The following is a 72,089-nucleotide window of genomic DNA, read 5'->3' on the forward strand; positions in this document are numbered from 1 at the left end:
GCTTCAGGAGGACATCCTGAACTAAATACATGTTGAAGTGTGTGCATAAACCCTTTGGTTTAGGCGTGACACTCAATTTGAGTTTTTATTGCTTTAAATGCATTTTTAGCCCGAGCTGAGCACGTTTTGTGAGTTTGACTGTATCTTCATAGAAATGAGATGTGTGGTCAAATTAATGCTCATTTAGGCTTCAGGAGGACATCCTGAACTAAATACATGTTGAAGTGTGTGCATAAGCCCTTTGGCTTAGGCGTGACACTCAATTTGAGTTTTTATTGCGAAATGCATTTTCAGGCCGAGCTGAGCACGTTTTCTGAGTTTGAATGTATCTTCATAGGAATGAAATGTGTGGTCAAATTAATGCTAATTTAGGCTTCAGGAGGTCATCCTGAACAAAATACATGTTGAAGTGTGTGCATAAGTCCTTTTGTTTAGGCGTGACACTCAATTTGAGTTTTTATTGCTTTAAATGCATTTTCAGCCTGAGCTGAGCACGTTTTGTGAGTTTGAATGTATCGTCATAGGAATGAGTTGTGTGGTCAAATTAATGCTCATTTAGGCTTCAGTCATCCTGATCGAAATACATGTTGAAGTGTGTGCATAAGTCCTTTGGCTTAGGTGTGACACTCAATTTGAGTTTTTATTGCTTTAAATGCATTTTCAGCCCGAGCTGAGCGCGCGTTCTGACTTTGAATGTATCTTCATAGGAATGAGTTGTGTAGTCAAATTAATGCTCATTTAGGCTTCAGGAGGACATCCTGAACTAAATACATGTTGAAGTGTGTGCATAAGTCCTTTGGTTTAGGTGGGACACTCAATTTGAGTTTTTATTGCTTTAAATGCATTTTCAGCCCGAGCTGAGCACGTTTTGTGAGTTTGAATGTATCTTCATAGGAATGAGTTGTGTGGTCAAATTAATGCTCATATAGGCTTCAGGAGGTTATCCTGAACAAAATACATGTTAAAGTGCGTGCATAAGTCCTTTGGTTTAGGTGTGACACTCAATTTGAGTTTTTATTGCTTTAAATGCATTTTCAGCCCGAGCTGAGCACGTTTTCTGAGTTTGAAAGTATCTTCATAGGAATGAGTTGTGTGGTCAAATTAATGCTCATTTAGGCTTCAGGAGGTCTTCTTGAACTAAATACATGTTGAAGTGTGTGCATAAGTGTTTTGGTTTAGGCTTGATACTCAATTTGAGTTTTTTTGCTTTAAATGCATTTTCAGGCCGAGCTGAGCAAGTTTTCTGAGCTTGAAAGTATCTTCATAGGAATAAGTTGTGTGATCAAATTAATGCTTATTTAGGCTTCAGGAGGACAGCCACAACTAAATACATGTTGAAGAGTGTGCATAAGTCCTTTGGTTTAGTGACACTCAATTTGAGTTTTTATTGCTTTAAATGCATTTTCAGCCCGAGCTGAGCGCGCCTTCTGACTTTGAATGTATCTTCATAGGAATGAGTTGTGTAGTCAAATTAATGCTCATATAGGCTTCAGGAGGTCATCCTGAACAAAATACATGTTGAAGTGTGTGCATAAGTCCTTTGGTTTGGGCGTGACACTCAATTTGAGTTTTTGTTGCTTTAAATGCATTTTCAGCCCGAGCTGAGAGCTTTTTCTGAGTTTGAATTTGTCTTCATAGGAATGAGTTGTGTGGTCAAATTAATGCTCATTTAGGCTTCAGGAGGTCATCCCTAACTAAATACATGTTGAAGTGTGTGCATAAGTCCTTTGGTTTAGGTGTGTCACTCAATTTGAGTTTTTATTGCTTTAAATGCATTTTCAGCCCGAGCTGAGCACGTTTTGTGAGTTTGAATGTATCTTCATAGGAATGAGTTGTGTGGTCAAATTAATGCTCATATAGGCTTCAGGAGGTTATCCTGAACAAAATAAATGTTAAAGTGCGTGCATAAGTCCTTTGGTTTAGGTGTGACACTCAATTTGAGTTTTTATTGCTTTAAATGCATTTTCAGCCCGAGCTGAGCACGTTTTCTGAGTTTGAAAGTATCTTCATAGGAATGAGTTGTGTGGTCAAATTAATGCTCATTTAGGCTTCAGGAGGTCTTCTTGAACTAAATACATGTTGAAGTGTGTGCATAAGTCTTGGTTTAGGCTTGACACTCAATTAGAGTTTTTATTGCTTTAAATGCATTTTCAGCCCGAGCTGAGAGCTTTTTCTGAGTTTGAATGTGTCTTCATAGGAATGAGTTGTGTGGTCAAATTAATGCTCATTTAGGCTTCAGGAGGTCATCCTGAACTAAATACATGTTGAAGTGTGTGCATAAGTCCTGTGGTTTAGGTGTGACACTCAATTTGAGTTTTTATTGCTTTAAATGCATTTTCAGCCCAAGCTGAGCACGTTTTCTGAGTTTGAATGTATCTTCATAGGAATGAGTAGTGTGGTCAAATTAATGCTCATTTAGGCTTCAGGAGGACATCCTAAAATAAATACATGTTAAAGTGTGTGCATAAATCCTTTGGTTTAGGCGTGACACTCAATTTGAGTTTTTTTTTTTTGCTTTAAATGCATTTTCAGGCCGAGCTGAGCAAGTTTTCTGAGCTTGAAAGTATCTTCATAGGAATAAGTTGTGTGATCAAATTAATGCTTATTTAGGCTTCAGGAGGACAGCCACAACTAAATACATGTTGAAGAGTGTGCATAAGTCCTTTGGTTTAGTGACACTCAATTTGAGTTTTTATTGCTTTAAATGCATTTTCAGCCCGAGCTGAGCGCGCCTTCTGACTTTGAATGTATCTTCATAGGAATGAGTTGTGTAGTCAAATTAATGCTCATTTAGGCTTCAGGAGGACATCCTGAACTAAATACATGTTGAAGTGTGTGCATAAACCTTTTGGTTTAGGCGTGACACTCAATTTGAGTTTTTATTGCGAAATGCATTTTCAGGCCGAGCTGAGCAAGTTTTCTGAGTTTGAATGTATCTTCATAGAATGCTCATTTAGGCTTCAGGAGGTCATCCTGAACAAAATACATGTTGTTAAAGTGTGTGCATAAGTCCTTTGGTTTAGGCGTGACACTCGATTTGAGTTTTTATTGCTTTAAATGCATTTTCAGCCCGAGCTGAGCGCGCTTTCTGACTTTGAATGTATCTTCATAGGAATGAGTTGTGTAGTCAAGTTAATGCTCATTTAGGCTTCAGGAAGACATCCTGAACTAAATACATGTTGAAGTGTGTGCATAAGCCCTTTGGTTTAGGCTTGACACTCAATTTGAGTTTTTATTGCTTTAAATGCATTTTCAATCCGAGCTGAGCACGTTTTGTGAGTTTGGATGTATCTTTATAGGAATGAGTTGTGTGGTCAAATTAATGCTCATATAGGCTTCAGGAGGTCATCTTGAACAAAATACATGTTGAAGTGTGTGCATAAGTCCTTTGGTTTGGGCGTGACACTCAATTTGAGTTTTTATTGCTTTAAATGCATTTTCAGCCCGAGCTGAGCGCGCTTTCTGACTTTGAATGTATCTTCATAGGAATGAGTTGTGTAGTCAAATTAATGCTCATTTAGGCTTCAGGAGAACATCCTGAACAAAATACATGTTGAAGTGTGTGCATAAGTCCTTTGGTTTAGGTGTGACACTCAATTTGAGTTTTTATTGCTTTAAATGCATTTTCAGCCCGAGCTGAGCGCGCTTTCTGACTTTGAATGTATCTTCAAAGGAATGAGTTGTGTAGTCAAATTAATGCTCATTTAGGCTTCAGGAGGTCATCCTGAACAAAATACATGTTGAAGTGTGTGCATAAGTCCTTTGGTTTAGGCGTGACACTCATTTTGAGTTTTTATTGCTTTAAATGCATTTTCAGCCCGAGCTGAGCACATTTTGTGAGTTTGAATGTATCTTCATAGGAATGAGTTGTGTGATCAAAATCATGCTCATTTAGGCTTCAGCAGGACATCCTGAACTAAGTACATGTTGAAGTGTGTGCATAAGTCCTTTGGTTTGGGCGTGACACTCAATTTGAGTTTTTATTGCTTTAAATGCATTTTCAGGCCGAGCTGAGCACGTTTTGTGAGTGAATGTATCTTCATAGGAATGAGTTGTGTGGTGAAATTAATGCTCATATAGGCTTCAGGAGGTCATCCTGAAAAAAATACATGTTAAAGTGTGTGCAAAAGTCCTTTGGTTTAGGTGTGACACTCAATTTGAGTTTTTATTGCTTTAAATGCATTTTCAGTCCGAGCTGAGCGCGCTTTCTGACTTTGAATGTATCTTCATAGGAATGAGTTGTGTAGTCAAATTAATGCTCATTTAGGCTTCAGGAGGACATCCTGAACTAAATACATGTTAAAGTGTGTGCATAAGCAATTTGGTTTAGGCGTGACACTCAATTTGAGTTTTTATTGCGAAATGCATTTTCAGGCCGAGCTGAGCTAGTTTTCTGAGTTTGAATGTATCTTCATAGGAATGAGTTGTGTGGTCAAATTAATGCTCATTTAGGCTTCAGGAGGTCATCCTGAACAAAATACATGTCGAAGTGTGTGCATAAGTCCTTTGGTTTAGGCGTGACACTCATTTTGAGTTTTTATTGCTTTAAATGCATTTTCAGTCCGAGCTGAGCACGTTTTGTGAGTTTGAATGTATCTTCATAGGAATGAGTTGTGTAGTCAAATTAATGCTCATTTAGGCTTCAGGTGGTCTCCCTGAACAAAATACATGTTGAAGTGTGTGCATAAGTCCTTTGGTTTAGGCGTGACACTCAATTTGAATTTTTATTGCTTTAAATGCATTTTCAGCCCGAGCTGAGCACGTTTTGTGAGTTTGAATGTATCTTCTTAGAATGCTCATTTAGGCTTCAGGAGGTCATCCTGAACAAAATACATGACGTGTGTGCATAAGTCCTTTGGTTTAGGCGTGACACTCAATTTGAGTTTTTATTGCTTTAAATGCATTTTCAGCCCGAGCTGAGCATGTTTTGTGAGTTTGAATGTATCTTCATAGGAATGAGTTGTGTGATAGAATTAATGCTCATTTAGGCTTCAGGAGGACATCCTGAACTAAGTAAATGTTGAAGTGTGTGCATAAGTCCTTTGGTTTAGGTGTGACACTCAATTTGAGTTTTTATTGCGAAATGCATTTTCAGCCCGAGCTGAGCGCGCGTTCTGACTTTGAATGTATCTTCATAGGAATGAGTTGTGTAGTCAAATTAATGCTCATTTAGGCTTCAGGAAGACATCCTGAACTAAATACATGTTGAAGTGTGTGCATAAGTCCTTTGGTTTAGGTGTGACACTCAATTTGAGTTTTTATTGCTTTAAATGCATTTTCAGCCCGAGCTGAGCACGTTTTCTGAGTTTGAATGTATCTTCATAGGAATGAGTAGTGTGGTCAAATTAGTGCTCATTTAGGCTTCAGGAGGACATCCTGAACTAAATACATGTTGAAGTGTGTGCATAAGTCCTTTGGTTTAGGCATGACACTCAATTTGAGTTTTCTTTGCTTTAAATGCATTTTCTGCCCGAGCTGAGCAGGTTTTTTGAGTTTTAATGTATCTTCATAGGAATGAGTTGTGTGGTCAAATTAATGCTCATTTAGGCTTCAGGAGGTCATCCTGAATTAAATACATGTTGAAGTGTGTGCATAAGTCTTTGGGTTTAGGCTTGACACTCAATTAGAGTTTTTATTGCTTTAAATGCATTTTCAGCCCGAGCTGAGCGCTTTTTCTGAGTTTGAATGTATCTTCATAGGAATGAGTTGTGTGGTCAAATTAATGCTCATTTAGGCTTCAGGAGGACATCCTGAACTAAATACATGTTGAAGTGTCCTTTGGTTTAGGCTTGACACTCAATTTTAGTTTTTCTTGCTTTAAATGCATTTTCAGCCAGAGCTGAGCACGTTTTGTGAGTTTGAATGTATCTTATCAGGAATGAGTTGTGTGGTCAAATTAATGCTCATTTAGGCTTCAGGGGGACATCCTGAACTAAATACATGTTGAAGTGTGTGCATAAGTCATTTGGTTTAGGCGTGAAACTCAATTTGAGTTTTTATTGCTTTAAATGCATTTTCAGCCCGAGCTGAGCACGTTTTGTGAGTTTGAATGTATCTTAATAGGAATGAGTTGTGTGGTCAAATGAATGCTCATATAGCTTCAGGAGGTCATCCTGAACAAAATCCATGTTAAAGTGTGTGCATAAGTCCTTATGTTTAGGTGTGACACTCAATTTGAGTTTTTATTGCTTTGAATGCATTTTCAGTCCCAGCTGAGCGCGCTTTCTAAATTTGAATGTATCTTCATTGGAATGAGTTGTGTAGTCAAATTAATGCTCATTTAGGCTTCAGGAGGACATCCTGAACTAAATACATGTTGAAGTGTTTGCATAAGTCTTTGGGTTTAGGCTTGACACTCAATTAGAGTTTTTATTCGAAATGCATTTTCAGGCCGAGCTGAGCACGTTTTGTGAGTCTGAATGTATCTTCATAGGAATGAGTTGTGTGGTCAAATTAATGCTCATTTAGGCTTCAGGAGGTCATCCTGAATTAAATACATGTTGAAGTGTGTGCATAAGTCTTTGGGTTTAGGCTTGACACTCAATTAGAGTTTTTATTGCTTTAAATGCATTTTCAGGCCGAGCTGAGCACGTTTTGTGAGTTTGAATGTATCTTCATAGGAATGAGTTGTGTGGTCAAATTAATGCTCATTTAGGCTTCAGGGGGACATCCTGAACTAAATGCATGTTGAAGTGAGTGTATAAGTCCTTTGGTTTAGGTGTGACACTCAATTTGAGTTTTTATTGCTTTAAATGCATTTTCAGCCCGAGCTGAGCGCTTTTTCTGAGTTTGAATGTATCTTCATAGGAATGAGTTGTGTGGTCAAATTAATGCTCATTTAGGCTTCAGGAGGACATCCTGAACTAAATACATGTTGAAGTGTCCTTTGGTTTAGGCATGACACTCAATTTTAGTTTTTATTGCTTTAAATGCATTTTCAGCCAGAGCTGAGCACGTTTTTTGAGTTTGAATGTATCTTCATAGGAATGAGTTGTGTGGTCAAATTACTGCTCATTTAGGCTTCAGAGGACATCCTGAACTAAATACCTCTTTAAGTGTGTCCATAAGTCTTTTGGTTTAGGCGTGACACTCAATTTGAGTTTTTATTGCTTTAAATGCATTTTTAGCCCGAGCTGAGCACGTTTTTTGAGTTTGAATGTATCTTCATAGGAATGAGTTGTGTGGTCAAATTAATGCTCATTTAGGCTTCAGGAGGACATCCTGAACTAAATACATGTTGAAGTGTCCTTTGGTTTAGGCATGACACTCAATTTTAGTTTTTATTGCTTTAAATGCATTTTCAGCCAGAGCTGAGCACGTTTTTTGAGTTTGAATGTATCTTCATAGGAATGAGTTGTGTGGTCAAATTACTGCTCATTTAGGCTTCAGAGGACATCCTGAACTAAATACCTCTTTAAGTGCGTCCATAAGTCCTTTGGTTTAGGCATGACACTCAATTTGAGTTTTTATTGCTTTAAATGCATTTTCAGTCCGAGCTGAGCGCGCTTTCTGACTTTGAATGTATCTTCATAGGAATGAGTTGTGTAGTCAAATTAATGCTCATTTAGGCTTCAGGAGGACATCCTGAACTAAATACATGTTGAAGTGTTTGCATAAGCCCTTTGGTTTAGGCGTGACACTCAATTTGAGTTTTTATTCGAAATGCATTTTCAGGCCGAGCTGAGCACGTTTTGTGAGTTTGAATGTATCTTCATAGGAATGAGTTGTGTGGTCAAATTAATGCTCATTTAGGCTTCAGGGGGACATCCTGAACAAAATACATGTTAAAGTGTGTGCATAAGTCCTTTGGTTTAGGCGTGACACTCAATTTGAGTTTTTATTGCTTTAAATGCATTTTCAGGCCGAGCTGAGCACGTTTTGTGAGTTTGAATGTATCTTCATAGGAATGAGTTGTGTGGTCAAATTAATGCTCATATAGGCTTCAGGAGGTTATCCTGAACAAAATACATGTTAAAGTGTGTGCATGAGTCCTTTGGTTTAGGTGTGACACTCAATTTGAGTTTTTATTGCTTTAAATGCATTTTCAGCCCGAGCTGAGCGCGCTTTCTGACTTTGAATGTATCTTCATAGGAATGAGTTGTGTAGTCAAATTAATGCTCATTTAGGCTTCAGGATGATATCCTGAACTAAATACATGTTGAAGTGTTTGCATAAGCCCTTTGGTTTAGGCGTGACACTCAATTTGAGTTTTTATTCGAAATGCATTTTCAGGCCGAGCTGAGCACGTTTTGTGAGTTTGAATGTATCTTCATAGGAATGAGTTGTGTGGTCAAATTAATGCTCATTTAGGCTTCAGGGGGACATCCTGAACTAAATACATGTTGAAGTGAGTGCATAAGTCCTTTGGTTTAGGTGTGACACTCAATTTGAGTTTTTATTGCTTTAAATGCATTTTCAGCCCGAGCTGAGCACGTTTTGTGAGTTTGAATGTATCTTCATAGGAATGAGTTGTGTGGTTAAATGAATGCTCATATAGGCTTCGGGAGGTCATCCTGAACAAAATACATGTTAAAGTGTGTGCATAAGTCCTTTGGTTTAGGTGTGACACTCAATTTGAGTTTTTATTGCTTTAAATGTATTTTCAGTACGAGCTGAGCGCGCTTTGTGACTTTGAATGTATCTTCATGGGAATGAGTTGTGGAGTCAAATTAAAGGTCATTTAGGCTTCAGGGGGACATCCTGAACTAAATACATGTGTAAGTGTGTGCATAAGCCCTTTGGTTTAGGTGTGACACTCAATTGGAGTTTTTATTGCTTTAAATGCATTTTCGGGCCGAGCTGCGCACGTTTTCTGAGTTTGAATGTATCTTCATAGGAATGAGTTGTGTAGTCAAATTAATGCTCATTTAGGCTTCAGGAGACCATCCTGAAAAAAATACATGTTGAAGTGTGTGCATAAGTCCTTTGGTTTAGGCGTGACACTCATTTTGAGTTTTTATTGCTTTAAATAGATTTTCAGCCCGAGCTGAGCACGTTTTATGAGTTTGAATGTATCTTCATAGGAATGAGTTGTGTGATCAAAATAATGCTCATTTAGGCTTCAGGAGGACATCCTGAACTAAGTACATGTTTAAGTGTGTGCATAAGTCCTTTGGTTTGGGCGTGACACTCAATTTGAGTTTTTATTGCTTTAAATTCATTTTCAGCCCGAGCTGAGCGCGCATTCTGACTTTGAATGTATCTTCATACGAATGAGTTGTGTAGTCACATTAATGCTCATTTAGGCTTCAGGAGGCTATCCTGAACAAAATACATGTTGAAGTGTGTGCATAAGTCCTTTGGTTTAGGTGTGACACTCAATTTGAGTTTTTATTGCTTTAAATGCATTTTCAGCCCGAGCTGAGCACGTTTTGTGAGTTTGAATGTATCTTCATAGGAATGAGATGTGTGGTCAAATGAATGCTCATTTAGGCTTCAGGAGGTCATCCTGAACAAAATACATGTTGAAGTGTGTGCATAAGTCCTTTGGTTTAGGCGTGACACTCAATTTGAGTTTTTATTGCTTTAAATGCATTTTCAGTCCGAGCTGAGCACGTTTTGTGAGTTTGAATGTATCTTCATAGGAATGAGTTGTGTGGTCAAATTAATTTTTCATATAGGCTTCAGGAGGTTATCCTGAACAAAATACATGTTAAAGTGTGTGCATGAGTCCTTTGGTTTAGGTGTGACACTCAATTTGAGTTTTTATTGCTTTAAATGCATTTTCAGCCCGAGCTGAGCGCGCTTTCTGACTTTGAATGTATCTTCATAGGAATGAGTTGTGTAGTCAAATTAATGCTCATATAGGCTTCAGGAGGTAATCCTGAACAAAATACATGTTGAAGTGTGTGCATAAGTCCTTTGGTTTAGGTGTGACACTCAATTTGAGTTTTTATTGCTTTAAATGCATTTTCAGCCCGAGCTGAGCGCGCTTTCTGACTTTGAATGTATCTTCATAGGAATGAGTTGTGTAGTCAAATTAATGCTCATTTAGGCTTCAGGAGGTCATCCTGAACAAAATACATAATGAAGTGTGTGCATAAGCCCTTTGGTTTAGGCTTGACACTCAATTTGAGTTTTTATTGCTTTAAATGCATTTTCAGCCCGAGCTGAGCACGTTTTGTGAGTTTGAATGTATCTTCATAGGAATGAGTTGTGTGGTCAAATTAATGCTCATTTAGGCTTCAGGAGGTCATCCTGAACTGAATACATGTTGAAGTGTGTGCATAAGTCTTTTGGTTTAGGCTTGACACTCAATTAGATTTTTTATTGCTTTAAATGCATTTTCAGCCCGAGCTGAGCGCTTTTTCTGAGTTTCAATGTATCTTCATAGGAATGAGTTGTGTGGTCAAATTAATGCTCATATAGGCTTCAGGAGGTTATCCTGAACAAAATACATGTTAAAGTGTGTGCATGAGTCCTTTGGTTTAGGTGTGACACTCAATTTGAGTTTTTATTGCTTTAAATGCATTTTCAGCCCGAGCTGAGCATGTTTTCTGAGTTTGAATATATCTTCATAGGAATGAGTTGTGTCGTCAAATTAATGCTCATTTGGGCTTCAGGAGATCATCCTGAACTTAATCCATGTTGAAGTGTGTGCATAAGTCCTTTGGTTTAGGCGTGACACTCAATTTGAGTTTTTATTGCTTTAAATGCATTTTCAGCCCGAGCTGAGCACGTTTTGTGAGTTTGAATGTATCTTCATAGGAATGAGATGCGTGGTCAAATGAATGCTCATTTAGGCTTCAGGAGGTCATCCTGAACAAAATACATGTTGAAGTGTGTGCATAAGTCCTTTGGTTTAGGCGTGACACTCAATTTGAGTTTTTATTGCTTTAAATGCATTTTCAGTCCGAGCTGAGCACGTTTTGTGAGTTTGAATGTATCTTCATAGGAATGAGTTGTGTGGTCAAATTAATGCTCATTTAGGCTTCAGGAGGTCATCCTGAACAAAATACATGTTGAAGTGTGTGCATAAGTCCTTTGGTTTAGGTGTGACACTCAATTTGAGTTTTTATTGCTTTAAAAGCATTTTCAGCCCGAGCTGAGCACGTTTTCTGAGTTTGAATGTATCTTCATAGGAATAAGTTGTGTGATCAAATTAATGCTTATTTAGGCTTTAGGAGGACATCAAAAACTAAATACATGTTGAAGAGTGTGCATAAGTCCTTTGGTTTAGTGACACTCAATTTGAGTTTTTATTGCTTTAAATGCATTTTCAGCCCGAGCTGAGCACACTTTCTGAGTTTGAATCCATGGCATCATAAACTCAGCGAATTTAAGTCACCATTTCTCTGCTCCCAAATAAAACAATCATCCCTATTCAGTCAACTGTAAACGAAGAAGTCAAGTATGTGTTTTTGTTTATGACCCTCTAAAAATAAGCAACAACATAAAATGTCCGCTCTGTGAACATGAGCTGCAATCGAATCTAAAACCAAATACATATGAAAGCAAAAAAAATCGAAATATATCAATTTAGAATTCAAAAAAACGTCGTGTCCGCATCACACTTTTTAATTGTATTTTTTCTTTTTTGTTTTTGCATCGACACGCCTCAAAATCCTTCTGATGTGAGCGTTTTTAAAAAATCTTGGCTCTTTTGACTTTTTTTGGGGGGGTTCTTGGGACGGAAAAATTTGACAATGAATTGACAATATTTGCTGCTCAGAGCTGATGCCACGTTGTGTCACTCTTGTGCTTTCTGAAATGCGAGAGCCCGATTTGTCCATGCACGGCCAGCACTTTACGATAGCCTCTGCTGGTGAGAGTTGGCCATTGCAGCATTCCATATGATTTCCTGTGACCCTCTAAAAATAATAAGATAAAATGTGCATTGTGTGAACATGAGCTGCGCTTGAAACTAAACCCAAATACAAGGAAAAGCAAAAAACAAAAATCTAAACGCAGCAATTCAAAAGATAAATGAATGCCACGCCACCATCACACTTTTTCATGATTATTATTAATATCACTGCATAGTCAAGGCTCAAAATCCGCCTCATGTGAGCGTTTTTTTTAAAGATTTTCTTAATCTTGCTACTTTGCACTGTTTTTTTTTTTTTGGATATTGGGACAGAGAAACTTTATTATGATTGACAGTGTTTGCTCTTCATCTCTTTTTCAACCTGGTGGATAGGGCATCCACATATTTGGCCGAATATGACCTGATTTGTAGTCAGGCGCCTTATGCATTGCGCCACGAACTCCACGAAGTCAAACCACTATTTCTCTGTTCTCCTGTGGGGGAATTTTCCGCTCCCAAAAAGTTATTGTTACCTTTTTCAGTGTGGGATGGGCGCTTCTCTAATCAGTGCACCTGCCTCCCCGACACACCTGCGAATCTTTATCTCATCTGCCACTTGCAGCATAAAAGCCAGCCTGAACAGCCACCCATTGTCACTTCGTCAGAGATCCTTCCTGCCGTGTCGACTACGCCGTACCACTCCAGGATTCCTGCACTCCTCGAATTGATCATTTTGACTAACCTTTCAGTTGTGACCACCTCGGCCTGTCTCGCTTACTGGCAATAAAACCCTTGTGTGCTTTTTGTGTCTGCGCGTGGTTCCTCTCTTCATCTCTCACGAAGCCGAACACTTTGCTTAACACCCGCGGCGCTCCCAGCGCTCCGCCCCAACATCCTCGTCGGAACAGCCTGAGCGCCGCAGCGGAGCAACTCCGGTTCGGCCGTGGGCAAAAATGGCTCGGTCCGAAATTTCTCACGGGTGGGCGTCAGCTGTTCCTCCGCTTCGCTTGTCACACACACCACTCTCGGCCCTACCTGCCCCGCACAACTCCGGCAGGGCCAAGCGGGTGGCATCGGTTCGGTCCCGGAACTTCGCGCGGTTTGATTTCGAAGTTTTTCTTCCCTTTGATTGCACACCGCGCCCCCTGTCCCTCAAAGCGAGGTGCATCTCTGGCGGAGCCGAGCGCGCAGCAGCTTTGGTCCCGGCAGGTCGTGTTGGTGTGCGCGAGGTCTTCCACCTCTTCGCTTGCAACACTCGCCTTTGCCGGCCCGCCAGGCACGGCGCAGCTCTGGCGGGGCCAAGCGACAGCATCGGTTAGGTCCCGGGCGCAAAATCAAAAGAGAGGGTCGACACTGTGGACAAACGATGGACCCTAACACAAAGGGCAGGAAACTCCGACGCACACCCGCGCGACATTCTGTGAACGAAAATATGCCCCCCGCCTTACCTCGCCGGAGTTTCGCCGCGCCCGTCGGTCGAACGTGGCCCGGGTTGCAAGCGAATTGGGTGAAAAGCTCACACCCATCCTCGCCAAATGTCGTACAATGCCGCTGCAAAACACGGCCCGGGCGCGGCTGCTCCTAGCGGATCGCAATGCAGCTCTGATCAGGGGGATCTTGCGGGAAGCCGGGACGGGCGCGGGTGTCAAGCAACGGGCTAATAAACCTCGTCGAATACGCCCGCGACGGGCCGGTATAGAAACGATGCTGCCAGTTGGTCCCCGCCGGAGCTCCTCCAAGCCAGGCAGGCTGAAAGTGGCGCGGGTTGACAACACGGGGTCCAAAACTTCAACGCACAACCAAGCGATCGTCCGGCTCTATGCAGCCTTGTACAAACTGTGTTTTCAAATTGTTCGCCCGAAACCGTTTTGTCACTCCCACAAGACAAACAAGCTATTTTTTTCAGATGGCAGTGGAACTGATGAAGGCCTTCCCCAGACATTCCGTGCATCAATTTTAGAACATTATTTGGCGATGGAAAATAAAAGAACAAGACAATCATCAGAAATACTGACCACAGCAGGTTTATTGGATGATGATCACCCATGCAAAAAATGTTTAATTGTGGCATCCAGAAATGATGACAAAGAAATATTTTGTTTCAAACGACTTCATGAAAATGAAGTGTTGATACCAGGGATGAATTCTGAAAGCTTTTAGAAAATCTTTTTTTATGATTTGTACCACAACGAAAAATCTCGTGTTATTCACTGCTCTGATGAAAATAAAATGTCAAGATAAAATTTCAATCCCATATTTACACACTGTGAATTTTAAGTTTAATGTTCACTGATATTCCGTCACGTTGTAGTATTTGTTCTCGCCATTGCACTGTGGCATGCTCTCAATGGCAAAACCACCTGGAAAAGGTCCTCTGACAAAACGAGTGATTTTTACAATGGAAGAACACACAATTTATTTTGCATCGACATTGTCTTCATGATGCTTTGCATGCATCATTGAAATTGGGTTGGTTCAAGTAAGAAAAAAAAATGGAATTTTAAAAGCAACTTAGAGTTATCCTGATGGAAATTTCCTAACATATAATCTTGCGATGTTAGGGTTCTCTCCCCCTGCCCCCCTTTTGACGAGACCCAGTGCGAAAGGTGGTACCATGAGCAGTGTGTAACAAGGGCTACGTCTGTTTTATAATTGCTGGAGATGATGAAACACTCTGGGGCAGACAACGGGTTTCTACTTGGACCAGTAAGGGGACACTAGGTTCGATTCACTGGAGCCAATGATGTCACCATTGAGGGGGTGGCATGGGCAAAGAAACAAGACAACAGTTGTAAAAACAATTACCTTTTATATCAAACATAAACACGTGACAACAAAATTATCACGACAAACACAGTGAAAAAAAGGTAAATAAATCCAATTTAGTCTCAACCTCTTAGTTGACCTTTCCTTCCAGCAAAATAATTGGTGATCACCTTTCTCAACACCGGTGTGAGTTTCTTTTTTTCTTTCAATCTAAATGAAATAACTAAACACAAAATGTTCTTGTCAACTCCTGTCGTACAAAATAAATTCTTCTAAACATCACCAACACAAATAAAATAAAATAAAGTTTATCAAATGTAATATACTGTATGTTCTTTGGTTGGCTCGCCACCACCACTGTACCCTCTTTTCCAGCACTTTTGGAAGTCAGGGCACCGTAATGGAATCCACTCCACTGAAGGCACGCTAATCCCAGCGCTGTCCTCAATTAGAACTCCACAAAAGACCCGGCCAGAAGAATGTTGAACGAGACTACGACGACGTTATACGGTCGGCGAAATCCCGGCGGTACGGAAAGCTAACGGCTACGTTAGCCAGGTACAGTGCTCGAGGTTGCGTAGAATGACTCTCTCTTTCTTCCGAAACACTTATTTACAACAGCCGAAGAATACGTCTGTTCGCGTTCAGGTCCCGTCAGAAAAAGAGAGCGAGATAGGTTGCGCCGCACGTTCGTGACGTCACGAAGGTAAAAAAACGGCACCTCTCATTCGCTGAGACCCCACTAGTATTCTGTGCCCTGATTCGTTCGGGCCACGGCAATATTCAGTTCTGTTTAATTAAGCAAATTTTAACGACGCTACTCTTTTAGTCAATATAGATTTTGGTTATGTCCACTCCCCATTGCCTCATGCCATAATCCGGGTTACAAGTGTTTTAAGAAGAATTTGCATGAATTGAGAGGCCGAAAACTGGTATTGCTGCTGTGAGTGCACATCACAATGTTGGAAGTCATGTAGACCTATATCTAATTTTGTGAGTGTTGTTCTGGAAAAAAATAAATTCTCACTAAAAAAATGACAGAGATGTCAGCTGCTCAACCCGTATTTTTGTGTTTTATGTTATTGTAAAGTGTCCTTGGGTGTCTTGAAAGGCGCTTATCAATAAAATGTATTATTATTATTATTAAGTTGCCTACACTGGTAAAGTTTTTTTTGGCCACTGGTTGTGTATTGGTGTCAGTGGCTATATGATGTACAAAAATCACACCCCAAAAAATTGGTTTCGAACCGGAGCTGCGCCGTGCCGACGTCCCCGCCAGAGATGGAAATCGCTTTGAGGACCAGGGGGTCGCGGTGTGCGATCAAAGGGAAAAAAAACTTGGTAATCAAACAGCACAAAGGTCCGGGACCGAACGGATGCCACCCGCTTGGCCCCGCCGGAGCAGAGGTAAACCCGAACCCGACCGCCCTAAAATGTCCCTCATTGCTTCAGGTTCAGGGAGTAAGGCACCCGTACGGCGGAGAGTATCCAGGGTTACCAGTGAAGCGGAGGAACATCACACGCCCACCCGCGCGAAATGTCGTACCGAGTTGTTTATGCCCACGGCACCGCCGAGCTGCACCGTTTCAGCGCGAGGGACGCTCCGAACAAGGAGTTTGGGTCGAATGTTAATTAAAGTGTTAGGTTTCATGAGAGATCAGCACAAGAACTACACACAGACACCAAAAACGAAGAGGGGTTTTATTGCCAGAAAGTTGGTCAGGTTGAGGTGTAAACAACTGAAAGCTAGTCAAAATGATCACGTTGAGGAGTGCAGAAATGCTGGAGCGTAACGGCGTGGCAGCAGCTAGCTCGGCTGGAAGGATCGCTGACGAACTGGCAACGGGTGGCTGTTCACGCTGTCTTTTATGGTGCAAGTGGCAGATGAGATGAAGACTCGCACGTGTGTAGGAGAGGCAGGTGCACTGATTCGAGAGGCGCCCAGCCCACACTGAAAAAGACACAAAAAAAGGGAGGGGCGGCACCGTGGACACACAATGGTTTTGAACGCAAAGGGCAGAAAACGTCGGCTTCCAGCCGCGCGACGTTCCGCGAACGAATACTGAATCGTATTGAGACACGTTATCCGTGGCATCATAAACTCAGCGAATTTAAGTCACCATTTCTCTGCTCCCAAATAAAACAATCATCCCTATTCAGTCAACTGTAAACGAAGAAGTCAAGTATGTGTTTTTGTTTATGACCCTCTAAAAATAAGCAACAACATAAAATGTCCGCTCTGTGAACATGAGCTGCAATCGAATCTAAAACCAAATACATATGAAAGCAAAAAAAATCGAAATATATCAATTTAGAATTCAAAAAAACGTCGTGTCCGCATCACACTTTTTAATTGTATTTTTTCTTTTTTGTTTTTGCATCGACACGCCTCAAAATCCTTCTGATGTGAGCGTTTTTAAAAAATCTTGGCTCTTTTGACTTTTTTTGGGGGGGTTCTTGGGACGGAAAAATTTGACAATGAATTGACAATATTTGCTGCTCAGAGCTGATGCCACGTTGTGTCACTCTTGTGCTTTCTGAAATGCGAGAGCTCGATTTGTCCATGCACGGCCAGCACTTTACGATAGCCTCTGCTGGTGAGAGTTGGCCATTGCAGCATTCCATATGATTTCCTGTGACCCTCTAAAAATAATAAGATAAAATGTGCATTGTGTGAACATGAGCTGCGCTTGAAACTAAACCCAAATACAAGGAAAAGCAAAAAACAAAAATCTAAACGCAGCAATTCAAAAGATAAATGAATGCCACGCCACCATCACACTTTTTCATGAATATTATTATTATTATTAATATCACTGCATAGGCAAGGCTCAAAATCCGCCTCATGTGAGCGTTTTTTTAAAAGATTTTCTTAATCTTGCTACTTTGGACTGGGTTTTTTTTTTGATATTGGGACAGAGAAACTTTATTATGTATTGACAGTGTTTGCTCTTCATCTCTTTTTCAACCTGGTGGACGCCCTCTCTTTGGCCGAGCATGACCTGATTTGTAGTCAGACACCTCATGCATTGCGCCACGAACTCCACGAAATCAAACCACTATTTCTCTGTTCTCCTGTGGGGGAATTTTCCGCTCCCAAAAAGTTATTGTTACCTTTTTCGGTGTGGGCTGGGCGCTTCTCTAATCAGTGCACCTGCCTCCCCGACACACCTGCGAGTCTTTATCTCATCTGCCACTTGCAGCATAAAAGCCAGCCTGAACAGCCACCCAGGCTTTCATTTGTCATTCAACTTTCACTTATCCTGTGGTTTGAAATCGTTTCCTTCACGTTGATTTGACGGATCTCTTTGGAATAAAATTAATGTCCAACAGAGATAGCTGTCTGCACGGGGATCGGTAGTGATGGGTCCATGAGGCCTCATGAGGTGTGTCGACACAATGACACACTGTGTTGATACTGTGTCGCTGACCACTGCCACCTGCTGGACCTTCAAAATCCCTGCAGCCAACCCACTTGACAGACTGAACAAACTGATTTGATGATGACATGTATACAATGCACTACCTCACTCTACAATACCCACAATAGCCACAAGCGCCATTGTTTATGTTGTTGTTTATGCTTTTTATATTTTTTATATTGTCTATACTGTTTTAGATTACATGTCTTTTTTATACAGTGTAGCTGCTATCCTTTCTTAGCTGTGTGTGTTTAATGCATAGCATGTTTGCATGCATGTATGCACTGAGGATTGAGAGGAAGAAATTTCATCCATGCTGCATGTCATACATAAAGCATATTTGACAATAAAGATGACATTGACCCTTGACAATATTCACATCCATGCATTCATATTGTATCATTCAATGTGTTTCAATAATGTGAAAATCATGTGAATGAGGATGGTTGTGGGCTTTGTCTTCACAAATTTTGATTTAGAAAAATAAGATGGGTGTTTTAAATTTCAGTCTGTTGCGTTTAATGCATGCTATTTCCCCTGTTGTGGAGAACACTCACACACAATGGAATAAGACATGTCAAAAATCCGAGACAAGGAGATTTTAATAAATACCTTATTCTCCAAAAGGAGATCAAAATGGCTCTACATGGCGGACAATTTGTATTTGTCCGGAAGCTGCTCCATAATATGCACGTACTGTAGCAACGTCACTCGAGTGAAGCGCGTCTCAGCAGTCGATAGTCTGCTGCTCTCTGCTGTGAGCGCGAGCAAGCCAAGCAGCCGATGCAGTCTAAACTGCACCGGTGCAGTTCACGTGTCAATTAGCAGCCTGGACTGTGTCAACGCAGCAGATGTGTCAATTAGCAGCCTGGACTGTGTCAACGCAGCCGATGCAGTCTAAACTGCGCCGGTGCAGTTCACGTGTCAATCACGTGACGTAATGAAGCAGCACATGCACCGACACGTGGTTTGTTCTGTGAGCCCGGCGCATGCGTCAACGCTTCGGTGTCGCTGGACCCATCACTAGGGATCGGTCATGATCGCACTTGGACATGAAGCAGCTTGGGATTTCCGCCTGCTGGATGCTTTTGCACCTCCGCTGGAAAAGCACACTTTCAAACAGACATCAAGTACTGCAGAGCTGCTTGCTCGCAGCGGACCGTATTCGAGCCTGACAGTCTGAGCGCTCAAACCACCACGGGAGCGGGCCCCTCCTTCGTGCACTCGGGAGGAGGTTAATAAATGAAAAAACTTCACCCTACCACTCTGCCCCCCCGACCCGGAAGTGACCTGTCAGCTATAAAGGGGACAATTTTCACATCTTTTCTCGCTTACGGCCATACTACCCTGAGAACGCCCGATCTCGTCTGATTTCGGAAGCTAAGCAGGGCCGGGCCTGGTTAGTACTTGGATGGGAGACCGCCTGGGAATACCAGGTGCTGTAAGCTTTTGCACCCACCTCCAATTCACAACACCAATCACTGCTCTTCCTAAAATTTAGGCTTTCATTTGTCATTCAACTTTCACTTATCCTGTGGTTTGAAATCGTTTCCTTCACGTTGATTTGACAGATCAACGTCTCTTTGGAATAAAATTAATGTCCAACAGAGGGAGCCGTCTGCACGGGGATCGGTCTTGATCGCACTTGGACATGAAGCAGCTTGGGATTTCCGCCTGCTGGATGCTTTTGCACCTCCACTGGAAAAGCCAACTTTTGCAACAGACATCAAGTACCGCAGCTGCGTGCTCGCAGCCGACCGTATGCGAGCCTGACAGTCTGAGCGCTCAAACCACCACGGGAGCGGGCCCCTCCTTCGTGCACCCGGGAGGAGGTTAATAAATGAAAGAAATTCACCCCGACACTCCGCCCCCGACCCGGAAGTGCCCTGTCTGCTATAAAGGGGACAATTTTCACATCTTTTCTCGCTTACGGCCATACTACCCTGAGAACGCCCGATCTCGTCCGATCTCGGAAGCTAAGCAGGGTCGGGCCTGCTTAGTACTTGGATGGGAGACCGCCTGGGAATACCAGGTGCTGTAAGCTTTTGCACCCACGTGAACACTCTTTCACGTTATTTCGCGCTTCCTTTTCTCAATTTTTTCACCTCAGCCTTAACTGGGAGACTGTCAGAGATTTTCTCGGACAAAGTTAAAGAAATGACTCGCCACACAGGAAAATTGTCTTCAATATCGGCGGAAGCGGATCTCTGAGAGCGAACGACGGTTAGTTGCTCCGCGATCACACTCGAGCTCCCTTCCCGCCAATTCAGGCTTTTATTGTAACATACAAGGAAAACAATGCCCCCGATATTTGCATACCGCACCCACGGTCCGGCCCCTCGGTAGTAATGGGTTACCTGTGTTAAACATTGAACCACCAGTACATTGGCGCCTTTTCTGGCTGGTCTACATCGAATTAGCATGTTGTAGACTTTGCGGATGGCCAATGTCGTCTGGGCGCGACGGGTGTTCTCAACTCGTCTTTTGTTGTTCAACCGCTGTTCCTGAATTATTCTTTCCCCTTTTGTGACCGAGTTTCGCCCTCTCCCCCGTGATCGCCCACCTGTATTGATGTGCTAATTGTGGACTTCAACAGCCCTCTGGCTTTGTGCACAGGAATTTGGGGGTGCTGGATACGCACCCAAACGTTTAGATGTGCCCAAATTAAATGAAACTTTAAACATGATACAATTTTGCTCATAGATTCCTCTAACAGCTTCCTATCTGGAGAACGAGGTGGCGGGCGAGGAGCCGGTGGCATTTTGGAGACCTGGCGGGATGGCCAGTGTGAAGTATCCTGCTTTGTTGTTGCAGGCGCAGCATATCCTACCGGTACCGGCGAGCAGTGCCCCTGTTGAGAGAGTTTTCAGCAGGGGGGGCATTATCATGCGGCCACACGGCACGGTTGTCAGCAGAAATGCTGGAAGTGTTGATGTTTTTCAAATGTAATGAAAATGTGTTGGTGCTGTAGTAGTATTAGGACTCGTATTAGTAGTAGTAGTAGTAGCAGTTGTATTCGTAGTTGTTGTGTAATGTGTACAATAAAAGGCTGGGAAACTTACTCTGTGTTCATTGCCGTTTATTGTCAGTCGCAACACTTCAGGGTTCGTACGGGTCCTTAAAGCTCATAAAAATCAATAAAAAGTTGTAAAATTATGTTCTTAATTGTCCATAATTTTCAGAGAAATCTTCTAAAATCCATAAAAATTAACCTGCGGTGTTCATTTCATTTGTGTATGTCATTTTCCCCACCCTTCCAATTCATAGTTTTGTCGGAACATGCAGGACCTGCTTTTTCCGCCGTCTCCGATTAGTTCCGACGATGATCATGTGATCACTTCGGGTCATTCCGGGAAACAACAATAGATTGACGCCATCCTGGGGCAGTGAATGGATGGTTTGGTTGCCGGCTTGGCAAACAATTACCGTATTTTCTGGAAAAATCTATTCATCGAATTTATCGATCTCAACAAGTGACAGACAAATATGTAGCGACGCCATTCGAGCGAAGCACGCCTCAGCAGTCGATAGTCCGCTGCTCTGCTGTGTGTGCGTCAGCTAAGTTTAGCTGTTGTTTCGGCTAGGCTAGCTTTTTGTTGTAGATCAAAGCGCTTGTATTTGATTTGTGACGTCGGTTGCTTGGTTGAAACCAAAAGACGTGCGCGTGCGTACATGTTGGCGCGGATGCACACACAGCAGAGAGCAGTGGACTTTCGACTTCGCTCGAGTGGTGTCGCTACAAATATTCCGGGACAATGCTATTTTCAAGTGGCGTGGCTGGAGAAGCCAGAGTTCCATGTTTGGGTCGGAAAAATTGCTGGCGATTATACATCGGCCTACTGCCGAGTGTGCAAGAAGGGCATCGCCGTGAGAGGTAAAACTTGTCATAGCCTCCTGGTCAAGTCAAATGCATTGAGGCACACAGCAAAACAGAAGAAAACTGATCGCCAAGAACTTGCAAAAGAGATTGAGGAGAAAACTAAGTCACTGTCTGCTATTCCCTAATTGTCATATCGATTTCATATTTGTCAGTATAAAACATGTCTGATCATTGAAGGTGATATGAGGGAAAATAATAGGATTGGACCATTTGGGATTTATACTTCTGACATGCATTTCAGCTGTTCAGGTATACTGGATACTGCTAAGATGGGCAATCAGTACTACTGTTAGTGAAACCAGATTTTTCTAAACCCTGTCCAGGTGACCCATATGACCATTAGCTCTGTTCTTAGTGTTGTGCTTATTCGAAAAGAAATTGAAGATTTCTATTTTCTCAATTAAAATTTTTTTTTGTTTTTTATTTGAGAATTAATTAAAACGTTTTTTTTTTATCATTTTTCCTACCTGTGATACAGGTAGCAAAGTGAAAATTTGACATACAGTATGTCAAATAAAGGTTTAAGTGATTGCCCCTAAAAATAAAGATGTGTCCTTCCTTTGGCAGCAATGATTTGAACAGCAGCTCAGTGATATGTGGCTTTCTGTTCAGCCCGTGTATTGCTGAGCGGGCATTAAATCCACCGTGAATGCCCCGCTGAAAGGAGAAAAAGTCCTTAAAAATGGCTAAATTGGTCCACAAAAGTCATTAAAAGGTCCATAAATAAAAAGCAATTTGAAGAGTGGGAACCCTGCACTTTTACATCCACGCTTTCCGGCAACTCAACACTTTACGGCCATCACGGCCGTAAAGTCACGCGGTCGCAACATTACCCTGTGGCTGTAGTTACATGCCACAGTAGGAGTACTGTATTAGTGGTAGTGGTAATAATAGTAGTACTCAGAGAATGTTTAGAGATGACCGCTTTTTCTGCAGTCAGTGATTGACTTCTATTCAAAGTCATTTCTCAACTTGTCTTCCGTGCCATGTCATGCCTGTTGAGTGTTGATTTACTTCATATTAAGAAACTACTGCACTAAAACATTAATTCATAAATGTATATCATATGCTATTTTTTTTTCAGGATAAATAACACATACCCTGACTGTTCTACTCTTTGAATAAAACACTTCATTCAAGCGTTAGGGAGTGACGTATGTTAGGAGCTATGGGGGAGGGGTGTTGCAAATCATGAAGACCTGCCAAGTGGTATGATAGCATTGATTTATACATGTCCTCGGCTAGGCCTCGGCTTCAACATCAGTCCTTGGTTCTTGACCTTGTCCTCGGCTCGGCCTCGGCTTCAAAATCAGTCCTTGGTCCTTGGCCTTGGCCTCGGAGGCAAGTCCTTGGCCTTGGTCTTGGCAAATTCCTCAAGTCCTTGGCCTTGGCCTTGCCTCGGAACATTTTCCAAGTCCTTGACCTTGGCCTTGGCCTCGGAGTAAAGTCCTTGGCCTTGGCCTCAGGTTGCCTGTCCTCGGACACAACACTGATGATCAGGCAGCTGCAGGCGTCAAAGGCCAATGAGACAGTAAATGATGAAGCTGTTCAAGATAATACCCCCACGCTGCCTGGATATTCTAAGGAAGTACTTCAAGGATTTCAGGCTGCTGACCCGATTCTCAATGCGGTGCAAGGCTTTTGGAGCCATCAGAGAAAACCATCTTATCAAGAAAGAATGGGCCTTTTAAAACCAGTGCGCGCTCTGTTAAAACAGTGGCCACGTCTCAGAGAGAGAGATGGACTCTTGTACCGAGTGATTAACAATGTTCACCTGGGAGAATGCTACCAGTTGTTACTACCGCCTGTCTCAGAGACAAAGTTCTCAGAAGTGTCCATGACCAGATGGGACATCAGGGTATAGAACGAACATTAGGTCTGCTGCGGCAAAGGTGATTCTGGGGAGGCATGCATGAAGATGTTGAGCAATGGATAAAAAAGTGCCAAAGGTGCGTTCTGACCAAAATGCCACAGCCAAAGATTCGGGCCCCTCAAACTCCATTTTTGGCAACTAAGCCTTGAGGTCATTGCTGTGGATTTCACGACACTGGAACTTGCAACAGATGGTCGTGAAAGTGTGCTCGTGATAATGGATGTTTTCACGAAGTTCAGTCAGGCAATCGCGGTTCGAGATCAAAAGGCCGATACTACTGCGAAAGTCATCCTGAGAGAGTGGTTTCTCAAGTATGGTGTGCCAGAACGCCTGCACTCTGACCAAGGCCGGAATTTTGAAAGTGCTGTCGTGGCTGAGTTGTGCAAGCTCTATGGAGTTAAGAAGACCCGAACCACACCCCATCACCCCCAAGACAATCTGCAGTGTGAAAGGTTCAACCGAACCCTCCATGATCTTCTACGTACGCTTCCCCTTGAAAAGAAACGCCGTTGGCCGGATTACCTGTCAGAGTTGCTCTATGCATATAATGTGACTCCACACTCAACCACGGGACATTCACCCCATTACTTGTTGTATGGCATTCATCCTCACCTTCCAGTGGATGCCTTGCTTGGCCAAGAGCAACAAGTCAAAGATGATACAGTCGACTGGCTTGCGGTATACCAGGAACGACTCAGAGATGCACATGCCAGGGCAAGAGAGGTGACTGAGAGCAAAGCGGCTGAGAGAATGGCCCAGCAACAGGAGAAAGTCTACTGTCCACCCGTTGATGTGGGTGAACTCGTGTACCTACGTTTCAGGCCTCTCAGAAGAAATAAGATACAGGATGCATGGGCCTCGACCATTGTACAAGGTTGTGGAGGTACAAGGAACCACCTACACAGTAGAGACCCTAGATGGAGGACTGACAAAGAGGGTGCATAGGTCCAACCTCCGTCCATGTGTGGGACCAGCGCCGGAACAGAGAAGTCCTCGACAAGAACCTGTTAAGGAACCTATCGCAGCTCCACCATCAGAAGACAAGGCAGATGATGTCGAGTTCGTATTGGTTGAAGAATTCAATCAACCACTTGCTGAAGAGGAAGTTTCCCAAGAGCCAGATGATAATGTTTCTGACACTGGTTCCGAGGAGGAAGAAAATTTGGAAACAGAGTTGCGAAAAGACCTTGAGGCCACATCAGATGTTAGCATGGGCAAGGAGAGCCCAAGACCTGTGCCTGAACCGAGGGGAGAAAGAAAAGTGACTGTTCGTGTAGGTGTACCCAGTTCTGCCCTACGCAAAAGTCAGAGGAAAAGTGCAGGGAAACACAAGAATCCGTTCAATCTCCCCGTGTCAGCATGGAATGCCATCTCGTTAAGTCCGGATGTATTCTCTCAGATTTTAGCAGGGGTAGGAACGAGTGTCGGTATCTCTCCTACTTGCAGCGCGGGTGTAACAGTCTCTGGCTGAAGGAGCTACCCAGTGCTGTCAGGGCGGGCTGGAGAGGGTGGGAGGGACTGTCCATCATAGCTTTTAGCTTAGTTAGCATCCTTCTGTTGCCCACCTCCTCCAGAGTGTCAAGGGAGCAGCCCAGGACAGAACTGGCCTTCCTGACCAGTCGCTCCAGTCTCTTTCTGTCCCGGGCTGAGATGCTGCCTGACCAGCAGACAATGCGATAATGGATGGCCGAGGCCACCACCGAGTTATATAAAGTCTTAAGGAGTGACCCCTGAACCCCAAAAGACCTCAGTTTCCTGAGTAGGAAGAGTCGGCTCTGTCCTTTCCTAATCAGGGTGTCCGTGTTTGTAGACCAGTCCAGTTTGTTGTTCAGAAGAACACCTAGGTACTTGTAGGAGGTCACCCTCTCTATGTCCATACCCTGGATGTTCATCGGTGCTGGTGAGGACTGTTTCCTGCAGAAATCCACAACCAACTCCTTAGTTTTCCTAGGGTTGATCTGGAGGAGATTCTGCTGGCACCAGTCCACAAAGTCCTTCGTCATTCCCCTGTACTCCCGATCGTCCCCCTCTGTAATAAGGCCAACAATCGCAGAGTCATCGGAGAACTTCTGAAGGTGGCAGTTTGGAGTGGCGTGTCTGAAGTCCGAGGTGTAGAGGATGAACAGGAATGGAGCCAGAACAGTCCCCTGTGGCGCTCCAGTGCTGCAGAGAAGCCTGTCCGACTCACAGCTCTGCAACCTCACGTACTGCGGCCGATTTGTGAGGTAGTCTGTGATCCATGCTGTGAGATGGTGGTCCACTCCGGCATTCTGCAGTTTGCCTCCCAGCAAGTTGGGCTGGATGGTGTTGAAGGCACTGGAGAAATCAAAGAACATGATTCTCACAGTGCTCCCAGCCTTCTCCAAGTGTGACAGCACTGAGTGGAGGAGGTAGATAATGGCGTCTTCCACGCCGATGCCAGGCTGATAGGCAAACTGCAGCGGGTCCAGTGCCGGGCTCACCAGCGGTCGAAGGTGGGCGAGGACGAGTCTCTCCAGCGTCTTCATCAGATGAGACGTCAGCGCCACCGGTCTGTAGCTGTTCAGCTCCTTAGGGTGGGGGGTCTTGGGCACTGGGACCAGGCACGAAGTTTTCCACAGCTGTGGAGCTCTGCCCAGCTTCAGGCTCAGGTTGAACATGTGCTGGACAATGTCACACAGCTGGTCAGAGCAGGTCCTGAGGAGCCCGGAACTGATCTTGTCTGGACCTGCTGCCTTCCTCACATTCATCTTCCTCAGTTGGTTCCTCACCTGCTCTGTTGTGACGGACAGGCAGGAACCAGGTGACAGACTGGGTAGATGAGAGCTGGTCGAAAGAGGAGGGGGAGGAGAAGAAGTCCTCAGTGAGAGTGGTTGCAGTTGGTGGTTGGGGGAAGGGACAGACGACTGGTCGAAACGGTTGAAAAAACGGTTCAGTCCATCTGCCCAGTTCTTGTCCTTCTCAGTCAATGTCTTTGGGCTGTCATGGCCTGAGATGGTTTTCACGCCCCTCCAGACACAAGTGACATTGTTGGCCTGCAACTGGTCCTCCAATTTCATCCTGTATGTCTTCTTCCCCTCCCTGATCTTTCTTCTCAATTTCATCCTGTATGTCTTCTTCCCCTCCCTGATCTTTCTTCTCAGCCGAATCTGCACGGCCTTCAGCTCCTCTCTGTCTCTCGACATAAAAGCTCTCTTCTTCTCCTTCAGGAGGGCCTTTATGTCGGGATTAATCCATGGTTTGCTGTTGGAAAAACACCGCACAGTTCTGGTGGGTACGGTGTTCTCCTCACAGAAGTTTATGTAGTCCGTGATGGTGTCAGTGAGTGCATCAATGTCCTCCCCGTGAACCTCGCTGAAGAGTTCCCACCTGGTCGTGTCAAAGCAGTCGTTCTTGGTTTTACTGTTTGGTGCTTTCCACCGTCTTTATTTCTGTTTATTGTATATGTTAAATTGCTCCATGTACAGCACTTTGTATGCAGCGATGGCTGTTTGAAAGTGCTCTATAAATACAGTTGACTTGACTTGTGTGTGTGTGTGTGTGTGTGTGTGTGTGTGTGTTACTGCGCTCTGCTCAAGCGCGAAGGCCACGTCGGGCAAGTTTTTTTTCCTGTATATGTTAATTGGTCGCTACTTCGCGGACTTTTGTTTATCGCGGGTGGTTTTGGTCCCCATTAACTGCGATAAAGGAGGGATTACTGTAGTCCTCTTTGGTTCAGCACTCGCTTCAAATGTCTTTCGCTTATTCGGAAACCGCATTTAAACTCAAGAACAGATGTCTTTATATTTCAAGCCAATTTCAAAGTAAAATTGTATTAAACTCACGAACGGATGAAAATGCTCCATGATTGTTGTTTTCGGTTACATGCACGATGACCCAGAAGCACATCAATGAGCATTTAAAAAAAAAAAAAAAAGATTGTGAGATCTCGCATTCTTTATCTCGCAAAGTATTTGTTTGTTTTTTTCCCTTCCATGTCCCCTTAGGGGCTCCATAGCAGAGCAATGTTAAAATTACCGTTGATTTTTCGGGAAGCGCGTAAAGTAATTTTACATTTACAAATGTTAATCCAACAGTAATTTGGTGGGAGTGTAGCTGGCACCAGTATTGAGTCAATTGGTTTCCATGACAACAAAAATATAATTTATTTATGCTTTTTGTTTTGCAAATGTGTTTTATGTTTCTATGTGAACCTCTATATTTATGTTTTTCTTGAAGTCTTTTTAAGATGTATTTGGAATGGTTTCTCGAGGACCATTCCGGTTCAGGGTCACGTTTGGCGGATAGCGAGGGAATTAGAGAGAGAGAGAGATCAAGAAAGAAAGATGGCGAGAGAGAGAGAGACAAAAATGACACCGTCTGGTCAACTTTATTTTAGTTTATCTACTTTCGGTTGAACAAAGTGCACACGGTATGCTGTTTCCGCTTTTTTATTTGATGTCTTGTGAAACACATTATTGATTGTTGATGTTGAAATGTCTTTTAGTTTTCATGGTGTTCCACGAATAAAACGTTTTTGGACATCAGTTCGACGTTTCGCCCTTGACCGGGGTAGATACTCTCACCGATATTGAGATGGGTGATGTTGAGGAAGGCTCGGCTGATCCAAGCTTTTTGAGCAAAGAGAACTTTATTGGCCAGCAAGCAACACACAGCATCAAATGACAATACATATGGCTCCATCACACTTTTCATGAAAAAATGGAAAATGCCCATTTTATTCAAGATCACATCCAATAAGATGAAAAACACAACTCAATATGTGGGGTGCTATGCAGAGAAGAACAGTTCAATTTTGAGAAATGAAAACAAAAACTAATACAAATGACCAAACCTCCTTTGAAAACTAATTAAAACAAACAACAAATGCAGCTTTACAGGGAGAAGAGATAAGAAGGTGGAGGATTTTAAATACTTGGGGTCAACTGTCCAGAGCAATGGAAAGTGTGGAAAAGAGGTGAAGAAGCGTGTACAGGCAGGCTGGAACGGCTGGAGAAAAGTGTCAGGTGTGATATGCGATAGAAGAGTTTCAGCTAAGATGAAAGGAAGGGTGTATCAAACTGTGGTGAGACCAGCCTTGCTGTTTGGACTGGAGACAGTGCCACTGAAGAAAAGACAGGAGGAAGAGCTGGATGTAGCAGAGATGAAGAAGTTGAGGTTCTCTTTTGGAGTGACCAGGTTGGATAGGATCATGAATGATTACATTTGGGGGACAAATCATGTTAGGGGTTTTGGAGAGAAAGTCAGAGAGGCCAGACTGAGATGGTTTGGACATGTTCAGAAGAGATAGAGTGAATATATTGGGAGAAGAATGCTAGGTCTTGAACTTGGAGGCAGGAGGATGAGAGGAGGACCATGGAGGAGGTTGAGGGATGTAGTGTAAGAGGACATGAAGGAAGCTGGTGTGAGAAAAGAGGATGCACAAAACAGGGTTAGATGGAGGCAACTGATTCGCTGTGGTGACCCCTGAAGGGAAGAGCCGAATGGAAAAGAAGAAGAAAAAGAAGAACAAAAACTGCAACTCAAAGCCAAATAAAACCCAACTAGTATAGAAAATCTAAAACTATTACAATGCCGACAACAATGCTCGATTTACGAATTCATTTCAACAAGAAAAAAATGTTTCAATGCAGTCAAGAAAAAGAAAAGCACATAAAATTCAATTAGCCTTGGTGCATGAAATCATAACGGTTGCTCAGATGAGTGGTGAAAACTTCATTGATAACTGTTCATCTCATCAATGCACTTGTGATTCTTCATCTGAGACATCCACGAGAATCTCTGGCCACAACCTGAACAGGCAAAAGGTTTCTCACCAGTGTGAGTTCTTCCATATCTTTTTAAGTCTCCCTTCCGAGAGAATCTTTGGCTACAAAGAAAGCAGACAAAAGGTTTCTCTGCAGCGTGGGTTCTTGTATGACCTGTTAAGGTTCCCCTTTGTGAGAATCGAAAAGGGTGTCTCACCAGTGTGGATTCTTTTCTGATTTATTAAGCTTCCCTCCTGATAGAATCTTTGGCAACAATCTGAGCAGGCAAAAGGTTTCTCAACAATGTGGGTTCTTGTGTGGTTAATTAAGTGTCCCTTCTGGGAGAATCTCTGGCCACAATCTGAACAGGAAAATGGTTTCTCACCAGCGTGGGTTCTTGAGTGTACTTTTCCGTCTCTCTTTTGAGAAAATGCGTGGCCACAAACTGTGCAGGCAAAAGGTTTCTCACCAGTGTGGGTTCTAACATGCATTTTCAAGCGTGCCTTCTGAGAGAATCTTTGGCCACAATCTGAACAGGCAAAAGGTTTCTCACCAGTGTGGATTCTTGAGTGTACTTTTAAGTCTCCCTTCCAAGAGAATCTTTGGCCACAATCTGAACAGGCAAAAGGTTTTGCACCAGTGTGTGTTCTTGTGTGGTGAATTAAGTTTCCCTTATGAGAGAATTTCCGGCCACAGACTAAACAGGTGAACGGTTTGTCACCGGTGTGAGTTCTCATGTGTATTTTCAATTGACTCTGATAAGCAAACGTTTTGCTACATGGAGAACATTTCCAGGGTTTGTTGTCAGTGCGACATGTCAGATCACCATCAAACTCTTTATCCTCCTTTTCCTCAACATCATCAACGTTTGATGATGCGATGTCTCTATCTTTCGTGCAAGGGTGCTCGAGCTCCTCCTCTTTTTTAATGTAAAGGGCCTGCTTGTCTTCTTCTTTAAAGTGGGAGACCTCATTGTTCTCCTCTTCCTCTTTAATATGAAGGGGCTCTGCATCCAGCTGCTCAGGATAAACATCTTTGCTGATCTCTGCAAGACAGGAGAAGACAAACACACGTGGAATTATGATTTATAATTATAATGAAGGTTACTTGGAGAGCTAGATGAGTTCAGGTTACAACTCGATATGTGACATTGCCGGCATCAAACATTAGTGGTGGATTTTTTTTTCTTTCTTTATTTTTATTCATGGTGGTGTTTTATTCCATTTTTTTTATCCTTGGTTATTTGTGAAAAGACATGTACAGAGTGTGACATTGCACATTTTTGAGTGGTGAACAAGTCCAGAGCGCAAATTCTACCCTGGACTGCCAGCCCACTGCATTGTGGAGTGTGAAGGGTTTGTATTGGGAATCAGTGCTAAAATGTCAGGAACTGTCCGTACCATTGAATGCTGACCAGTTATTTTGCAGATAAGAAAAGTTGCCTGCTTATGCACTGGATTGTATTCTGTGTAGCTGCTCAAAATTCAGATTGTACTGACCTTAACCCATCCCAAAGAGAAGAAAATGAGATAAAAAGAGAGCACTGGATGCAGGGGGGTGGGGGGGGGGGGTGAGAAGGCTCCCTTGACCGATCTGTGATTCCTGTCTCTCCATGTTTTTTTTTCTTTCTCATATAAATCTCATTACTTTTAATCATACTTGTTGTCTTGGTTTCCCTGGACAAGACAATATGGCACCCGAGTGGTTGCTTGAAGGGGAGACGGACAGCCTTTTTTCCCATCCGTCTCTCTAAAAGCTTCCCTCTGAGGTCTCAACGAACTCAAACCATCCTTTGACACATGAAAGTAATGATGTGAATATTTTATGAATTTGAAGATGAGATTTATCCATCCACCCATCATCCACACAAGGGTCGCGAGGGATGCTGGAGCTTATCCCAGCTGTCTTTGGGCAGTCGGCGGGGAGCACCCTGAACCGGATGCCAGCCAATCGCGGGACACTCAGAGGCGAAAAACCATCTGGCGCCCACACTCACATCTAAGGACAATTTAGAGTGACGGGACAATCAGCCTGCCATGCATGTTTTTGGAATGTGGGGAAAAAAACGGAGTACCCGCGGAGAACATGCAAACTCCACACAGGTAGGCTGCAGCTGGAATTGAACCCGGTACCTCTGCACTGTGACCACCGGGGCGCTACACGTGATTTATTTAATTATTTTTTTGTGTGTGAACATTGGAATGATTGCCTGCTCCGATTATCGTTGAATAGTGTTTACTTTTCTCAACTCAACTGAACTGTATTTATCGAGCACTTTCAAACAGCCATCGCTGCACACAAAGTGCTGTCCATGGAGCAACAAACATATACAACAGTAAAGCAACAAATCGGTAACAAAGATGGTAGAAAGCACCGAACAGCAAAACCAAGAACAAATCTGAGTCATGCTGAGTCAAATGCCAGCTACTCCCCTCAGGCAGGCGCTATGGATCCATGTGCACCAAATCCAGCAGACACTTAAACAGCTTCTTCCATCGAGCCATTAACTCCCTAAATAGTACTATAATCCAAATCTATCTAGAAAGTGGCTCTTTGCAATTTTGCACAACCCTGTGGAACAGCATTACCGTTATAATCATTGTAGCTCCAGCTCTGTACTCATTTGAACCACTATCACTGACCTACCGTATTTTCACGACTATAAGGCGCCATTAAAAGTCTTACATTTTCTCCAAAATGGACAGGACGCCTTATGATGCGGAGCGTCTTGTGTATGCGCTGAGTTCCAAAACCTGACTGACAGCCGACACGCTGTTTATATAGAGAAAAGGCGGAAGTGACTGTGGACAGGCATGCGGCAAAGAAGTCGGCCAATCAGTGAAGGGTGGGCGTGTATATATACATATATGGAGAGAGAGAGAGAAAAGGCAGACGTGAGTGAGGACAGGCATGCGGCGAAGAAGTCCGCCAATGAGTGAAGGGTGGGCGTGTAAGTGGACGCTAAAGGTACGCCCCAACCTGTATAGAGTGTGGCTATGTGCATTGTTGTAAAACAACTTCGGTTTTGGTTTCTAAGAACCCCCGAAAATAAATTCTACAAAGAGACATGCCTACGAAGCTCAGTTCAAACTTCAAGCCATCGGTTATGCTTTTGGCATGCGTGCCCATCTCACAGCAGTGGTGAAAAACCAAGTCAAGCAAATGAACTCTGAGCTTGCCGTTATTCCCGGAGGCTTGACTAAAGAACTTCGTTCAAAGTAAAGTTGCGACCGGGCGTTCAAAGTAAAGTTGCGAACGGCATGGGAACAATGGATGATCGATGGCAACTTTACAAAGAGTGAGAGGCAGCGCTGGGCGAGTTACGCCACAATTTGCGAATGGATTGTGGCTGCTTGGATGAACGTGTCTGCTTGCACTGGTGTTCGAGTTTTTGGCAAAACTCATCATTTCTGTGGAGCCACATGGCAATGAGAGTGACTCTGACAACAAGAGGGAACACGGCGTTTTTGATGGATTACCGGTACTTGCACAATTGTTCAATTCTGATACAGAGGATGAGGACTTTGATAGATTTCTGGGTGATGATTGATCGAAAAACGTGAGTACATTGTACGATGGCTAAATAAAATACAACGGAACTCAGTTTTGCTTCCGTTGCCTTTTTAAAAACGTGTTTTTAGCTTGTATCTGTATGTCTTGGCATGCTACCGTATGCTTCAAGCTAACGTGTTTTTAGCGTGCGCGCATGTTTAAGCTGGCGTATGTTTTACCACTTTAAAACTGTGCCCAATAATACAGTGCGTTTTGTCTATGTGTAAAATACAGAAATAGCACCCATTAATGAGACTGCGGTCAACCATACGGTGCGCCGAATGGTCGTGAAAATACGGTATATTCCACAGCACCAGACACTTTAAAGTGCTCAAGGACATTTGCATAATTGCACACTTGCTGTACTACAAATACTGCGACTGGTCACTTTAAATTGGTTCAATGATTTTCTGCACCAACTGTACAACTGTTATAGCATTGTATTCTACCACTGATCACTTTAGCTCTCTTTGATACTTTGCACATTGTCTCACAGTTGTCATTGGGTGGTACCACCGCACAACGGTACACTTACATTACGGAATGTCCTTCCATACTTATTTGTCATGTCCTTGTTCATGATAATACTCGTGCAGTGTGTACTACCGGAGACAAATTCCTTGTGTGTTTTACATACTTGGCCAATAAAGATGATTCTAATTCTGAAATATCTAAATGATCGTACCAGTATTTGGGATTTTCTGGACAAATGAATGAATATGACCTTGTCTTCCTCTCCATAGGCGCTCACTATAGTTTTAATCTTGCTTAATGAGGAAAACACATGTCTAATTTTCTGACAGTCTTCTTCGGACCTCCTCTGTCAGGACCCCAAGGTTGCGTTTTGAAAATTTTAATCTTCCTCTTCCTAACTTGCCATTGATCTACCAAGGTGTTCTTGGCGCAAAGCCAGAATTTATCCTTTGCCATGTGTGCTTTATTGCAACCAGGGGGAAATCAAGGGCAAACTGCACACGGCTGTCCAACTGTGTTTGCCCTAGCATGTCATTTGGGGATTCATCAACATATTTCATTTGCATCATTTACATGTTTCAGTTGCATTCTAACCTGAAAAAAAATAGTAATACAAAACTTGATGAAGTGACAGTCATATGGCAAGGAGTCAACATATGTATCTGATGTTTGTTGCTGCTCGTAGGTGTGAATGATGTGACAGTTGATATCCTTGCGACGTCTGTGCCGTATGGCAGATGGTTGCACAGGAATCTGCTTCATAAAATGTTTAAACATTGTACATCTTACATTACTAGGCCCAAAAGAGGGGATTTATGCCACTGTTTGTGGAATATAGTTCTGGTCAATGCACTTAAGTGGACACAGAGCGGCACTGACAAGATATTATTCTGGGCTCATTAATCAGAGGAAGGGGAGGCAAGGTAATGTAGACATGACAAGCGTAAAAGGACCCAATCATTGAACCGTGAGTTTGTGCCAGCCCGTCTTTCTGTTACCCTCGAATCAAACGTCTGTCTAGTACACTTGAACGACCTAACAATTTTGATGTGTTAATAGGAAGAATTTACGTAATCCTTTGTGTCAGGCGGAATCCTTGTATCTCCAAAATCATCACTTTCCAGGAGACTCCAAAAGCAGCATGTTTGTCTAACCATTAACATTGTATCGTGGAAAAGAGCCAGTCGTTCCTAAAACTTAAGATCGGTCTCAAATTTGCAGAAATAACACTCACTTACATAATTATTTACCAATAGTATCGTTGGTGGGGGGAAAAAACAAAATCCAACAATTTGCAACATAGGAGGTTTTGGCCTGTGGCCAGCAATATTTTTGTGGATACCTGAATTGTCTGGTTGTTTTGTCTGGAATGTCAGTATTTTTTTTTTGTTGCAGTTTTAATTCCTGAGTAGTATTTTGTTGTCCTATACGTGCTCGTTTTTGCATATAACTTTTCATTTATGGCCCGCAAGAAGCCACGTTTCATCACATATTCTAGTTTCATTTCTGACAAAGTTTGCATCAAGTCAAGTCAAGTCAAGTCAATGGGAAGAGTCAAGGTAACAAAGCCCCACCCCGACATATTTGGTATCATTGGAACGCTCTGAATGTCCTCTATAGAGCACAAAGGAGGTAATGCGATTCTATGCACTGGGTGGGAGATATTTAGGTTTACAAATGTCCTCTACAGAGGACAAATTTGAACTACTGGTAGTCGTGCTAATTTAAGTTTGCCTTCTAAGAGAATCTTTGGCCACAATCTGAGCAGCCAAAAAGTTTCTCACCAGTGTGGGTTCTCATGTGCTTTTTTAAAGCTTTCCCTCCAGCAGAATCTTTGGCCACAAACAAAGCAGGAAAACGGTTTCTCACCAGTGTGGGTTCTTTTGTGACTTTTTAAGATTGTCTTTCAAGAGAATTTCCGGCCACAGTTTGAACAGGTGAACGGTTTCTCACGAGTGTGTGTTTTGATGTGTAACTCCCAAGGACTTTTAAAAGCAGACATGTTCCCACAGTGAGAACATTTCTATGGTTTGTTGTCAGTGTTACATATCAGATTACCTTCAGACTCATCTTCATCCTCTTCATCATCATCATCAACTGCATTTGATGACGTGTTGTCACTGTCTGACAGTGGAGCTAAGAGGCCATCTACTTTTGATTCTTCCTGGTGGTTTCCAACACCTTTTGTTGTCATGTATTGATACGAGCTGCTGCTTGGAGCCTCTCTGTCCGCCTCATTTATACTGTTCAGAAGGAAACCAGTAAATGGCACCTTGAAGATAACCTCCTCCTCCTCTTCTTTGATGTTAGGAGGCTCAACCACCTCCGCTTTTGTGCAAGGGTGCTCTAGTTCCTCCTCTTTAATATAATGGGCCTGCTGCTCCTCTTCCTCTTTCAAGTGGGAAACCTCATTTTTCTCCTCTTTCTCTTTAATGTGAGACGGCTCTGCATCCAGCTGCTCAGGAAAAACATCTTCGCTGATGTCTGAAAGACACAACAAGACAAACACATGTGGAATTATGGTTTAGATTTAGAACGAAGGTTATTAGAAGAGCCAGGTCAATCAATCAAAGTGAATTTGGATAACACTTTTCAAACATAAAAGTGCAACTGAAAAGTGCAATTAAAACTTCAAAATTACAAAATAAAAAGAGGACACTTCTCCTCCCTCCCTAACATACAGATTAGGGTTGGGAATTCCGGCTCTTTTTGCAGAGCCGGTTCTTTTGGCTCGGCTCCCAAAGGGATCATCAGTTTTTTGTTGCTTAAATTAATTTACTACCAAAAATAATGTAAAATTATGTGTAAAACGAATTACTAATGTAAAGAATATACAGTGTATCAAATATTTATTATTTATATGCCTTTATTTATGCTCCTTGGTGGCAGGGCCCCCAGGGGTGGATGAGATCAGGCTCAAGGCTCTGGATGTTGTGGGGCTGTCCTGGTTGACACGCTTCTGCAACATCGAGTGGTCATCGGGGAGAGTGCCTCTGGTTTGGCAGACTGGGGTGGTGGTCCCTCTGTTTAAAAAGGGGGACCGGAGGGTGTGTTCCAACTACAGAGGGATCACACTACTCAGCCTCCCATGTAAGGTCTATTCAGGGGTGCTGGAGAGGAGGGTCCGTCAGGAAGTCGAGTCGCAGATTGAGGAGGAGCAGTGTGGTTTTCGTCCCGGCCGTGGAACAGTGGACCAACTCTACACCCTTAGCAGGGTCCTCGAGGGTATGTGGGAACTCGCCCAACCAGTCTACATGTGCTTTGTGGACTTGGAGAAGGCGTTTGACCGTGTCCCTCGGGGAATTCTGTGGGGGGTGCTTCGTGGGTATGGGGTAACGAACCCCCTGACACGGGCTGTTCGGTCCCTATACCACCGATGTCAGAGTTTGGTTCGCATTGCGGGCAGTAAGCCGGAATCGTTTCCAGTGAGGGTAGGACTCCGCCAAGGTTGCCCTTTGTCGCCGATTCTGTTCATAATCTTTATGGACAGAATTTCTAGGCGCAGCCGAGGCGTTGAGGGGGTCCGTTTTGGTGGCCTCAGTATTGCATCTCTGCTTTTTGCAGATGATGTGATACTGTTGGATCCTTCAAGCAGGGCTCTCCAAGTCTCGCTGGAGCGTTTCGCAGCGGAGTGTGAAGCGGTTGGGATGAAAATCAGCGCCTCCAAATCTGAAACCATGGTCCTCAGTCGGAAAAGGGTGGAGTGCTCCCTCTGGGTCAGTCAAGTCAAGTCAACTGTATTTATAAAGCCCTTTCAAACAGCCATCGCTGCATACAAAGTGCTGTACATGGAGCAATTTAACATGCACAATAAACAGTAAGACAAATCGGTAATAAAGGCGGTAGAAAATACCAAACTGTAAAACCAAGAACAAATCTAAGTCATGCTGAGTTGAATGCCAAAGAATACAAGTGAGTTTTGAGGAGGGTTTTGAAGATGGGAAGTGAGGAAGCTTGCCGAATGTTCAGTGGGAGGTCATTCCAGAGAGATGGACCAGCAACAGAAAAGGCTTGATCCCCTCTTGAGCCTCAGTTTAGTTCTTGGTACTTCTAATAATGTCTGGCCCACAGACCTGAGGTGCCGGGCAGGTGTGTAGGGGCGGATGAGCTCAGAGAGGTAAGGTGGCGTGAGATTATTCAGAGATTTGAAAACAAATAAGAGGACCTTGAAAATAACTCTAAAATGTATGGGGAGCCAGTGAAGGGATGCCAGAGTCGGAGTTATGTGCTCCCTCTTACGAGTACCAGTCAAGAGGCGAGCAGCGGCATTCTGGACCAGCTAAAGGCGCTTAATGGAGGACTGGCTGACTCCAAAGTAAAGGGCATTGCAGTAATCGAGCCGGGATGTGACAAAGGCATGAATTACGGTCTCAAAGTGTTCATGTGAGAGGAGAGGTTTTATTTTGGCCAGCTGTCTAAGGTGAAAGAAGCTGGATTTAACAACGGCACCAATTTGCCGATCAAGTTTGAAATCACTGTCCAGTTTAAGGCCCAAGTTTGAGACTGTCGACTGAAGATAACGAGACAGGGGGCCCAAGTCTCCAGGATGGGATGTACAAGGGCCACTGGGACCAAACAATATCACCTCTGTCTTCTTTTCGTTGAATTTCAAGAAATTTTGTGCCATCCAGGTTTTGATTTCTTCCAGACAGGATAGTCAGGTCCAGTCAGGGAGGAGATCTTGCCCCAAGTTTTGTTCATCTTGGGGTCTTGTTCATGAGTGAGGGTAGGAAGGAGCGAGAGATCGACAGGCGGATCGGTGCAGCATCTGCTGTGATGCGGAATTTGTATCGGTCTGTCGTGGTAAAGAAGGAGCTGAGCCAAAGGGCGAAGCTCTCAATTTACCGGTCGATCTACGTTCCAACCCTCATCTATGGTCACGAGCTATGGGTCATGACCGAAAGAACAAGATCCAGGATACAAGCGGCCGAAATGAGCTTTCTCCACAGGGTGTCCGGGCTCTCCCTTAGAGATAAGGTGAGAAGCTCGGTCATCCGGGAGGGGCTCAGAGTCGAGCCGCTTCTCCTCCACATCGAGAGGGGCCAGATGAGGTTGCTTGGGCATTCGGATGCCTCCTGAATGCCTTCCTGGTGAGGTGTTCCAGGCATATCCCACCGGGCGGAGACACAGAGGACAACCCAGGACACGCTGGAGAGACTATGTCACCCAACTGGCCTGGCAACGCCTCGGGATCCCCCAGGAAGAGCTAGAAGAAGTGGCTGGGTAGAGGGAAGTCTGGGCTTCCCTGCTAAAGCTGCTGCCCCCGCGACCTGACCTCAGATAAGCGGTAGAAGATGGATGGATGGATGGGCTTTATTTATATTCTTCTGAACACACTCAACATGGAGTTCAACATGGAGTGCTCCAAACAATAAATTATTAAGTACAAAAACAAAGACCCTTCTCAAAACAAGGTAAACAAAAAGTTCAAATTTCTGATTGTGTCTCTTGATAAGCTTTTAACTATTTCCAGTTAAACAACAAAAGTAAGCTTTGATTACCACACAAATTATAAATTAAAATTTGTAAAACCAAAAGAAAAGAGCAGCATCCAGGTAAAAGTTTTAGCTAGTCCTTAGAGAAGATTGGCATTCAGAAAAACCAAGTGCGTCAGCTTTGAGGGCTTGATCCGTTTTCTCCTCTCTGTTAATATCTGCCCTGTTTTGGAGAAGATTCTCTCTGAGGGGACAGATGTTGCTCCAATTCACAGCCTCTGTGTCATCACGTGTAAGACGTGGGTACACTGAATCCTTGGCCTCCCACCAGCTCAAAGGGTCTGCACTTCTCTGGAAAAGGGGCTCCTCTTTTCCAGATAGGATCTCACTTCCAGAATTGCATCTGATGAAAGATTCTGCCTTGCAGTGCTTCCAGTTACTCGTTCTTCAAAGAACCTCCAAACAGCAAATGCTTATGGCTCTTCTCTCTTAGCCCCCTGGCAGTGGAGTTGACTGGCTGGGTCTTTCTGCTATTGCAGTTATTCTCTGAGGAGCTTCATCAACCGCTCGATTGTCAGTGAAGGCCAGCTTCTTGAATCTTGGGTCAAGAATGATGGTTTCTGACAGAACAGTGTTCCATTCCATTATGTGGAATTTTCTGTCCATGGATGCACAGAGATCATCCACGAACTCTTTCACTTTCGCTGTGGTTAATCTGGTCTGATGCTCAGCTGTCACTTTCTGAAGACCCTTGCACAGGATCAACATTTTAGAGGCTGTAACATAGCTAAAAAGAGTAAACAATTGTTGTTTTATTTTTAGTAATAACCTTTACAATATTAGAATGCTAGGGGGCAGTGTTGCCTTGAGGAAGGGGGTACATAGCATGGGTTTTGTGGAGTGTGTGGGGAGTGATCCTTCTGTGGGTTAAGGTGGACGGTCGCAAAATAAAGAGTTCTACGACCATCATACAAGTGGAGTTATTATTCGGATTAACACTGGTAGCAGAGGATGGTTAGCAACTACGGAATCCCGCCACCTTTTGAAGAGGGAAAACCCTACGAGAGCTGGAAAAATGAAGTTGGAATTTGGACAAGAGTCACCGACTTGGAGAAGAAAAAGCAAGCCCTCGCGGTGGCTTTGGCGCTTTCAGGTAGGGCACGAGAGACAGCGATGGAAATTCCCGCTGATGACTTAAATCAGGACACGGGAATGGACACTTTATTCGGCAAACTTGATGGATTGTTCCTAAAAGAAGAAAAGGACAGAACGTATGAGGCTTACTCCAATTTTGACCGGATTGTAAAAGACGGACTATATTATTGAATTTGAACAGCGATATTCACATATGCGGAAATACAAAATGGAGCTGCCCGACGCTGTTTTAGCTTTCAAGCTGTTGGATACGGCGTGCCTGGATACGACAGACAGACAACTGGCTTTAACAGCATGCAGTGACTTAACATTCGCTAATATGAAGTCGGCGCTGAAGAGGATATTTGGCGCGAGCGCGAGTGCAGGGACGGAGGGCATCAAACAGGAAACAGTGTATGCTACGGAGCAGCGAAGAAAAAAAGAACGGTGGCTGGCAAAAAAACCCTCGACAGAAAACCCCGCAGATCGGCACTAATCCGCTTGACAAGTATGGACGGCGATCGAAATGTGCAGTATGTCAAAGCACGTCTCATTGGGCAAATGATTGTCCACACAAAAGTGAGAATGTAAGAATAACGGAGGATGATAAAACGGAAATTGATGAGTGTAATGTTACACTGCTCACCAAGGAATTGCCTACAGATGCAGAAATACTAATGACAGAATGTTTTGGCACCGCTATAATAGACACTGCTTGTACTAGAACAGTGTGTGGACAACAGTGGCTTGAACACTATCGTACAGTGTTGGGAAAGAACAGTGCAAATACTATGAGAGAGACAGAAAGGCCAAGTCACAGGCCATTTAAGTTTGAAGATGGAAAAGTGGTCTATTCGGTGTCAAGTGTGAAGATACCGGCTACAATTGGGCACACAAAGTGTCACATAGAAACTGAAGTTGTACCTGTCGAAATTCCACTGCTTTTGAGCAAAGCATCACTGAAAAGAGCTGGAACTGTTTTGGACATGGAGCGTGACAGTGCAGTAATGTTCAAGCAGCCTGTTAAACTGGACTGTACTAGCTCTGGACATTACTGTGTTAGCATTTTGGCCTGTGACAATATAAATGACAACATGGAGCCCATATCAGCTACTGAAGATGAGATACTGACAATAACAGATGAAATGAAAACCGATGAAAGGATGAGAGTTTTAGTGAAGCTCCACAAGCAATTTGGACATGCCTCTGCTGACAAGCTGCAAAGACTCTTAAGTAGTTCTGGCAGCAAGGACACTGGCTGTGTCACCTTGCTACATAAGGTAGTCAATGTGAGGTATGTAAGAAATATTGCCGTGTCAAACCAAAACTTGCTGTTGGCTTACCACTTGCATCAACATACAATGAAGGAGTGTGGTACCTACATATTATTGACCAGTTCACTCGTTTCAGCGCAGGAAGTGTCCTGACTACCAAGAAGTCCTCTGAGATTGTGAAGCATTTTATTCATGACTGGATCCGTGTGCACGGCCCCCCTAAAAGGCTGTTCAGTGACAATGGTGGGGAGTTCAACAATGAAGAAGTGAGAGACATGGCTGAGGATTTCAACATGGAAGTAAAGACAACAGCTGCCTACAGTCCTTGGAGTAATGGGCTGTTAGAACGACACAATCAAACGCTAACTGAGATTATAATGAAAGTAAAAACAAGCACTGGATGCAACTGGAGCACAGCTATGGATTGGGCTCTAATGGCAAAGAACTGCATGCAAAGTGTCCATGGCTACAGTCCACATCAACTTGTATTCGGAGAGAACCCAAACTTACCCTCTGTGTTAATTGACAAAGCACCTGCTCTGGAAGGCACCACGAAAAGCGAATGGGTTGCAAAGCATTTTTCAGCTTTGCATGCAGTGAGAAAGGCCTTTACTGAAGCGGAATGTTCAGAGAGAATACGGAGAGCACTCAAGAAACGGCTGTGTCACACAGATGAGAAGTATGAACTGGGTGACAAGGTTTACTACAAGCGGTTGGACTGTCCAGAATGGAAAGGGCCAGGGGTAGTCATTGGACAAGATGGTGCTGTTGTTTTTGTTCGACATGGAGGCACCTGCATTAGAGTTCACCTTAGACTAAACAAGGTTACTCAGGAATATGATGTTGACCCACAGACAGCCTGTGATGAAGAGACCGACAGCAAGCAACGGTGTACCGCTGAGGAGTTGGAGTTGGAAGAAGAAGGGCCTCTTGCTGAGTACACAGAGAATGATCCATTGCCAGCTGTGGCAGACACAAGGGCTGAAGGACAAGAGCATGACAGAAATACCAAATTGAAGACTGGTCAAATTGTAACATTCAAAACCACAGAAACAAGTGTTCAACAAACAGCAAAGGTTTTAGGACGTGCAGGGAAAGCAACCGGAAAATATAAAAATTGGTACAATCTGGAACTTCTTGAGCCTGCTGGAGTGGCTGGCACCAGCATATCCGCAGATGTGTCACAATTAGAGAATCTTCAAATTCAGGTGGATCAAAATGTATCGGACTTCAGAAGTGAGGATATATATGTGGCGAATGATGTATTATTTGATGACGCCAAAACAAGTGAAATACAGAATTGGAGACAAAATGATGTGTTTGAGGTAGTTGATGACAAGGGGCAGAGGTGCATATCCACCCGTTGGGTGTGCACTCTGAAAGAGACAGTGACTGGTGTGGTACCAAAAGCAAGACTGGTCGCAAGAGGATTTGAAGAGCTGCAAGTTGCAGAGCTACAAAAGGACTCGCCTACTTGTGCCTCAGAGTCACTAAGGCTTCTTGTAGCAGTGATTTGTCAAAAACAATGGACACTTCATTCGATGGACATAAAATCGGCATTCCTGCAGGGCATGGACCTATCCAGAGACATTTTTGTCAAGCCTCCTCCGGAAGCTAACTGTACGGGAAGACTTTGGAAATTAAAAAAGTGTGTGTATGGTCTGGCAGATGCATCTCAGTATTGGTATAACAGAGTGAAGGATATAATGATCGGTGCGGGAGGTACTATATCCAAAGTTGACCCGGCAGTTTTGTACTGGTTGGACAATGAAAAAGAAGTAACTGGGGTTCTTGCTTGTCATGTTGATGATTTCATTTGGGGTGGATCTCATATGTTTGAACTGACTGTCATGGTGCATCTCAAAGAGAAATTCAGTGTTGGTCGTGAAGCTCATGATAATTTTTCTTTTGTGGGTGTAGATTTTGTAACCTCTGACGACAGGGTAAAAATACACCAAGCCACATACATAGAGAATTTACAGACTATACATCTGACACCATCGCGAGCAGCTGAGCAAGCTTCACCTGTTACTGATGAGGAAAGAGATCAGCTACGGTCGAAAATAGGGCAACTTTTGTGGGTTGCAAGACAGAGCAGACCCGATGCCATGTTTGATGCCAGTAATCTGTCTGCAAATCTCAAATGTGCTACCATACAAACAATTCATGAAGCAAACAGAGTTGTGTCTAAGCTTAAGGCCAAATCAGTTGAGTTGAGCTTTAGACACCTCGGTAAAGATGATAGCCTTAAGTTGGTTGCATACACTGATGCGTCTTTTGCAAATCTCTCTGATCGGGGCACCTAAGGTGGGCACTTTGTTGCTTTGATGGGCGAAAGCGGACGGTTTTCTCCCATCTCGTGGCAGTCAAAGAAAATTAAGAGAATTGTCAGGAGTACACTAGCAGGTGAGACATTGGCTATGGCTGAGGGAATTGACAATGCCATTTTTCTGTCAACATTATTCTCTGAGCTATATGCTGGTAGTACTAACAAACCTGTGCCGATCACTTGTGTCACCGATAATCATTCGTTTATGGAGGCATTGAAATCGACCAAGTCTGTTGCTGAGAAAAGGCTACGCTTGGAAATCAGTTCTATTAAAGAGCTGATCCAATCAAAAGGAGTCCAACGGGTACTATGGTCAAGTACCAAAGATCAATTGGCAGACTGTCTAACAAAAAAGGGAGCATCTCCGGCATTGTTACTCAAGGCTCTCTATGAAGGGCATTGGACAATTAAATGAACCGACACACTGTTCACTATACACATTATGCTTTCAAATGTAATGTTCAGTCCTGCTTTTTCAAGCAGTACATATTTTTTTTTAAAGAAGAGACTGAGATTGTTGTTTTATTTTTAGTAATAACCTTTACAATATTAGAATGCTAGGGGGCAGTGTTGCCTTAAGGGGTACATAGCACGGGTTTTGTGGAGTGTGTGGGGAGTGATCCTTCTGTGGGTTAAGGTGGACGGTCGCAAAATAAAGAGTTCTACGACCATCATACAAGTGGAGTTATTATTCGGATTAACAACAATAAGTGTTAAAATTATGCTTTTTTTTTAGCAGTATATATTATTATTTCTGGTCGTGTCTAATCTGCTTTTCATATTAATAATGCAAAAATAGCAAGTAAAAAAAATGATAATAATTGAATAATATTAACATAGAATAATGTGATAACATTTGTACACTGTACCTGTCTGCCCTGATCTCCACAGTGACCTGCTCAAATGGCTCCAGAACAGTGCATGCCTCCTGCAGTACCTCCTACTCCTCTTGGCGCAGAGGATCAACAGGTGCATTGATAACAGCCAGGGTAAAGATGACTGCATCCTTGGACTCAAGGACCCGTTTTAGCATGTGAAAGGTGGAAGAATTCCACTATCCCCTTCAATTTGTCCACAGTGGGTTTCTTACACCTTCAGAGCATCTCTTCCAAACAGGTTAAGGGTGTGTGCAAGACATGGGTGATGGGTCCATTTCAGAGTTTTAATTGCGTTGGTGATGTTAGCTGAATTGTCGCTAACGCAGCAAACTACTTTGTTTTCCACATCCCTCTCTTTGGCCACTTTGAGCAGCTCCTCTGGTAAGTTCTCAGAAGTGTGTCTTTCACTGAACTCAAAACAATCCAGCAGACAGGTCACCATTTTGAAATTTTCAACAAAGTGGCATGTAACTGACATGTAGGATGTAGTGGTTCGGGATGTCCAGCAGCCAGTTGTTAGACACACAGCTGTGTTTTTTTTTTACCCGTTCTTGGAGTGCACCACGTTCTCTGTCATATAGGCCTGGGATGATTTTTTGAGAAAGTGTTTTCCTGCTTGGAATTGCATACATTGGATTGAGAGCATGAGTATATCTTCTGAATCCTTTGTCATCCACGATTGGTGGAGACGAAAATCTCTTTACTGTTATGAATGTTAGTCCTCAACATGGCTACGCTCGTGAAAGCAAAACAACGAACTCAAACGCGTGTTTGTCCAATGTTGTCAACTAATATCCGGATTCATTTTAGGCAATTTTGGCTCAATTTTCCAATGGAGTTTTTGATGAAAATTTGAAAATCCAGAATTCCGGGAAAATCCGGAGGACTTTCATCACCGGGGGAATGAAGTGCTGCGGGTGGTTGGGAGAATTAACTCATTGAATACCACATCTTTTCACTGGAGCAACCCCCTCAATCCCGCACATTTTACTGAATTTTGACTGATTTGCCAGACCCACAGAATTTTCTGTTCTATGGCTATATATACATGCAACCTGTCAAAAGAAAGGTGACTCTCTTCTTTCAGCAGAAAAAAAAGTTTGTTTCTATCTTTCTCCGTTCGTTGGCAATCAGCATTAGAAAACTGCTAAGTTTTATGGAAAAGGCCGATTTTCTGCAGAAATCCAGAGAAAATTAGCTTTTTGTAAAAGCATGCATTTCAAGCATCATTTCAAGTTTGACACTATTTTTTGCTTTTATGACAGCTCAAATACCTCAATAATGTGTTCCTCCTACAAAAGAACATTCCAAATAATGTTTTTGTAGCAAAATAATTTATTTGCACATAACAAAACTATTGAACTATGAACAAAAGTGCAAATTGAACAATGAACGAAAGTGCAGCTGTGGAGAGGATGGTTTTTGGCTTCCATTCAGTTTGTCACCACATCGATTCACTCCACCACGTCCAGATGCACGACCTATAAATTATAGAAACATAAAAAGTTGCAAATATATCTTGCTGCAGAGTGAGGTACAATAATTTTATTTACCTTTCTTTCCACCACCAAAGCAAGGAGTTGTCATCTTCTGGTTGGACAATCTGTAATTTGTAGAAGTATGTACAATTACCACACTTTTATTTTTCTATTTTTTTATTGTTGCTTTCCACTTACATATCAACATCTCTCACACACACATACATGCTCGCACACTGCTATTTACACCATTCATTCCACGTTGCTCAGCATCCAATTTGAAATGAAATGGAATATGAATTTAACACGAGTGGTTTTAGCAGAGCTGAGCGGACTAAATGTGTCCTGTTTTATTTTGGGTTTTTTTTAAAACCTATGGCGACACGCAAGTCAGCACAATTACGGCGCATATTTTCATCCACATCTACGAGACACATCAACTTCATAGTATAGCGGGGAATGTAGCGGTGCATAAAAGTGACTGATGAGGAATAAGAAGTGATGACATTTTGAATGGGAACTTGCAAGCTAGTCAGCAGTTACCTCCTCGTTCCAGCGGCTCTGGCGAGAACTCTCAGCTGCTTTCCGTTATGTCCGAAGGCACGTATTTGTCCGACAGATCGGGGTCCAAATCGCTCTCCAATTCATCGTTTTCGCCGTCGTCATTACGAGACGATTCCAGCGAATCGGTGACGTGTGCCCGGCGTCGGCCATGCGAAGCAATGCAGCCTCTTTGCCGTCATCGCTGGAAGTTGCCGGGGAGACGATTTGTGGGCGATGTGCCCCACGGGAGGCACAAAATGCTCTGCCAAGCGATGGTCCCTGACATGGAGCATGTTCATCTTCATCAGATGAACTCGAAACTCGGCGTGAGCTATGCGGGCCGCGTGCAGCACGCCATGTTTGCGCAGGCTGACGTTCGTTTGACGGGTGCTGCTTTCGATTACGTGACCAAAGCGTCATCTTCTCTTCCACACAAACACCATCTCCTTTGTTGTTTTGTTACAAGGACACTTTTATACCGAAAAAAAACAATCCTTTTTAGTTAGTTGTTTCCTTTTCTCCATCGTTGCTAGTTGCTAATGTTCCAATCCACTATCCACATACTCCCCTCCTCCACGATACGCCCTTTCTACTACTTCTGTGGTGTGATCCTGGTGGATTTTTGCACCACTGCCACCTGATGGCCATTTTTTGCTATTTAACATTGCCGTCAAGGCTAATCCTTTGGTGAGAAGTTGCATCACCCTCCCCCATGAAAAAACATGTTTGACGTATTAATACGCCATGGGGAGGGAGTGGATATGCGCTAATTGCCGTATTTATACGTCAAAGGGTGTAAATGAGTTAAGTACGATTTGGACTCCGAGTACGATTTGATTATTTTGATGATTACCCCTGCTCTAAATTGACCCGAGGTGTGACTGTGAGCGCGAATGGTTGTTCATCGATGTGTGCCCTGCGATTGGCTCTAAATAAGGGGTCGAGAACCGATGGCTATTTTAATGATTGCATCAATACAATAAACCATTCACATTATTGGTGAAATATTATAAGACAATTATTTCAAAGAATACATTCAGAGACGCATTATAGTGACATTTTGTTGAATTCACTTTAAAAATACACTATATTGTATCGCTCTCACTGAAATACATTTCCAAATATTTTGCTTCCCCGGCTCTCTAAGTCAAAAAGGTTCCCGACCCCTGCTCTAAATTGACCTGAGGTGAGACTGTGAGCGCGAGTGGTTGTTCATCTATGTGTGCCCTGCGATTGGCTGGCAACCAGTTCAGGGTCTCCCCCGCCTACTATCCCGAAGACAGCTGGGAACGTCTCCAGCAACCCCCGCGAACCTTGTGAGGATGAAGCGGATCGGAAAATGGATGAATTTGACAATAAACTTGTACTTGAACTTGATATGTATATACATATACACATACACACTGCGTAAAAGAAAGACGGCATCTGAAAAATGTTCAGAAAGAGTACGAAACAAGCGAGACGAACAGCGTGACCCAACCTAATCTGTGAAGAACAATTCTTGGCTGCATCCTGCGAAAGGCGTCCAGCAGTTGACGTTGTCCCTTGTGGTCCTCTTTTTCTTTCCAAAGTTTCTCCTCGTATTCTGATGTCCTTCTTGTGCACATAGTGCGAAAATTGCTACAAGACTTTACGCTTACCATCTCCGTGCAGCGATGTGATGAGCACGAGCGGCTCTTTGTTAGCGGCTAGCAAGCTAACCAAAGCTAAACAAGGCCGAGAAACACCAATGTGCACCGAGACGACTTTAATCGGACACAAAGCTTCAACGAAAGATGTTTTAGTCCAGCGAGATGATTGTGGACGCCCCGGGTGGAGGTTTGAGCACGTTGAAGACAAATTCAGGAGAATTTCGTCAAGGGTTGTCGATCCCTCAACGCGCCCCAGTTCCGTACTGCTGTCAAGCCACCAATTGTTAATGCTCTGTATGACGGAAATCTGCCGACAGCGAGCGCCGTTGGCCACCTTCAAAATAAAAGCTTTTCAAACCGCCAGCGGTTTAAATTTAAAATAATGTTTTAAAATAATTTCTTGGCGGTCAGGCAACGACGAGTTCACCCAGAGAGAATGAAAACCACCAAGAAGAGTTCTTAAGTTGCGACAGAAAATTAAGTCAATGTTAACTCTCCATCAATGACTAAAATTTCACCTCATTAAAAAAAATAGATGAATAAATTAATGAATTTCTGTTTTCCCGCAACCAGACCAGGTCTAAGGCAGGGGTAGATTTGTAGATCCGGTTCCTCGAGAGCCACATCCTGCCTGTTTTAGATGCCTCCTTACTCCAACACACCTGATTTAATTATTTAGGCCTCGACAGAGCTTGCTGATGAGCTCATCACTTGAAGCACATTCCAAAAACATGCATGGCAGGCTGATTGAACACTCTAAAATTGTCCCTCGCTGCAAGTTTGAGCACGGATGGTTGTTCGTCTCTGTCTGCCGTGAGATTGCCTGTCACCCAGTTTAGGGTGTACCCCACCTACTGCCCAAAGTTGGCTGGCATAGGCTCCAGCACCCCCCATGACTTGTGAGGATAAGCGGATCGGAAAATGGAAGGATGGATGTAGCAAGCCTCAAGTAGTTATTTTGTGTGTGTTGAGTTAATTCGGTGCTCTTAATTCGTCAAATGAATGTTTGACATGTTTTGGTCAAATTTTTAATGTTCCTTGTGGAAATGGCTCATGTTTACGCTGTACCATCTTTCAATCGAAAGAATGCCATTTGCTCTCGTCGATGACACTCATCCCCATTTTGCTGTCAGCATAATGGGAAGAAACTGCTGCCACCACAACCTGCGTCAGCTCCTGTGATTTTATTTCTGTGAAGACATGACTGATGCCACACATCCATAGGCCGTTGTACAGTATTTGTAAATTAGTGAACACATATTGTAACCAAAAAACAAGGAAAGTGTTGTTTTTTATTTTTTTTATTTTGGTTGTGGAGCATTTGTGACTCAAGTTTATTTTGTTGCCCAAGCGGGAATGCTGAGAATATTTGTTATTATTACTAGTAGCCGTAGTGGTAGAGGTATGATTATTATTTCAACCAGAATTCAACAGCAATTTCTGATTTTCATTCTTTTTTTTTGACTACTTTTCTTGTTTTTGTTTGTTTGTTTCATTCTTCTTTATTTCTGTAAGAGAATTTTCTGCACCTGTAGCTCGTGTGTGGAATCCAGGATAGAAATGGAGCATGACAGAACAGGTCACGATATCGTCTTCAGGCGTTACGTTGTTGCCCTCTCCTGGTCAGTAGGAGGAATGCTGTCGGTGACAACCTCCGGGAATCGAAATCCATCCATCCATCCATCCATTTTCCGAACCGCTTAATCCTCACTAGGGTCGGGGGGGGTGCTGGAGCCTATCCCAGCCGTCTTCGGGCATTAGGCGGGGGACACCCTGAACCGGTTGCCAGCCAATCGCAGGGCACACAGAGACGAACAACCATGCGCGCTCACACTCACAGCTAGGGACAATTTAGTGTGTTCAATCAGCCTGCCATGCATGTTTTTGGAACGTGGGAGGAAACCGGAGGACCCGGAGAAAGCCCACGCAGGCCCGGGGAGAACATGCAAACTCCACACAGGGAGGCCGGAGCTGGAATACCTCTGCACTGTGAAGTCGACGTGCTAACCACTGGACTACCGGGCCGCGGGAATCGAAATAGAAACCCTTATTTCCATTTGTGTTTTGTGCCAAATTCTATTTCAGTTTAAAAATGAATGTCAACCTGTGATAGACTTTTTCTTCTTCGTTACAGACATAGAATATCAAGCTGTATTTCAATGTTGGTGTTTCCAAATTAAAAGAAAGGTGAAATAACGAGTTGTTTTCTACTTAAAAAATACATTGTTTTCTTAGTCTTCCGGAAACGAAATTAAACCCCGTGAAATGTCACAAGATAAGATGAAAAAGCCCACGTACTATTTTTCGAATAGAGAGTAAGGCTGGTTTTGAAACCCGTACTCTCGGTTTACAAATCTTTGACTGTGTCAGCTTATGTTGTATTGTTAATTATCATTGTATGTTTGAGCATCATATTATTTCATGATAAGATTACCTAAATTGCATTATGTTGTTTAATAATTGCTTAGACATGATTTTATGTTGGTAGATTCTGATTGGCTGTTGAAGGGAAAGCAGGAAGTGATTTTAGTTGTGAAGAGTGTGTTCTCGAACGTGCTGCGGTGAAGCCTTTTTCCCTCTTTCAATAAAACTGCATTCAAAGGACTCCATCTATCTTTTTTGCCGTTCGTAAAGTAGAGCCATCCATTAAAAAAAACAACGAACCCCTGAACTTACAACTGAACCTCCTCGATTAGTCGTGACCAGATACTCGATCGTTTTTATCGTATTTGAGGCGAAGGAGGAGTGCGTTGCTGACTGCAAAAGGACAGATTTTTCATGAAGTTTCACATTTAAACTTGCTTTTTTTTAAAAGAAAAAATATAGTCTTGATTTTGGCGTGCTTTTATCTTCACAACTGGTTTATTTGAAATTTTATTGCTTCCATCGGTATTTGGTCTTGGTTTCTAGTGCAGCTTGTGTTCACACGGTGGTCTCGATATGTTATTGCTGATTTTTAGAGGGTCGAAAGAAATGCAGTGTGGGATTCTTTCAGAAGATTGCAATGACCAACTCCAACCAGCAGGGGAAGGTATTGCGATTGCCGTGCTCGGCCAAAGAGGGCTCTCGCATTTCAGAGACAAGAAGAGGCATCTACCAGGTGGAAACAGAGCAGAAGAGCGAATGATGTGAACACATTATAAATGTTATCTGTCCCAATATCCGCCCCAAAAGTCAAAAGTTGCAAGATTAGGAAAATAAAAAACGCTCTTGTGAAGCAGATTTCGAGCCGTGTCGATGCAAAAAAAACCCAGTCAGCAAAATTGGTCTGGCCCAGCTCTGGGGCAGACACGGCCTGTACACTCGGCCCACATACCTCAATGAATGCCGGTCCTGCAGTGGCCCACGTCTGGCATCCATGATGTGGGCCGCATTCGGCCCAGATCTGAGCCGCATCGTAAAACCATATCTGGCCCGACTCCGGCCCTATGCTGGGCCAGAACAGGTTCCTGATATCAGCCTTAATTCAACCTCAACCAAGCCACATCTTTCATGAGCCATATTTGACCCACATTAAAAAAAAAGTCTCAAAAACGACTGTTATAAAAATATGTTTATTGTCATAATTTGTGAATCTCACATATAACTCCACATACACTGGAAAAAGGCACTTTTTTTTATTTAACAGTGAACACAAAGTCCAAATTGGAATGCAGCTGACTCTTGAACGGTATTTTTCTATCCATCAAATTGTTGCACTCTCCATGCCCTCTTTTCTTCTCATGCTTTCCTTCCTGTCACCATCCCAATCAGGAGCCAGATGTCGCCATCTTTTGATGGTGACATCAATTTCCTGGTCTGAGGCCTAAGATGTTAGGCTGTTAGGTCTCACAGGGGCTGTCAGAACTGTAAGAAAACAAGAATGGACAGTGTGTTAGGAAAACAAACATTTTTACATGTCATGAACAATGAATGGTCAGTAAAAATAACACTTGAAATTACTTAGAATAATCATAATAATTATACATTTCATTTATAAGCGCCTTTCAAGACACTCAGGGACACTTTACAACCAAAACTAAACTAGGTGTGACGCTGTGGGGCGGAATAATTGCCACCAAAAACTAAACGTGAATAACTTTTAAATAGTTTATATTGAATTTGAATTACAGGAATTGAAGTTAAGTGGCTCGGATAATGGATGGATTTGTATATTTTACTCTGAATCATATTGAATAACTGAATCTGAATTGTACAATCTGAATTTGAAACAATACTTTTTTTCATTATTAGCGCCCTTCAAAATTCAGGCTAAACTCTCGACAGAATTGTCTTCGTATTGTAACTGTCAGTGTACTGTCACAAAGGACAAATGTTAACCTAAGCATGAAATAAATTTACTCACCATGTCTTTTCTGGATGTCTCACCAGAGCGTGCATGGACAACTGTGGGCAAAGAGCGTCGTAGTTAACTGCGAGCGCTGTCCTCCTCCTCCTCCTGGGCAATTGGCTGGTGCCTCGCGAGGTTCACACCCAGTGAGGGCCCCGGCATGGCCCTCGCCTGATTATTGTTTCAGGAGGGTTGTGGGGCGGCTACTCCAACTCCCCTCCGTTTCGGCGGGGCGAGCACTGGGCGCTTCACCTTCCGGTGAGACCCCACCTCCTTTACCGCCGGCTGGTGGGCATTTAACTGCGTCAGGGGCCCAAGAGCCCCGGCGTTCCCCCCTCGTGCCACTCGGAAGCATCCCACCACGCGAGGCTGCAAGGGCTATTCTTCTTGCTTCTTCTTCTTCTTAATTGGCGGGTGGCAGCAAACGTTTGCGGTGCATCACCACCTACTGTATCGGAGTGTAGCAATACTTGACTGTTGTATATTAAAGTACATACGAGGAAAAAAAAAACACGAAAATTCAAAACCTGTACTTGTACCTTCTTTGGCCGACACCAGTCGATTTCAACATAATCTTACTTGACCACGTTTAATTTGTGTGTGCGCACTAGCGAGCAGTGGGGGTTCTGGATCAATTTCACTGAGGGGGCCTGGCTGGGGCCAGGGGTTTTGATGAGGGGGGGGGCACATTCAACCCAGGGCTAAAAAGACAGATTCGAAATCTTATTTGACTTTTTATTTCTTCAAACTTTGAAATTGTAGTCATAACATTACAGCGATGAGAAAAAAACAGTATTAGGAGGGCTAAAATGTCTGCAAGCGTAACAATACGCCATGTCCATCTGTTGAGAATATTCAAGCCAGGGGATGATATGGTACCAGCCTGCCGGGGACAAAAATTGCAAATACACTGAAGCTAGATGTTTTACATGCATATAATTATCCAAATTTTAAAAGGCAATGTCTTATATATTGATCCTGTTAAATAAAAATAAAAATAAAAAGGGAGACTAAAAAAGTTACACACACACACACACACGCACACACACACACACACGCAAATTCACTCGTGTCGTGGTAATTTCCTTCTCTGCGGACTGCTTCTCATTTTCCCGCTCATTTTTAAGTGGCACAGCGCACTAAAGGGTCCGACTAGAATGTTAAATCACGCACTTTGGTTCCACCTTTCGAGTCGGCGACTCGGCTCGACTGCGTAATCTACGCTCGGAGGGGGGGCGACAGGGGGGGCCAGAATCAGTGCTACAGGGGCACTGGCCCCGTTGGCCCCACCCCAGAACCGCTCCTGCTAGCGAGCGTGCACAAGAATTATGACGTGCGTGTGCAAATGTGTGTGCGTGCACGCTCGCGTGTGTGTGTGTGTGTGTGTTGCACGTGTGTGTGTGCACGCACGTGCGCGAGGAAGGTTATGATGTGGCTCTTTGCAGTAACTCAGTTAAAAAAATTGGCTCTTCGTCTCTGACTGGTTGGCTACCCCTGATCTAAAGGTCCCTCGTTCAACCCCGGGTTTTGGCATCTAAGGCACGGAAATTATTTATTTGCTGTGATTATTTTACTACGATGTGTCCTGTGACTCGCTGTGGTGATTTTGGCCAATAAGATCCGATTAAATGACTGGTTAAAACCTAGTTAATTAGCTCCACAAGCGGCCGAAATAGCTCAATTAGGAGAGTGTTAGACTGAATCTCTGAAAGTTGCTGGTTCAATTCCAGGTTTCGACAAGTAAGGCACAGAATTCCATTCTTTGTTGCAATTACTGTACGACAATGAGTCGTTTGACTCACTCTTCCTTTTGGCCCAAGAATATCCCATTAATTGACTGGGGGAAAGGGCTTAGTCAACTCCACAAGAGGCCGAAATAGCTCAGTTGGGAGAGCGCTGGACTGAAGGTCCCTCGTTCAGTCCTGGGTTTCAGCATGTGAGGCACAGGAAACTATGCATAGATTTAGTTACATTTTATATATATATGTATATATATATATATATATATATATATATATATATATATATATATATGTATATATATATATATATATATATATATATATATATATATATATATATACACACACACACACAGTGAAACTCCTCTAGAACGAAACCTACATGGGCGAAAATACCCCCTAATGTGAAAAAATCTTCATGCATTAACACTATTCCCATTCTACTGCCCCATACAACGAAAAAAACCCTGTTGCGTTGTACAAAATCATTTTCTCTGCTCCAGCCTCGCGAAGACATTCACGACAATTAAGTCTAATCCAACAGCGGCCTCTTCTGCTTCGTTCGGAAACGGCAGCAGCAACCACCACACTGGTTTACATCGTGAACGATGTTTATTTCGGTCACAGCTGCAAGTGTCCTGAACGCAACATACTCATAGCTGCTCTGCCATTGGCTTCCCGAGCATCATCCTGGCCTCCGATTGGCCAAGAGGGACCTCACTGTCTGTGTGTGTAGGTACTGAAGCTAGATCCGTAGAAGATAGAGTGGAATGCATCCGATTAACTGCTCAGAGTAAATTGCTTATGGCTCGACGGACATTCAAATAAACGAACGTTTCCTCGTATTATAAGTAAAGCATTTTCCTCGAAATTGCTTTGCTTGTTATTCTGCGAAAAACCTTACGCTAACTGGAGTGCTAATGAGAGAGAAGCGCTCCAGTTAGTGTAAGCATGGATGTTGCATTGCTAAAATGGCTACAAAACGGACTTTTGGATGTCAAGCAGCTAAGACAAGAAGAGCTCTGATGCTGGAAGAGAGGGGTAAAAGTGATCAAAATGAAAGACGGAGGAAGCAAAATAAAATCCATTACCCACGAAATTGATGTAAGTGAAAGTGAATGCTAATCGTAAATTTCGCAATGTCTTTCGTTTTTTTCTTTCTACACTGACAATATGAAGTGTCAAATAAGTGTGGGCTCATACTTATGCACTATTGAAATAAAAATAAAGAGTACACAAACGTTTGTGTGGGTGTCTTTGTGTGTGTGTGTGTTTACATCTGAGATCAAATTTGCTACAGTGAAAAAACCCCTGTTGTGAAAGATTTCTTGCTGCAAACATGATTTCGTTGTAGAGGAGTTTCACTGTATATATAATCATATAATCATATAATTTGGTTGTAATAGTTGGTTGTAATAGCTAATTTCGCTAATTATATGTCAGAAAGATTAAAAAAAAAAGGAATTAAATTGAGAATGCCAGAGGACGATTTTGCTTCTTCACAGCAGGTCATAATGATGGTTCCAGCAGACCAGACGGGGTTCTGATTCGAAGCATGAAAAGGAAACATTGTAACTCTCTGAAGTTGCTGACCATACCGATTGCCTTGCATTGTAAAATGGTCATCTCGATAGGAACATCCACAGAAGAAGGTAAGCGCAAAAGTCCGGTTCGCCATGGGTACAGTATTTTAGTTAGTGGAAACATCAAACGGCCGGCGGAAGAAGTTTCAAGACACCAATCTCATTTAGGATGTGTTTCTGTCGACGTGCTAGAATATCGATGGCTTGCGTGTCCCCATTTCCTGTTATATGGCCAGACGAACATATGGACAACTGCACTGATCTTCTTTTGCTGGTATTTTTGTTCACTTTTAGCACATGAGAAAGGGAATGTATTTTTGAATGATAGTCTACACTTTGCTCACTGATCTGGGCCAGGGGTGTCAGACTCATTTTTGTTGCGGGCCGCTTTGGGGTTTGATAGAGAAATCTATGAGCAAAATTGTATCATGTTTAAAGTTTCATTTAATTTGGGCACATCTAACCCCCCAAATGCCTGTGCACAAAGGTGCCGGCCACCTGACCAGAGGGCTGTTGAAGTCCACAATTAGCACATCAATGCAGGTAGGTGATCACAGGGGAGAGGGTGAAACTCGGTCACAAAAGGGGAATGAATAATTCGGGAACAGCGGTTGTACAACAAAAGACAAGTTGAGAACACCCGTCGCGCCCAGGTGACATTGGCCATCCGCAAAGTCTGCAACATGTTAATTCGATGTAGACCAGACAGAAAAGGTGCCAACGTACTGGTGGTTCAATGTTTAAAAACAGGTAACCAATCACTACCGAGGGGCCGGACCGGGTGTGCGGTATGCAAATATCGGGGGCAGTGTTTTCCTTGTATGTTACAATAAAAGTCTGAATTGGCGGGAAGGGAGCTCGAGTGTGTATCATCGGAGCAACTAAACCGTCGTTCGCTCTCAGAGATCCGCTCCCGCAGATATTGAAGACAATTTTCCTCTGTGACGAGTCATTTCTTTAACTTTGTCCGAGAAAATCTCTGACAATAACGTTCCCATGCCTGCAGTATAACTTGGCATTCGTGAAGCAATCATCACTTAAAATTGGAACATTCCCTTCTGGAGACCTTGTAGAGACGCACAGACATAGTAAGGCACCAGTTGATAAAAGGTAAAAGGAGAAACAAAAGTCCTGATGCCTCACCATGAGTTTTGGTACCGCCTTTCTGATTATATAAATATGTTGTGAATCCCTTGCTTCTTTGCACTCGTGACCACCGCACCCATTGTCTGTAAACAATTCTATTCAATTTTAAAAATATTTTCATCAGTAGTGAAAGGGCCCAACTTCCACACTGAGTAAGAAAATGTCTGCATTCATGCAGACATTTTCATTATTTCAGCCTCCATACTTTATTATTTTTTGCTTCATTGACATTCTATGAGGTTTTTCTAAAATGCCTTGGACTCGAGAAAGAATTGAAACTTTTGAAATTGTGTACAGGTTTTTCGTGTACACAAGGATGAGAGTGGCTCGTGATGAAAAAATCTGAAAATCAGCCGGGGGTCTGGGGACTGCAGACCTCCAGCGGGGTCCAGGGGCAACACCCTGGATGGGGGTCCAGGGGGCAAAGCCCCCGGAGGCTAATGGGTTTTAGAGATTTTAAAGCCTTAAAACCATTAATTTTATCAACAAAATTTTACAATTTTTGTTGAAATACCATTCCCCATTTGCTTACAAAATTGGCACTTTACAATGAAGATTATGCTAAAGATGAAGTGTATTCAATGTACACACTACTTCCTTGCTTGGCTCTCGACGAAGGCGAACACTTTTGCTTTCTGCTCCTGCCCCCCCCCCTGCCCCCCCCCCCCACCCTTCCCTGCTCGCCACTCAGTCCATGTGCTGTATTTGTCTGACTTTTCCTAGCCTCCTGTCGTATTTTCATCCTAAAAACAAACATGGAATTGGTTGGCTAGTCTCTCGATGCCATCGACATAATTTTCTCGACGAGAAGAGCAGGCAGTGGGGAGCCTACTTGCCCCTCGGGGACTTTTGTTGCTGGGTACACCCTAGATCCTTGGAGGAAGCGGAGAATGGTGTGCCTGTCAACACTGTCCCTTGAGGATGTGGATGACATCTACATAGATGATATTGCTTCCGGGGTGAGAGTGAGAATGAGAGAACACTATTGGACAGACAGGATAATAACAGACCTCACAGACGCACAGCACTAATTGCCGAGGAGCTCTCTCGATATAGAATAGACATAGCAGCGCTATCCGAAACTCGACTACATGGGGAGGGATCCATGGTCGAGGAGGGGGGCGGCTACACCTTCTTTTGGCGGGGGCTACCAGATGGTGGTCCTAGTCTTTATGGAGTTACATTTGCTGTAGAAACAACACTTCTCTCAAAAATACCAACAACCCCTGTGGGGATAAATGAGTGCTTGATTTCCTGGGGTGTCCCTCTAACACATGGAAGGCACATGACCCTTCTAAGCACTTACGCTCCATCACTGGACTCTGACGAGGATTTAAAAGATGAATTTTACCGTAGACTGTCTGACATCATCCTGCATGTGCCGCGAGAAGATAAAATTATGCTACTCGGAGACTTTAATGCCCGAGTCGGCACTGCAAGACATTTATGGGAGGGAGTTCTTGGCCCTCACGGGGTTGGCAACTGTAACGGAAATGGGGTGAGACTTCTGACCCTTTGCTCACAGCACGGTTTAGCAATTACCAATACACTTTTCAGGATGAGGAATATGTATAAGACAACATGGATGCACCCTAGATCCAAGAACTGGCATCTGATAGACTACGTGATTGTACGACAGCACGATCGCAGAGACGTGATGGTTACTCGCGCTATGAGGGGAGCTGACGGATGGACGGACCATAGATTACTTAGATCAGTACTAAAACTGCGGATTAGAAAACCAGTGCGTAAAAGTGCACCTGTCCCAAAGCTGAACGTAAAAGCTCTGAAAGACACTCGCATAAGGCAAGAACTTCAAGATCGCTTGGATGAGCAGCTGAGGGGAGTCATCGAGACGACAAATCTAACATCTGGTGAGCTGATGACGGACTTCTGGGAAGAAATATCCCGTAAAATACTGGATACATCAAAAAACATACTGGGCAATCTGAGAAAACGTCACAGAGACTGGTTCGATGAGAACAAAGAAGATATACGCTTACTCCTGGATCAGAAAAACGAAGCACAAGCATTGTAGTGAGTATTGAGATGTCCCACAGTCGCTAATAGAGAAACACTGTCGCAGATCAAGAGCACTTTACAGAGGGAACTGAGAGTAATGCAGAATGACTGGTGGGAAAGCCTGGCAAGAGAAACTCAGGGATATGCAGACATCGGAAACCAACAGCAATTTTACTTTGCACTTAAAGCTGCGTACGGACCTAAAAAGGGAGCGCAATACCCTGTCAGGAGTGCAAATGGTGAGGTCTTGTACACGGAGAAATCTGAGATACTGCAGAGATGGGCAGAGCACTACAGTAACCTCCTTAACCAAACTGCACCTGTGGACTGGGAAATTGAGAGGGAGCTTCCTCAGTTACCCATCATGAACACTCTTGATGAGGAACCAACATATATCGAAGTGAAAAGAGCTGTGGACTCCCTCAAACTCAACAGGGCTGCCGGACCAGATGGGCTGCCCGCTGATTTGCTGCGTCTTGGAGGAGATGCTGTGGTTGGTATTATGCATTTCATTGTAAGAGCCACCTGGAGGGAAAGAAAAATGCCTCAGCAATGGAAGGATGCAGACATGGTTAACATATACAAAAAGAAGGGAGACCGTTCGGTTTGTGGCAATAGTAGGGGGATCTCCCTCCTGGCATCCGGCGGAAAAGTGCTTGCTAGAGTTCTTCTGCTCAGGCTCGTTGATAATATATCTGAAGATGTGCTTCCAGAGAGTCAGTGTGGATTTAGGAAGGACCGTGGCACTGTTGACATGATCTTTGTGGCTCGCCAACTGCAGGAAAAATGTATAGAGCAGCACCGAGGTCTTGCCATGGTGTTCATCGACCTGGCAAAGGCCTTTGATACTGTGAATAGGCCCCTCCTGTGGGAGGTTTTACAAAAGTTTGGGTGCCCACCTACGTTTTTGGCAGTGGTGAAGGAGCTCCACGAAGGTGCTATGGCTCGTGTCCTTGGATCTGGTGAGAAATCTGACCCCTTCCCAGTTTGCTCTGGTGTTCGACAGGGATGTGTCATTGCACCGGTTGTGTTTAACTTATTCCTTGCAGCCATACTAACATTGGCCCGGAGGACGGCATGACTATGAACTACAGACTGGACGGCAATTTATTCAATTTGCGACGCCTGAAGGCTCGAACTAAAATATCACAAGACTCCATGGTGGAATTGCTGTATGCGGATGATGCAGCTATTGTTGGGGCCAACACCATAAATCTACAGAACAATCTCTCTGCCATAGAGGAAGCTTATACCAGAGCTGGCCTAACAATAAATGTCAACAAGACTGAAGCAATGTACAGTGGCCAGGAGGGTGATGATGCTCCCACCTCGAGTTTCGTATACCTCGGCTCAGTGTTGAACACTACTGGTGATATAACTGGAGATGTTCATCGCCGGATTGGATTGGCCTCGTCTGCATTTGGCGGGCTGTCGCAGAGGGTCTTTCTCAACAAGAACTTGAGAATCAAAACCAAGGTTGCAGTCTATAAGGCCATCTGTCTCTCAATTCTACTTTACGCATCGGAAACCTGGGTTCTGTACAGAAAGCATCTGAAGCTGTTGGAGAGATTTCACATACAATGTCTACAGCGCATCCTTGGGCTGAAATGGTGGGATAAGGTGACCCATATTGAAATACGCAGGCGTGCCGGTGTCGAGCCCATGGAGACTATGCTGGTGAGGAGGCAGCTGCGATGGGCGGGACATGTGCGAAGAATGCCGGAGAATAGACTTCCTCGACGTATGCTTTATGGTGAACTGGCCGGAGGCGGACGCAGGGTGGGGGGACAGAAGAAGAGATACAAGGATCTGCTGGCTGCCAACATGAGGGCCTGTAACATGGAGCCTCAACATTTTGAAGCACTCGCAGATAACAGGGATAATTGGAGGGATGCATGCGAGATGGGGGTAATCAATCATGTGGGGAGACTTGAGGATGCAGCAAGAAGACGCCGAGAGCGCAGACACCGAGTGAGGACCCCGCCATCTGGACAGAGACGAATTAGACTTCGATGCGATGTCTGTGGCAGGACATGCGCGTCAAGAATTGGCCTCTACAGCCACCGCCGTACCCACCTGTGATTATTTCCTGAAGCAGGAAGTGATGTCATCGTCGGCAACGACGGACAGCATTAAGCAAAGTAAGCAAAGTGTATGTCGCCGCTTCTCACTCCAAACTTTTCTAAACTTTTCAAAGCTCAGATATTCCTTCTGATTTTTCTTTTGCCTTCTGTTTTGGACTGTTTGGACTGTGATTGATGTAACGAATCATAGCTTCACCCGACCAATCAAACCCCAATTCGTAACTTAGTCCACGGGCTAACGCCGGTAGCTTAAACTTACTGGCTGTCACCGCACCAGCCTTTCTCCCTCGTCATGGGGCGCCACAACTTTGGGTTATTTCACAACTCCGCCTTTGGGTTATTTCTGATACTCCTGACGTTCTGCCATCATCCAATGACAGGACTGCTCCACTATTCTGTCGCGGATCTTCTCCGGATCCGGAGGATTGCACCGGAGCCTCCACCGCCGGAGCTGCACTATCATCCTGACATCGCTCGCCTGCCTCGACGTTGCTACATTCACCGCGGGTCGCATAGACATGTTGACTATAAAAACCCTGGCTCAATCAACTCGACCTGGTCCACTTCTCGACGTCCTCCCAGAAACCGCGGCCGCAACACCAACTACCATGCAGTAGCCCGCCTGGCTAGGTCGGCTAACAGCACTGTTCAGGATGCTATAATTTGTGGTGTATGTTGGAATAAATGTAATTCTGTTATCCCATATTTACTCTCTGTGTAACTTTAAAAACTGTTTCAGAGTGAAACCTCGCAAATACCTGATAGACAATGGGGTAGGTTGATAATGGTAGACTTGTCGGACCGGGAGAGCTTAGGCTGCTCCTGTTCTTGCTTTTAAGACAATATCTTGTTGTTAAGTGAACGGCTTCTGGTCAAATTAACTGTTGCTTGTGAGAAGATAACATCAACCCAGGACACCATGAGAGGGACGTTGTGGAAGTTGTGTTCGTGGACCATCGACATCCAGTCGGGGCCGTTTGACAACATCTCAGGAATGAACTGTGTGTTCTTATTGAAACTCTGCTTTACTGAAACTGTTGTGGAATGTGAAAATACTCCCCACACCCATTAGAAGATCGTGTATCAGGGAAATCCTTCCAATAAATGCAAGGAGACAAACACACTCTCTTCAGAGTTGCCTCGGAACCTGTAACGGTTTATATTGCAGAGCCAGCTGGAGAGCTGCTCTGAGATTGTGAACCGAGACATGTTTTAGCGCGCTCTCTCTTGCAAGAAAGACAACCATGGCTGCCTCTTGAGTCTTCCTGTTCCTGATGTGTTCTTAACATCAGATTACGAGCATTAACCTAACTGTAGATGCCAATTTAGGGGACCAGGACAATATATCGCATTGCAATTGGAGCAGCAGCTTGGTTGATGATGTGCCCAAACCGGCTCATCTATTATCTTTGTCGTGCAATACAATGAAAATGAATACAATTGAAAAAGATAGGCTTCTTATATTTTAAAATAAAATAATTCACGTTTACCATTCTGAGGTTTCTACAATCATGTATGAAGGCATTATTTAAAGCAGGTTAGATGGAGTAGAATTTAATGGGGCTTCACAGATTCATACAATTCATATCCAAAACACAGTTGAAAAATATTTGATTGTTAAAATATTTAAATACAAGAACTAGATGAAGAATTTAACAACACATACACAGTTTTTTTTTAAATCAGGAGAAAAGTCTCAAAACATATCACAGATGCCAAACGTGCCTCTCCTCCTCCTGTTCTTTAATGAAGTTGATCACCCTCCAGCTCACGTTTGAAACATCGTGCTGCTGAAGGTGTGCCGGCAGAAGGGCTGTGATGCAGGAGGTGATGTGGACTCTCCCAGAAATTAGCACCTGGTTTAGTTTAGTTGTAGGTCCAGGAAAACATAGTGCAAATGTTACATAATTTATAATGCACAGTTACAATCATATGAATATTAAAAAGTGTACTTCATGTAATGCAGGCAAACAAATAATTCAAACGCACTAAGGCAGCAAACATAAGAGGCAGAATAACAAATCATGTTCCAAAACATTCACTTTAACTCCTTTTTTCATATCAATTAGCTTGTGAGTAATAAGCCAAAATGTGACTGTCGGATAGAGAACTGTCAGAGCAAGCGGCAGATTTTATGAAGTCCTGCCGACATAAAGCTGCTCCCGGCTGCGACTGTCAGCGTTGAACTGCCGCCATTGCTGTCAAAGTCGGACACATCTCCGAAATCGTTGGAGCAAATTTTTAAGCAGGCTTCATCTTGATAAATTGACCACACATTTGACATTTACACAATTACTTCACCGCCTAAAATAATCGTAAAACAACATCTTGTGTCACAATAAGAGTAATATTTACCCCATTTACACATTTCAATGTGTCTGAAAGTTTTCTCCTCGACTTTTGTCGCTGCTTGGCTCGAAATGCATCATGATTGGCTGCCCGAAGTCCACGTGTCTGTTGGACTTGCTCTCATTGGTCTACAATGCATTAAGAAACAGAGCACGTCGGATGAATAAATGGCCCTGAGTATTTATTCCATATTGCCCACTAGTTCACTAGTGTGCTCGTTTTGAAGCTTACTCGTGAACATGTATGCCACAAAACGCCCACTAGTGAGCTCATTTTGAAGCTTACTAGTTAACATGTATGCCACAAAACGCCCACTAGTTCACTAGTGAGCTCATTTTGAAGCTTACGAGTGAACATGTATGCCAAAAAATGCCCACTACTTCACTAGTAAGCTCATTTCGGAGCTTACTAGTTGACATGTAAGGCCATAAATGTGCACACTTGTTCACGAGTAAGCTCATATTAGCATTTACTAGTTGACATGTAAGACCATAAATAAGTGCACTAGTTCACTAGTAAACTCATCTTAGCGCTTACTAGTAGACATGTAAGGCCATAAACGTGCGCACTAGTGCCACCACTTATGTTACATGCAAATAAGGACGAATACGGATGCATACAACGGTTTCCTATCGGCTGTCCATTTCAAAATAGAATGGTGCCTCTACTTATGAAAGTCACTTCATACGAAATGATCAAGTCATGAAACGCCTTAACATGAAAATATTGCCTCTTGTTATGCAAGAAATTTCAAGATACGAAAGGTAAAAATACAGTATGGATCGCCCGTCACAGCTCTGAGTTTCATGACGCAACACACTCATAGCTGCTCTGTCATTGGCTATTCCCGAGTATCATCCTGGCATTCCATTGGCTAAGAGGGACCTCTACCGTGTGTGTCTGTGTGTCAATAGATAGATGTGTATTTATGCAGCGTCCTCGTCCTTCACCTCTCGGGCCATGATGTCTTCCGATACGATAGTTTTATGAAATTGTGAATCCCCCGAAAAAGGGTTCAGCAGTCGGGCAATCGCTCAGTCTGCTGATGTTTGCCTTGGACATTTTCAAAGGATTGTCAAAAGTTGATGAAAGCAAACGTCCTGCATCGGTTCTTTACAAAACGTCAGGCAAAAACCACTTTCTCGAGAGAACATGAACAAAAGAACGCAGTTAAAGGTTATAGTGACTATAACCTTTAACTGCCTTATAACAGGCGAGAGGAGATGACATTACACTATTCGTGTCAGGTGCAGAACTGGAGGGGACGACCCTTCAATGCCACCTGCTGGAGACAGTCATGACAGAGTCATGACTCACCCACTGGTCATTACGCATCTGCATCCTGCAGTCTCTCAAGTGTTTATGTATCCGTCGATAGTCTGCTCCTCTCTGCTGGGAGCTAACCCTAACCCTAACCCACTCGCGGCGCCGACCCGACCCACGCCACATATTAAGCTTTGAACTACGACAACAGCTAAACTAGCCTAGCCGATGTAATGATGGTCAGCAGACAAGGTTTACGTTTTATGTGACTTTTAATAGCAACGTGGCAGAGTCATCAAACATGCGGTGTGCTCACTCGCAGTCACTTTCTGGAACTCCCCCATATAGGCGGGACCTCTCAATCAACTGGAGTATGACGTACAGTACAAACGTTCATAAAGCACTTCTCATATAATAATAGCTCGACATGACGCTCGAAGTCAGACGGACACATTTTTTCTGATAATCAGTGTGTTTTCCGTATTGCCCAAACATATATTTTTATTCGAGCGAGGGTGAGGTCTGGCTTGTTTCGGCAATCGGCATCATGTCGCCAGACGCACTTCCTTAGGATACACTGTGCGGGCTTTTGCTGCGTCAACGCCCCCTGCACTGAGTCGACGCCCCCTGGACTAAGTGGCGCAGCTTGGACTGTGCCAAGCAGCCGATGCAGTCTAAACTGCACCGGTGCAGTTCACGTGTCAATTAGCAGCCTGTACTGTGTCAACGCAGCCGATGTGTCAATTAGCAGCCTGGACTGTGTCAACGCAGCCGATGCAGTCTAAACTGCGCCGGTGCAGTTCACGTGTCAATCACGTGACGTAATGAAGCAGCACATGCACCGACACATGGTTTGCTCTGTGAGCCCGGCACATGCGTCAACGCATCGGTGTTGCTGGACCCATCACTACTGTATCGTACGAATTACGCGACTGAATGCCCATGTACTATTTTCACATTTTGTGCTCTCTCCCTCTCCCTCGCAAATGTTGAAAGGACATGTTACTGTAAAGTCGAGGGGTATGTTGTTTTTAGTGGATAGCTCTATTTTACGAACGGCAAAAGGAGAGATGCAATCCTTTGCAGTTTTATTAAATGGAGAAAAAAAAGACGATCAACAAATTCTCAACTCAACTGTATTTATAGAGCACTTTCAAACAGCCATCGCCGCATTCAAAGTGCTGTACATGGAGCAACTAACATATACAGTAAATATTCCCATCCCCGGAATTCTACGGAAAGGAATATCCTTCACCCGGAATAAAAACCTATGCATTAACATTTTGACTACGATATTACATGTTACCGGAAGTTGCGTAAGCGGAAATTCCACTACCCGTAACCCCGATGGAGGTGTAATGCCACGGGAGCTTAAATACACGCAACGCCCACCCGATGCGACGGAAAAGACAACGCTGAAATAAGTTTTCACTTCGCGTTTTTCGATCATCAGATTCTAAACAACGACGTGCAAGTGAGTTTTTATTGCCGTGCGTTTTACTGTAATTGTGAATGATTTTAACTTTATTCACTTACGTCCTGTAGAACGCGGCACTAGCTTAAAAGCAGCACCCACTCGACACGACCGAAGAAACGTGTTCGCTTCGCCGTTTTCATTCATCAGATTCGAAACGAAGACGTGTAAGCGACTTTTTAGTGAAATGCGAGTGAAATGCATCCGTTTGAGCGAGGCTGGACACAAAGTTAGAAAGATCCAGCAGACACTTGGAGTCGGAAAGACGCAAATCTACGAAACTTTAAACAACAAGGCATCGATTCAACTCCTGATGACAAGCCACCATCCAGCAAGGAAGCAATGCAAATGGCAACAAAAATCCTTCAGTATGCACAAGAATTACCAGACATCGGTGATCAACGGGACAGTTACTTGCAACTAGCAAGAAAACTGTATGACACGCAGGCAAACATTGTCATAAACCAAAGAATGCATCCAACAAAACAATCCAAAATACATATTTTTTTCCCCAAGACAGAAAAAAAAACATTAAAATACTGTACATATTTTACTGTTGTGATTTTTTTTGGATACACCTGTATTGCAATTTTTGTTATATAAACAGTTTTTGGACAGTATAGTTTTGTATTTTATTGATTGTGTTGTTACACGTGCATTTTGTCATTATACTTGCAGGTTCATAAAGGACATGTACCATGCTCCTTACCCGAATCTGCGACCGATCCGACGTCATGGTCACGAGGGCCATCCGCTCCATGGATGACGGATGGTCCGATCACAGGCTGGTAGCCTCAAGACTTAGGCTGAAGATCGCGCCTGCGAAAAGAAGGAAGAAGATCCCCAAGAGGATACGTTTCAATGTTGGGCTGCTGAGGAATCCCCAAGTCCTCAAACAGTACCAGACGTCCCTCGCGGACAAACTGGACACTCAACCTCGGACCCTTCCTGCCACTGTCCACTCAGACTGGGAGCACTTGAAAACTGCGATCACCAAATCCGCGGAAGAGGTCCTCGGTGTCCAGAAGAGGAGAAATCCCGACTGGTTTGCCGAAAACCTGGAAGAAATTGAGCCACTGATTTCAAGAAAGAGAGAGGCTCGCATTGCATGGCAGAACTGCGTTTCCTCCAAGAGACTTGAAGAAGCCTACCGGACTGCCAAGAGTGAAGCACAGAGAGAGATCCGGAGGATCCAAAATCAATGGTGGGTCAACTTTGCCCACCAAATGCAGAGTTCCGCTGACCGTCACGATACCAGATCCTTCTTCGAAGCAACGAGGAAGATCATCGGTCCGGCTCACAGTCCTCCAATGGCTGTGAAGGCAAAGGACGGCACCATCCTGCAGGAAAAGGAGGATACTCACCAGCGATGGAAGGAGCATTTCATGGAGCTCCTGAACCGTCCGACATGCGCAATAGACGGCTTCCTCGATCCTGTCCCCCAGCTCCCCGTGCAACACTGGATGACGGAGCTGCCGACTCTCCGGGAGATCTCCGGAGCCCTGAGGAGGATGAAGAAGAACAAAGCTGCTGGAGTCGACGACATCCCCGTAGAACTTTTACAAGCTGGGGGTGCACATCTCCTCACCCGCCTCCACACCTTCATCCTTCAATGCTGGGTCGAGGAGACGGTGCTTGGGGAACTGAAGGACTCCGTCATCGTCACGATATTCAAGAAGGGCGACAAACTCGACTGTGGAAACTATCGTGGAATTTCCCTGCTGTCAACTGCTGGAAAACTCATCTGTCGTATACTGGCCGACCGACTCACCTGTCTCGCTGAGCGGGTTCTTCCGGAGTCCCAGGCGGGCTTCCGTCGAGGAAGGGGAACCGCGGACATGGTGTTCTGCGCCAGACAGCTCCTGGAGAAGTGCCGGGAGCAGCGGAGGGAGTTCCACGCCATCTTTTATGATCTGGCCAAAGCGTTTGATTCTGTGCCCCGAGCAGCACTCTGGAAAGTGCTGGAACGTCACGGCTGCCCCCCCCCCCCCCCAAATTCATATCCCTCATCCGGATGTTTCACGACGGCATGAAGGGTTGCGTCCTGACTCAGGGCGAAATGACTCCCCCATTCCCGGTTCGGACCGGAGTCAAACAGGGCTGCACGGTGGCGCCGACGTTGTTCTGCCTCTACATCGCCGCGCTCATCCACCACGTCACCCCTGTCCAGGAGCACGGAATCACTCTACGCTACCAAACTGAAGGGTCGCTCTTCAACCTCAGCCGTTTGAGGAGCAGGCGGGGGACCATGGTCACGACCGTCAGCGAACTCCAGTACGCTGATGACAATGCTGCGGCCTCCAACTCCTCCGGGGGCCTCCAGCTCATCGCGAACGGCTTCGCCGCGGCGTACAGGACCTTTGGCCTCTCCGTCAACACCAAAAAGACAAAGACCCTCCACCTGAACCATCGTCCACCCCAAATCTCCATAGACGACGAACCCATCGAGCAGGTCTCGGCGTTCCCTTACCTGGGCAGCATTATCCAGGAGGACGCCGGCCTCACGGAGGACCTCACTTACCGTATCCAGGCAGCCCACACGGCCTTTGGACGCCTCGGTCGTCGGGTCTTCAGGAATCACGCCATTTCCACCAACATGAAGATCATGGTGTATAAGTCTGTCGTCCTCCCGACCCTTCTCTATGGCGCCGAATGTTGGACCCTCTATCGGAGCAGCATCAAGAGGCTCGAGAGGTTCCACCAAGGACGACTCCGATCTCTCCTCAACGTTTCCTGGGAGGAGAGAGTGACTAATAATGAGATCCTCACCCGGGCTGGCCTCACGAGTATCGAGGCCATGATCACCCTGGCCCAACTGCGGTGGGCCGGCCACGTGCAGCGGATGAGCGACGACCGTCTCCCGAAGCAGCTCCTCTACGCGGAGTTGCTGGAGGGCACCCGTCCCCGCGGTGGCCCGAAAAGACGATTCAAAGACCAGCTAAAGGGTCATCTTCAGCGGTGCCGGATTCCCCCGGCACAGTGGGCTGACCTGGCCGCGGATCGGGCGGCCTGGCGTGGGGCTGTGCGGGGCGGGGTCCAGGTCCTCGAGACTCGACGCGTCGCTGCGGAGGAGGACCGGCGAGCGCGGAGGAAGGAGAGGGCCCGGCAACCGCCCGGCCCCCCAACCCACTTCTGTCAATCCTGCGGGCGGGGCTTTCGGGGAAGACTGGGCCTCCACAGTCATCGGAGACACAAGCACCAGGAGCCGTCGCCTTGTCCTGGGGGCCGCATTCCTCGATAACGAGGGCCTTCACCGACCGACCGACCGTACCATGCTCATTTCCCAAATGAGGAATTTCTGTTATCAGGACAAATTGGACAGCGCAAACACGAGTCCGTACTAGAGAATATTTACTGTATACAACAATAAAGCATAAATCAGTAACAAAGACTTCACAAAGTAAAATAAATAAAAAATAAATAAAACAGTAACAACGTAACAAAGACGAATAGTCTATCAATAATAGAATAGAGCATAATAGAATAGAGCAAAGAATCTATCAACATAAAAACATGTCTTATCAATTATTAAAGTCAAGTCAAGTACAATTTTATTGTCAAATCTACTGCATGTGCAACAGACAACATAGATGAAATTTCTTCCTTCTCAAGACAACATGCAACTGGTGCTCAGTGAGACGACGCTCCAGTTTGGCCAATACCGGGGCCAAACATTCAAATGGCTCCTTGCGAACGATGTGGGCTACTGTGCTATGGTCGTGGCTTCCCACCAGAAGGAGCACGACAACGGCGACATGTCGCAGTCACCCCTGGCAGCGAATAAAGATGCCCTGGCGGTGTACGCACACCTACGCCGGAGCTAATTTGCACGTGTGAACGCTCTACTGGGGCAGCCCCGGCATAGCACCGGACCAAATCTTGCCGTGTGAACACCCCTATAGTGAGGGTTTGTTGGGAGCGTCTGGCGGAATCCCCTGTCAGAAAGAGTTTCAGCTCCCACCTCCGGCAGAGCTTTTCCCATGGCCCGAGAGAGGTGGGGGACATTGAGTCCGAATGGACCATGTTCCGCGCCTCTATTGTTGAGGCGGCCAATCTGAGTTGTGGCCGTAAGGTGGTTGGTGCCTGTCGTGGTGGCAACCCCCGTACTTGCTGGTGGACACCAGCAGTAAGGGATGCTGTCAACCTGAATAAGGAGTCCTATTGGGCCTTTATGGCCTGTGGGACCCCAGAGGCAGCTGACGGGTATCGACTGGCCAAGCGGAACGCAGCTTTAGTGGTCGCCGAGGCAAAAACTCGGGCGTGGGAAGAGTTCGGTTAGGCCATGGAAGCCGACTTCCGGACGGCTTCGAGGAAATTCTGGTCCACCATCCGATGTCTCAGGAGGGGGAAGCAGTGCACCACTATCACTGTGTACAGTGGGGATGGGGCGCTGCTGACTTCGACTCGGGACGTTGTGAACCGGTGGGCAGAATACTTCGAAGACCTCCTCAACTCCACCAACATGCCTGGAGAGGAGGGTCCGTCAGGAAGTCGAGCCTCAGATTGAGGAGGAGCAATGTGGTTTTCATCCCGGCCGTGGAACTGTGGACCAGCTCTACACCCTTAGCAGGGTCCTCGAGGGTACGTGGGAACTTGCCCAACCAGTCTACATGTGTTTTGTGGACTTGGAGAAGGCGTTTCACCGTGTCCCCCAGGGAGTTCTGTGGGGGATGCTTCGGGAGTATGGTGTACCGAGCCCCCCGATACGGGCTGTTCGGTCCCTATACTGCCGATGTCAGAATTTGGTTCGCATTGCCGGCAGAAAAGGGTTGGACTCTGCCAAGACTGCCCTTTGTCGCCGATTCTGTTCATAACCTTTATGGACAGAATTTCTCTCCAACTCTCACAGGAGCATTTCGCAGCCGAGTGTGAAGCGGTTGGGATGAAGATCAGCACCTCCAAATCTGAAACCATGGTCCTCAGTCGGAAAAGGGTGGAGTGCCTTCTCCGGGTCGGGGAGGAGATCTTGCCCCAAGTGGAGGAGTTTAAGTATCTTGGGGTCTTGTTCACCAGTGAGGGCAGAAGGGAGCGAGAGATCGACCGATCGATCTACGTCCCAACCCTCATCTATGGTCACGAGCTATGGGTCGTGACCGAAAGAACGAGATCTCGATACAAGCGGCCGAAATGAGCTTTCTCCGCAGGGTGTCCGGGCTCTCCCTTAGAGATAAGGTGAGAAGCTCGGTCATCCGGGAGGGGCTCAGAGTAGAGCTGCTTCTCCCACATCGAGAGGAGCCAGATGAGGTGGCTTGGGCATCTGACTCGGATGCCTCCTGGACGCCTCCCTGGTGAGGTGTTCCAGGCATGTCCCGCTGGCAGGAGACCCCGCGGACGACCCAGGACACACTGGAGAGACTATGTCACCCAGCTGGCCTGGGAACGCCTCGGGATCCGCCAGGAAGAGCTCGAAGAAGTGGCTGGGGAGAGGGAAGTCTGGGCTTCCCTCCTAAAGCTGCTGCCCCCGCGACCCGACCCCGGAGAAGCGGTGGAAAATGGATGGATGGATGAATGACGAACACATAAACTTGCTGAGATCAATTACATCAAAAACTGCAGTTCTCACAAGCATTTTTTCACACGATGACTCCACAGACAGAAACACTGCTTCGGAGTGTGAGGACTGTCTTCATGAGCCAGTTACAACTTTGGATGAAGAGTCAGCAGATGATCTCACACCTGAAGAACTTTCAACGAAAGTTGATCTGACATTGCTCTGTTGTGATGGAGGCAGCTGCGCAATCAACGGGTACAGGTTGATCGTCTGTAAAAGAAATCATATCACATACATGTATAGTAAATTTTTACCTGTGGGCTGATTTGTTTTGTCATTACCAAATGAGTAGACATTATTTTTCAGACGACTTAACAGTTACTTGTAAATGAAGGCTTACTAAACTTCACTCATGCTGTAACTTCATTATTTTCACTCATTTGTTCTGTTCACTAATTGAACAT

At 44.3% G+C, this 72,089-nt stretch overlaps 1 protein-coding gene and 2 non-coding genes across 4 annotated transcripts; 2 read left to right on the forward strand and 1 right to left on the reverse strand.

Moving 5' to 3' along the window:
• The first annotated feature begins 19,263 nt into the window (after positions 1–19,263).
• Positions 19,264–19,382, forward strand: LOC147192203 (5S ribosomal RNA). The gene has a single exon (XR_015103615.1). It is a non-coding gene; the product is annotated as a 5S ribosomal RNA (ribosomal RNA).
• A 477-nt stretch (positions 19,383–19,859) lies between these two features.
• Positions 19,860–19,978, forward strand: LOC147192204 (5S ribosomal RNA). The gene has a single exon (XR_015103614.1). It is a non-coding gene; the product is annotated as a 5S ribosomal RNA (ribosomal RNA).
• A 9,410-nt stretch (positions 19,979–29,388) lies between these two features.
• LOC147192205 (uncharacterized) lies at positions 29,389–48,414 on the reverse strand. 2 transcript variants are annotated; one of them, XM_086135593.1, is made up of 3 exons: positions 47,991–48,414; positions 35,498–35,923; positions 29,389–30,458 (listed from the first exon to the last, which is right to left on the reverse strand). In XM_086135593.1, exons 1-3 carry the CDS (start codon positions 48,151–48,153, stop codon positions 29,536–29,538), a joined length of 1,512 nt encoding a protein of 503 aa, XP_085991719.1. In that variant the 5' UTR covers positions 48,154–48,414; the 3' UTR covers positions 29,389–29,535. The 2 variants fall into 2 exon arrangements, with proteins under 2 accessions (XP_085991719.1, XP_085991720.1); XM_086135594.1 differs by having other exon boundaries at positions 30,075–30,458; positions 35,712–35,923.
• Between the last annotated feature and the right edge of the window lie 23,675 nt (positions 48,415–72,089).

Source organism: Hippocampus guttulatus, chromosome 17 (assembly GCF_054856545.1).
Source record: "Hippocampus guttulatus isolate MCC_2025c chromosome 17, RoL_Hgut_1.0, whole genome shotgun sequence".
Lineage (NCBI taxonomy): Eukaryota > Metazoa > Chordata > Actinopteri > Syngnathiformes > Syngnathidae > Hippocampus > Hippocampus guttulatus.

Excerpts from the sequence above, each read along its gene's own strand:
- LOC147192205 (XM_086135593.1), bottom strand. The coding sequence starts at position 48,153 with ATGGTAAGCGTAAAGTCTTGTAGCAATTTTCGCACTATGTGCACAAGA. Across the intron at positions 35,924-47,990 it reads AATTGTTCTTCACAGATTAG|ACATCAGCGAAGATGTTTTT; the intron begins GTTGGGTCACGC and ends TGTGTCTTTCAG. Across the intron at positions 30,459-35,497 it reads GGATGAAGATGAGTCTGAAG|AGATCAGCAAAGATGTTTAT; the intron begins GTAATCTGATAT and ends CCTGTCTTGCAG.